At 40.0% G+C, this 68,257-nt stretch overlaps 6 protein-coding genes across 7 annotated transcripts; 4 read left to right on the top strand and 2 right to left on the bottom strand.

The window, feature by feature from the left end:
- Nucleotides 1-6,532: 6,532 nt before the first annotated feature.
- LOC105287412 (multiple coagulation factor deficiency protein 2 homolog) lies at nt 6,533-14,990 on the top strand. Its single transcript, XM_026974623.1, has 5 exons — nt 6,533-6,717; nt 13,945-14,107; nt 14,292-14,378; nt 14,448-14,578; nt 14,677-14,990. The coding sequence occupies exons 2-5, from the start codon at nt 13,953-13,955 to the stop codon at nt 14,808-14,810; spliced, it is 507 nt and encodes a 168-aa protein (XP_026830424.1). The 5' UTR covers nt 6,533-6,717; nt 13,945-13,952; the 3' UTR covers nt 14,811-14,990.
- A 2,409-nt stretch (nt 14,991-17,399) lies between these two features.
- Nucleotides 17,400-24,290, bottom strand: LOC105287401 (titin). Its single transcript, XM_026974670.1, has 10 exons — nt 23,623-24,290; nt 22,967-23,347; nt 22,642-22,778; nt 22,298-22,554; nt 22,035-22,210; nt 19,199-19,303; nt 18,919-19,061; nt 18,631-18,816; nt 17,883-18,217; nt 17,400-17,701 (listed from the first exon to the last, which is right to left on the bottom strand). Exons 1-10 carry the CDS (start codon nt 23,626-23,628, stop codon nt 17,400-17,402), a joined length of 2,028 nt encoding a protein of 675 aa, XP_026830471.1. The 5' UTR covers nt 23,629-24,290.
- Nucleotides 24,291-25,469: 1,179 nt separating this feature from the next.
- LOC105287210 (E3 ubiquitin-protein ligase RFWD3) lies at nt 25,470-28,049 on the top strand. Its single transcript, XM_011352721.3, has 4 exons — nt 25,470-25,721; nt 25,817-25,944; nt 26,105-26,227; nt 26,348-28,049. The coding sequence occupies exons 2-4, from the start codon at nt 25,884-25,886 to the stop codon at nt 27,826-27,828; spliced, it is 1,665 nt and encodes a 554-aa protein (XP_011351023.1). The 5' UTR covers nt 25,470-25,721; nt 25,817-25,883; the 3' UTR covers nt 27,829-28,049.
- Nucleotides 28,050-37,425: 9,376 nt separating this feature from the next.
- Nucleotides 37,426-38,282, top strand: LOC105287214 (endonuclease MutS2). Its single transcript, XM_026974547.1, has 3 exons — nt 37,426-37,709; nt 37,789-37,938; nt 38,010-38,282. The coding sequence occupies exons 1-3, from the start codon at nt 37,518-37,520 to the stop codon at nt 38,196-38,198; spliced, it is 531 nt and encodes a 176-aa protein (XP_026830348.1). The 5' UTR covers nt 37,426-37,517; the 3' UTR covers nt 38,199-38,282.
- On the bottom strand, nt 38,272-51,079 carry LOC105287211. The gene is made up of 6 exons (XM_026974546.1): nt 50,912-51,079; nt 46,600-46,967; nt 44,324-46,407; nt 39,576-40,358; nt 39,077-39,294; nt 38,272-38,898 (listed from the first exon to the last, which is right to left on the bottom strand). The coding sequence occupies exons 1-6, from the start codon at nt 50,962-50,964 to the stop codon at nt 38,766-38,768; spliced, it is 3,639 nt and encodes a 1,212-aa protein (XP_026830347.1). The 5' UTR covers nt 50,965-51,079; the 3' UTR covers nt 38,272-38,765.
- Nucleotides 50,430-58,688, top strand: LOC105287377 (ubiquitin-related modifier 1). Of its 2 annotated transcripts, XM_026974549.1 has the most exons (6): nt 50,430-50,773; nt 50,859-50,923; nt 50,998-51,079; nt 55,045-55,093; nt 57,919-57,990; nt 58,097-58,688. In XM_026974549.1, the coding sequence occupies exons 1-5, from the start codon at nt 50,730-50,732 to the stop codon at nt 57,985-57,987; spliced, it is 309 nt and encodes a 102-aa protein (XP_026830350.1). In that variant the 5' UTR covers nt 50,430-50,729; the 3' UTR covers nt 57,988-57,990; nt 58,097-58,688. The 2 variants fall into 2 exon arrangements, with proteins under 2 accessions (XP_026830350.1, XP_026830349.1); XM_026974548.1 differs by having other exon boundaries at nt 50,433-50,773; nt 57,919-58,688.
- Nucleotides 58,689-68,257: the final 9,569 nt, after the last annotated feature.

Here is a 68,257-nt window from a genome sequence, read left to right as displayed (position 1 = left end):
CCACAGAAAAGATTTCTGGACTTAATGCTATTACTCTTTAATCTATCATAAAATAAGATCGGCTATAGCGACAATCATATTTATTATTGAAAGAAGCATATTTTAATCTTGAATAGAAATTCGAAATCTAGATTCAAATAATCTTGGTGCTATCTCATTCATTTTCTCAGAAGCATTTAGATAAAAATTTCTAGCAAGTTCAAAATATTCTTGATTAAGAATATTGTGAGATCTAAAAGAATCTTATTCTATTCTTGTAAGAGAATTTGTAGAAACTGCACAAAACGGCCAATATTTATGTGTTGCAATCGAAAATCGGGAAAGTGTTTCTGTTATTTACAATGAATAAGTGCAAAAGATATGGAAATGTCTTATCTCGAATCTTATTTCTCAAGTAAGTATATTGTATATACTTACTTACATTTCCATATCTTTTAATATTTCTTGTAGAGTATTGCACTTTTGGCCGTTTTATCCGAATAAAGGACGCAGGAGCGCCGAGTCGACGAGCGACCGTAAGAAAATGATGCGTCGACATCGACAAAGCCTACTATAAAGTGGCGCTAATATCAAATTATTCTGCATACAAGAATATATAAGCATAAATGTGTACATGTTACTCTTGTCTCAAGACAGTAAGACAATCTTATTTAATTCGAGAGAGAAGAATCGAAATTACTGATTTAAATTAAAAATTGTTTTATTTTCATATTTTTTATACTTGTAATACGATTAAATTAGTCGAGAATATTTTTCGTCTTGTTATCAGAAATCCTTTCTGAGGGTGCACGGATTAATCGCGATGTAATCATTGATTATCACTTGGCCTTCCATTTTCATACTTACCATTGGCATCGATCATAACTCCAAGCTTGTTTGATTAAACTGTTTTGTCCTCCTGTTTTGTTTAGACATAGTTTACGCGATTACGTGACCAGTGTCTTTTATAACTGGTACACGACGATTGTCAACCCTCTCGCTACACCCACAGAAAAGATTTCTCGACTTAATGCTATTACTCTTTAATCTATCATAAAATAAGATCGCTATAGCGACAATCATATTTATTATTGAAAAGAAGCATATTTTAATTTTGAATAGAAAATTCGAAAATCTAGATTCAAATAATCTTGGTGCTATCTCATTCATTTTCTCAGAAGCATTTAGATAAAAATTTCTAGCAAGTTCAAAATATTCTTGATTTAAGAATATTGTGAGATCTAAAAGAATCTTATTCTATTCTTGTAAGAGAATTTGTAGAATCTGCACAAAACGGCCAATATTTATGTGTTGCAATCGAAAATCGGGAGTGTTTCTGTTATTTACAATGAATAAGTGGAAATGTCTTATCTCGAATCTTATTTCTCAAGTAAGTATATTGTATATACTTACTTACATTTCCATACCTTTTAATATTTCTTGTAGAGTATTGCACTTATTCATTGTAAATAACAGAAACACTTTCCCGATTTTCGATCGCAACACATAAATATTGGCCGTTTTATTCGAATAAAGGACGCAGAAGCGCCGAGTCGACGAACGACCGTGAGAAAATGATGCGTCGACATCGACAAAGCCTACTATAAAGTGGCGCTAATATCAAATTTTTCTGCATACAAGAATATATAAGCATAAATGTGTACATGTTACTCTTGTCTCAAGACAGTAAGACAATCTTATTTAATTCGAGAGAGAAGAATCGAAATTACTGATTTAAATTAAAAATTGTTTTATTTTCATATTTTTTATACTTGTAATACGATTAAATTAGTCGAGAATATTTTTCGTCTTGTTATCAGAAATCCTTTCTGAGGGTGCACGGATTAATCGCGATGTAATCATTGATTATCACTTGGCCTTCCATTTTCATACTTACCATTGGCATCGATCATAACTCCAAGCTTGTTTGATTAAACTGTTTTGTCCTCCTGTTTTGTTTAGACATAGTTTACGCGATTACGTGACCAGTGTCTTTTATAACTGGTACACGACGATTGTCAACCCTCTCGCTACACCCACAGAAAAGATTTCTCGACTTAATGCTATTACTCTTTAATCTATCATAAAATAAGATCGCTATAGCGACAATCATATTTATTATTGAAAAGAAGCATATTTTAATCTTGAATAGAAAATTCGAAAATCTAGATTCAAATAATCTTGGTGCTATCTCATTCATTTTCTCAGAAGGATTTAGATACAAATTTCTAGCAAGTTCAAAATATTCTTGATTTAAGAATATTGTGAGATCTAAAAGACATCTTATTCTATTCTTCTAAGAGAATTTGTAGAATCTGCACAAAACGGCCAATAATTATGTGTTGCAATCGAAAATCGGGAGTGTTTCTGTTATTTACAATGAATAAGTGCAAAAGATATGGAAATGTCTTATCTCGAATCTTATTTCTCAAGTAAGTATATTGTATATACTTACTTACATTTCCATACCTTTTAATATTTCTTGTAGAGTATTGCACTTATTCATTGTAAATAACAGAAACACTTTCCCGATTTTCGATCGCAACACATAAATATTGGCCGTTTTATCCGAATAAAGGACGCAGAAGCGCCGAGTCGACGAACGACCGTGAGAAAATGATGCGTCGACATCGACAAAGCCTACTATAAAGTGGCGCTAATATCAAATTTTTCTGCATACAAGAATATATAAGCATAAATGTGTACATGTTACTCTTGTCTCAAGACAGTAAGACAATCTTATTTAATTCGAGAGAGAAGAATCGAAATTACTGATTTAAATTAAAAATTGTTTTATTTTCATATTTTTTATACTTGTAATACGATTAAATTAGTCGAGAATATTTTTCGTCTTGTTATCAGAAATCCTTTCTGAGGGTGCAACAGGGTTAATCGTTGACCGCTAATTATATGCATTTAACAGAGCTACATTGACATTTGAGTGGTTCGGGCGAAATGGATATATAATATATATCCGGAGCGAAGCATTAACCACCACTATGGTACCACCATGGAAGCATCGCATCGCGTGCGAGGCGCGATACAAAATGCACCCCGAAAAATTACACGGGGAGGAGAGGGGGCTGGAGCAAGGGAAGGCGTCGAGGGGGTGGCAAACGCGGGGGTACCGAAAGATGCAGTCCGACGTAAGCTTTGACGCTGGGTCGCGTTATGGTCGGCGGGCGCGCTTTGAAGTCCGTGTATTTTAATGCAACGGCTGAACTGTGCATATCGAGAGACTGCTGAATTAATCGCAGGCCACTCCGGCGGGAGGGCGGAAGAGGGGTGGAGGGTCAGGGTGAGTAAGCGAGGGCCGGGGAACGGCGGGGGAGGGGGGGAGGGGATTGAAACCCAGGGGGGTGGACGAGCCGGCCCCGGCTTTTCTGGGGCACGTGCCCATGGGTATCGGTATTTCGGGGTGCGTTAATACCTCACTATCCAGACGGATAGAGAGAGAACAGAGCGAAACACTCCACTCCTGCACATTGTTTGCGGCTTGGAATCAATAAAAGCATAGCTTTAGGCTACGGTGGTCGCCATGGCAACCGGAGACCCATCCGTGCACTATCCCACTCGTCCTCTCTCTCCCTCTGTCGCTCTTTCTCTCTTCCTCTCACCCTCTCTCTCCCCCTCGCTCTCTATCTTTCCCTCATCCTCTGTACCACTCCTCCCCTTCCCCCTTCGCCGGCCCCGCATCGGCCCCGCAACCCCCTCGCAGTTTATCTCCGTCCCTCTTCGATCCTCAAACACGCACCGCCCTTCGTTCTTCTCTCCTGCTCTCTCTCTCTCTCTCTCTCTTTCTTTCTCTTTATCTTTCTCTTGCGATCTTTTCCGCCGCATCCATCCTCTTCTTTTTCCTCTTTCTTCTCTGCCCCACTGACTTCTCAAAAACCCTGTAACGACCAAGTAAAATTTGCCGATCCGATTTGTCGAGCCGCGATCGGATCGGTGTCGCCGACCGAGGTCGAGACCAAACCATTCCGTAATACGTCAGTTTATCAGACGACTCCCATTTAGTGGATAATCCAAATCTTGATACTGATTTACGCGACTTCGTTACGATCACATCGCTATCTTGCAATTTATCATTTAAATAGCTATTCGTTTAATTTACCTACGGTAATTAATCACGGCATAAAAACTTATTCGCGTAAACACGTTTCATACGAAAGCTATCACGAATAAATGATGCAACGTTCAAACGACATCGTTATTCATTCGAGAAGAGGATCAGATATTGAATAAATATGATACCGTGCACGAAACGCGTGCATTAAACGCATTACGTAGTACTTTTGTTATTTTTTGCGTAAATCATGTATTTACGCAGCAGCAAGTAATAACAACGTTAATGAATACCATCATTATTTGCTACCGCACAAATGTGGAGATCACAAAGTATTATTGTAATATCCATATCGAAGGAACATTGAAAAATGTACGTTTGTTGAATATTTGTATTATACATGAGAGAGTTTTGTTATAATAATACATAATAAAAAGCTGATTTTCCACGTGTAATAAAAGAAGCCAAATTGCACGCACAATTTCAGCATAAATGCAATCGTACATATCACCGTCACAGTTTCGTCTACTTCATACAAATGTAGTTTCGCAGTAGATATTTATCATGATTCTCATGAAAAAATTACGAGAGTCGGATCATTTTATTTTTTATTTTCTTTTTTATATAGAAACTAGCATTAACATTTCATAATTTATGAATGTTACGATACACGTGTGAGTTATCGCTTCATTAAATATTAACGGAGAGAAAATGTGCAATACTTTAACTTTTAAAAATTCTTTCCATGTCTTTATCAAAGTATCCTATCCCGCATTAAAAACAAGACGCATAATGCTGATACCTCATCAATGTAAACAATTAATTAAAAAATATACATACTCTTACCCATTTGAATCAATATAAAACTCTCAGTTCATCCCTAAAGAAATTCTTTACTGCTATTTAATCGGAGATCATTAATGCAAGGATTTTCTGTCAAGGAGGAAAGGAAGATTAGCCAAAGAGAATCTCTCGTCTTCGTTGTTAAGGGGGGAGCCTGCTTTAGAACGCTGAAAATAAGGTATATTTTACGAATTGTTTTTGGAGAAACTATACAGCGGATCATTATAAAACTTTGATGCATTTATTAGTACATGTTTAAAGATAAACAAAATTATTTTTTGGTTTGAATATATCGCTCGTAGAGGTCGTCCTGGAGAAATCTTAGTGCAGCCGCGTCGCCGGCATTGCAAATTGGTGAGCATTCTCCTGCCTCCAAATTTCGTCTAAACTGAAAAATTGACATATGTTCTCGTTATTTATGAATTCCCATCGTCGACGAACCAAAGAGAGAAGAAAAAAGTTGAAAAGTGCCAAAATGGTGGAGCTTAGAACACAAAAGTACGATTTTTAGGCAAAGTTTTTGAACTTTTTCATGCAAAAGTAATGTTTTTATGAATATTAAAGGTTCATCGACGATGGGAATTCATAAATAACGAGAAAATATTTCAATTTTTCAGTTTTGATGAATTTTGGAGGCAGGAGAATGCTCACCAATTTACAATGCAGGCTGCACTAAGATGCCTCCAGGACGACCTCTACAGGCGATATATTCAAATCAAAAAATAATTTTTTTATCTTTAAACATGTACTAATAAATGCATCAAAGTTTTATAATGATCCGCTGTATAGTTTCTCCAAAAAAAATTCGTCAAATTATACCTTGTTTTCAACGTTCTAAAGCAGGCTCCCCCCTTAACGCTGCGCTGCGAACGGCGAATGTAATGATGATACTCGTAATGCACGCGAAGAAAAAAGTTGAAAAGAGCCAAAATGGTGGAGCTTAGAACACAAAAGTACGATTTTTAGGCAAAGTTTTTGAACTTTTTCATGCAAAAGTAATGTTTTTATGAATATTAAAGGTTCATCGACGATGGGAATTCATAAATAACGAGAAAATATTTCAATTTTTCAGTTTGGATGAAATTTGGAAGCAGGAGAATGCTCACCAATTTACAATGCCGGCTGCACTAAGATGCCTCCAGGACGACCTCTACAGGCGATATATTCAAATAAAAAATAATTTTTTTATCTTTAAACATGTACTAATAAATGCATCAAAGTTTTATAATGATCCGCTGTATAGTTTCTCCAAAAAAAATTCGTCAAATTATACCTTATTTTCAACGTTCTGAAGCAGGCTCCCCCCTTAATGTCGATGCGATAACGCGAGGTATCCCGGGCACAAAGTCTACGTACTCTACTGTACGACGGGATACTTTCGTCGAGTGCAACCAGAAGAAGAAACCGGAAGTAGGAAAGAAAGAAGAGAGGAATGCCACACGCGGTCTCGAGAAAGTGGGAGAGCCGAATCGGGTAATCCGCGCGCCTATTCCGCGCGGCAAAGAAGCGGGATAATCGCATTAGCCGACTTTTCGCAGGGATTCGGACGAAAACGAAACGAGTGCCCGCTCAAAGTGAGCGGCCGCGCGTTCGGAGCAACTCGTGCAGCACGCAAACTCCGCGGGGGAAAACGTCGATAAGCGTCGCGACGCCGGCGACTCTCGGGTGTCGAGTCCAAGTCGAGGGTGACCGAGAGCCGAGGGATCGAGAGGATCGGAGGGTGGATCGAGGGTGGAACGCGTCGATCGGGTCCGCGTGTGGCAGATCATCGGCCACCGGCTCGGTCCGCCGACCGGGAACGGAGACGTCGTCCAGGAGAAAGAGAGAAGGTAAAAGTGCATATTACCATTCGCGTCTCGCGACTTTGGAACGATGCAAGACGGTACGTGAGAGATCCATCCCTGAGGCCTGACCGGGCGCTCCATCTGTATCAGGGGGTGGCCACCCCGCCGCTCTCGAGCAAGATACCCGCGGATAGTCACGACCGGCGAGCATCCCTGCGGGAAGCTTCGTGTTGCTGGGCCTTGAGATCCACATGGAAACGGTCGTAACAGTTGCACGTACGTGTGACGTTGCGATTGTTATATGTGAAATTGTTGCAATCTACGTTTTCCGTTCAGCAATAGATAACTTATCGTGGATAAATGTACGCTCGGTCGACAGGTGTACCAAGTAACGATTGTCGGTATGTCACACGTGTACCATGACATGAAAATGCGACACATATTGTTTTATCGTATATAAAAATATACAGGGTGTTTCCTAAGTAAGTAGACAAACTTAAGGAGGATATTCCTTGGCTTATTTTAAGAAGAAAAGGTCATATAAGCATATGTCCTAAACTGCTTTGTTTTCCAAAAAAAAGTACATCACTGTTTTCGTTCACTTTTCGTTTATTATAGAACAGTTTGTATTATTGCAAATGAAACAAATGAAAACCAATAGTAACCAAAAAGAAAAATTATAACGAAAAAGAAAATAGTAACTAAAAAGAAAAATAATAACATCACAGTAACTGCTGAAAATGTCCACCTGCAGCCATGATACACGCCTCGACTCTCCTTTCCATTGATTGACGTACACGCTCAAAAATACCTGGAGTGTTACGTATTCTTTCACATCCATCTATTATGCGATTTCTGAGATCTTCTTCATTTTGAATAGGTGTAGCGTAAACTAAAGATTTAAGCTGTCCCCATAGAAAAAAATCTACTGGATTTAAGTCTGGGGATCTTGCAGGCCATAAATGGTTTGGTCTTTGAGTACCTCGACCGATCCATCGATTGGCAAACTTCCTGTTCAAAAATTGACCATCCCCACTCCATCCCCACCGCTGTTGACTCGTACTGCAAAAGCACGCTATCCGAAAAGTGAACGAAAACAGTGATGTACTTTTTTTGGAAAACAAAGCAGTTTAGGACATATGTTTATATGACCTTTTCTTCTTAAAATAAGCCAAGGAATATCCTCCTTAAGTTTGTCTACTTACTTAGGAAACACCCTGTATATAAAATATTGAAGAGATGTATTAGGGGTGTGATTTAGTTTTGGGGGTTTTTTTTGCTCAAAAACGCATGTATTTAAATATAATAATGAATGAATACCTTTATCAAAATATTTTCCTTCGTTTTCTATAACTTTTTCCCATCTTTCTGGCACGAGATGGATTCCACCACGATAAAATCACTCTTCTTTCGAGTTGATCCATTCGTCGACGAATTTTCGCACTTCTTCGAAATTATCAAAGTGTGTATTCTCTAAAGCGTGTTGCATCGACCGGAACAAATAATAATCGCATGGAGAATACGCGGGGCGCGGTAAGACTTGCCATTCCAGCTCTAATAGTGCTTGTTTCACTGACAACGCAACGTGAGGTCGAGCGTTGTCACGAAGAAGAATCACTTTTCGTCGTTTACTCGCAATTGGTGGTCGTTTTTCGTCCAATGCTTGCTTCAACTTGTACAATTGGTGTCGATAACGATCAGCCGTGACAGTCTCGTGCGGATTTAACAGCTCATAGTACACTATCCCACCAAATACAGATCATTACTTTTTAACCGTGAATATTGCGTCTCGGAGTGGATGTTGATGGTTCGCCTGGATCCACCCATGATTTTCCGCGTTTCGGATTATCAAAATAGATCCACTTTTCATCCCCAGTAACAATCCGAGACAAAAGACTCTTCTTTTTTTGCCTGGCGATCAACGAAATGCAAATGTTCAAATGGCACTTTCCGATAATTGATGTCGAACCCATTTCCCTTCCTTCTGAATTTTTCCTATTTCATGTAAATGTTTCGTAACTGTTGTACGATCAACATTTAATGCTCTGGCAAGTTCTGAAGTGGATTTTGTTGGATTTTCGTCCAATAATGCTTGCAAATCTGCATTTTCAAGCTTTCTTGGTTGTCCCGAGCGTTCTTTGTCCTCCACACGTCTTAATTGATGGTGATTCTGCGTCACCATAAGTTTCCACAAGAATTCTATAACCGTCAGCCGCAGTTTTCTTTTGATTAAAAAACAAAAGCAACGCATGTCGAAAATGCTCTTTCGGAAGTTGCATTTTTACGATGATATAAACACGACTGTTATTGCATCTATTGCTATAATGCTACTAAATGTCATGGATAATGTTAACACTGTAAGAAAGAACAGTTATCGGAAACAGCTATTGGAACAAACTGACACTACAGCCATCTGTTGCAAAACCCTCAAAACTATTAGGGGTGTGATTTAGTTTTGAGGGTTTTTTTTGCTCAAAAACGCATGTATTTACATATGATAATGACTGAATACCTTAATCAAAATATTTTCCTTCGTTTTCTATAACTTTTTCCCATCTTTCTGGCAAGAGATGGATTCCACCACGATAAAATGACTCTTCTTTCAGTTGATCCATTCGTCGGCGAATTTTCGCACTTCTTCGAAATTATCAAAGTGTGTATCCTCTAAAGCGTGTTGCATCTACCGGAACAAATAATAATCGCATGGAGAATACGCGGGGCGCGGTAAGACTTGCCATTCCAGCTCTAATAGTGCTTGTTTCACTGACAACGCAACGTGAGGTCGAGCGTTGTCACGAAGAAGAATCACTTTCCGTCGTTTACTCGCAATTGCTGGTCGTTTTTCGTCCAATGCTTGCTTCAACTTGTACAATTGGTGTCGATAACGATCAGCCGTGACAGTCTCGTGCGGATTTAACAGCTCATAGTACACTATCCCACCAAATACAGAGCATTACTTTTCAACCGTGAATATTGCGTCTCGGAGTGGATGTTGATGGTTCGCCTGGATCCGCCCATGATTTTCTGCGTTTCCGATTATCAAAATAGATCCACTTTTCATCCCCAGTAACAATCCGAGACAAAAGACTCTTCTTTTTTTGCCTGGCGATCAACGAAATGCAAATGTTCAAATGGCACTTTCCGATAATTCATGTCGAACCCATTTCCCTTCCTTCTGAATTTTTCCCATTTCATGTAAATGTTTCGTAACTGTTGTACGATCAACATTTAATGCTCTGGCAAGTTCTGAAGTGGATTCTGTTGGATTTTCGTCCAATAATGCTTGCAAATCTGCATTTTCAAGCTTTCTTGGTTGTCCCGAGCGTTCTTTGTCCTCCACACGTCTTAATTGATGGTGATTCTGCGTCACCATAAGTTTCCACAAGAATTCTATAACCGTCAGCCGCAGTTTTCTTTTGATTAAAAAACAAAAGCAACGCATGTCGAAAATGCTAAAGAGCTTTCGGAAGTTGCATTTTTACGATGATATAAACACGACTGTTATTGCATCTATTGCTATAATGCTACTAAATGTCATGGATAATGTTAACACTGTAAGAAAGAACAGTTATCGGAAACAGCTATTGGAACAAACTGACGCTACAGCCATCTGTTGCAAAACCCTCAAAACTAAATCACACTCCTAATATATACAGATGGAATATGAAATGGAATATCTACGATGAAATGTACTAATCATTGTTACACAAGACCTGAAACGAGCTGATTCGAATTAATTAATGCTACGATGACAATTGCCATCCTTTTTTCATTATTATCTCTTCTTCCATTTGTCTTCAATGTTTCTCTGATAATTTGTGATAGTACATAATATTACTCAGTCTCACCCCGGGGTGAACAAAACCAGAAAATGTGAATGCTGTTCTAAAATATAATAAATAACACTTAACAATAATGATCAGCAGTGTCCATAAATAGTCAGGTTCATTTTCTCTTGCGTTTTGATTAATCTCCTCCTAAGACTAAAAGAATTATAAACAAGTAGAACAGAAAGAGACATGCAAAGTACCATACTCGTGTTCGACAACTCGCTAGCACCTGTATGTCGATTTCTGTCGGCGACGTATCAGCGTCAAATTTAAGTTTATTCATACGCGATGTGTAGCGGGTAGATCCTCTGACGGTCCCGACGATGCGAAGGAGACTGCGTCGAGCGAGTGCAGGTCCCCTGTAAGGCGACACAGGTACATATGGGCTCTCCCATTGAATGGACCAAATGATATAAATTATTTATAGATTTCGACACCAGTGAGAGACAGAAAGACAGGCGGGCGCGCGGAGGGTGCCCGTACGTTGGGGTGCGCCCGGGACCCCTGGGGGGTCTGCATCGGAAACCCCTCGGGGAGAGAAGTGCACCCCCTCAGCATATGCATCCTCGCTTCGAGACTGTCCTAAGCCCATATAAAATTGATTCCTAAGTACCTCGTATTCGTGTCGGCCTCGTGTGTCTTTTAACACCTACGTTAGTATTTGCTCTTCGCGAATAGAACGCTCGTCGTGTTGCACGTTAGCGTCAACGCGTCAGATTTCTCCCGGACGGTTATTTTTGTCGAACAACAGAACGAATAGATGAACTTTGCTTTATTAATAAATTCAATGAATTATATGTACGTTTCGTGTTACGTATAAAATACGAACGTAATATTGTTACGTGAGGAATATTTAATTATTTACAGGAAACGTTGAATTATTTATTATATTTTCTCCCTGCGCAAGTCTTTAATGAACATTGAAATAAAAAGTCGCGCAATCGAGAGCTAATTGTCGTAAGAACATGAAAGCTTTATTTTTTTATATCTAGCGCTCAACAAATGTTTAACATGCGTTTAGGTAAACTTTGCTGCCGACTATTATTAATTTCCGCTGGTCATAATATTGTCCCAGAATCGTGCGATTTACGCTCTATCTCGAGAACTCTCGAGTTTTCGAGGGTCTTGTAACAAGTCGGAGCGGGCCCGCGATCGCGCAGCACGCCCCCCGGGGTCCAATCTAAATCAATGGGCTTGTGGGTAATCGCATAATAATTACTGGGACCCCCTCTACCGCCCATCTGTCGCTGACCGACGGGGCGTACGACCCTCGGAAGAAGCAGTAGGTACTCTACCACGGCGACACACCCGATGAACATGTTCCAGCAGGTCCCATTGTCGACGGGCACCGCTTGGAACATGGATGTAAGAATTACTGAGTGGAGTGTAAAGTACTGTTGTAGACGAGGGGAATGACTCCTGAAGAGTGAGGGGAAATCGCTATTGTGGCCATCTTGGTTGTTCATATATTGGGTCATTAAGTATGAAACTTTACAAATAGAACATAAACTTTTGCATTTTTTGGCACATGGACATGATTTATTTTCAATCGAAGTATGCGCCCATGTTATCTACACACTTCTGCCATTTTAGTGGTAGTTGGCCTATGCCTCTACTATAGAAGCCAGGAGTACGGGAATCGATGAAGTCGCGGAAGGCTGTTTCGACTGCCTGTTGAGAATTGAACAATTTTCCCACCAACAAGTTGTCCAAATTCCGGAAGAAGTGATAGTCGGTAGGTGATAGATCTGGTGAATATGGTGGGTGACGGAGAGTTTCCAATTCCAACTCCCGTAGCTTTGCCACGGTCAGTCGTGCAGTGTGCGGTCGAGCATTATCATGCAACGGGATTGGCATTGACCGATTGACCAATTTCGGTTGTTTAATAGCAAGTTGTTGCATCATTTCGTCCAGTTGCTTGCAATATACTTCAGCCGTTATCGACGTACCAGGTTTCATAAAGTTGTAGTAGATAACACCTGACCTGGACCACCAAACAGTCACCATAAGCTTCTTCTGTGTAATGTTGGGTTTCGCGTGATGTCTCGGTGGTTCATCAGCGTTCAACCACTGATGTGAGCGTTTACGATTGTCGTAGAGTATCCACTTTTCATCGCAGGTGACAATTCGATTAAAAAAAGATTCATTTTTGTGACGGGAAAGCAAAGAAAGTGAAGCCTCTAGACGTTGCGCCTGCTGCGCATCGGTCAATTCGTGCGGGACCCATTTGTCCAACTTCTTTATCTTACCAATTGCAGCTAAATGAACCAATATGGTGGGTATGGAAACATTGAATATCGATGCCAATTCACGTGTACTTTGAGATGGATCGGACTCTACTACGGCTCTCAAGTGATCATTATCCACCTTCGTCTTTGGTCTTCCACGTGGCTCATTAGCGAGGCTGAAATCTCCATCTCTGAAGTTTTTGAACCAATTGCCCACCGTTGCTTTAGTAGTTGAGCCTTCACCAAATACAGCGTTGATATTACGAGCTGTCTCCGACCCTGTGGTTCCACGGCGGAACTCATATTCATAAATCACACGAATTTTGGACTTTTCCATAGTTCTATAAAAAAGAATCCACCAATAAAACTAATGAAGATATTTGAACAAACAAATATGACATTTGAAGAGCGAACATACATCTATCACACTAACCTAACCTGATACTGACGTCTGGCGCCAAATTTGAGATAACAAATGTTAAAGATGGCGCTTTTACATTTGTAAAGTTTCATATTTAATGACCCAATATATACAGGGTGGTCCCAGACCTACCGTATCACCGGTTAATGGTAGATTCCTGAGGTGATTCTGAGACGAATGTTCCTCTTGCAAAATGTCGAGGGTGGCGTAGTTTCGGCGCTACGAAGGGTTGTAGTTATCCTATCCTTGTGTAGAATTTTCCCGCGTTCGGTGACGGTGGGTCGAAGGGGTCCCGCGCATCGCGCACACTTCAATTTGAACAGCCGCGAAAAATTAAGATCAAATTACAATTTTGTAGTAGTGAAAAGTAAACCTACAACATGCCGGATTGCGTACAAATATACAAATATACCGTGATATTAACCGTCATCGCCATCTTGGTTGTTCATACCCTCTCTGCCCCTCTGGCTTCACCCCCGCGGACATACACTCCATCCAGTTATTCTTACATCCATGGCTTGGAATGTCGTGGAGTGCTACCCCTCGGTGTGCAGTCACTGTTGTCTTTTTCTCTCTTTCTCGAAACTGCACTCGATCATGTAAACCACTGCGAAACAAATGCAATTCGCAAACCAATGCCTTACTTAAACTACCGATTTGACAATCACACTGATCGGTTCTACTTTATTCAAACTGGTAGAGAACAGGAGCCTCCACAGACGCGTTGTAGACGCGCATGTAACAGAGACAGTAGACAAGACTGCATTAATCCTGGCGATTCGATCTGTTCCAGATAACGGAATGGCAGTGTTACTTGTAATCAGTTTGTGCCTCGGCATGGTAACCGGCCACTTTCGTGGACCACATCATCCTAAAAGCAGCGTGTCCCATCATCATTACAAACCGCAAAATGATATCAAGTTAACGCAGGACACCGAACTCCTTCATGATACCACGTGAGAGAGCAATTGATCGATTCTCTTAACATGTTAACAATTTTTATCGACAAATAATAATCGTTTTATGCCAATAGAGTCCATTGAAAAGTATTTTATAATTACTAATTGCAGTAATATATCAAACAAACGCTTGCACTTTGATATATTCGCGAACATAAACTGCATCAACTCACGATTTTAGGCACTTGAAGGAAGACATGGGTCCCGTAGCCGACGAACTCGACTTTTCAAAGATGACCAAACAGGAAATCGAGTTCCACTACTTTCAGTACGTTTGTAATCCGCCTCGCCTCATACAATTATCAAATGCAGTTGCTAATTTATTTCCGGATTACAGGAGTCACGACATCGATAACAATACAAAGTTGGACGGACTGGAGCTTCTTCACGCTATTCAACACACTTTCCACGAGCACGCGAACGACGAGGAGGACACGATACAGTCGGAGGACTTGCCCTGGATTGTAGGTGCGTCTCCAGCGAAATTGCTATGGTGGAAGATACGAACACACTAACTCCTCCTTTAAGCGCACGATAAAGGAGCGTCTGATCTTCATTTGCTTCAGAGCTCATCGATAAAGTGCTAGAGGAGGACGACTTGAACAAGGACGGATATCTGGAGTACGTCGAGTACGTGTTGGGAAGGCAGCGGGATCACGCGGTGCAGAAGAATCGCGACAAGCTCAGAATCGGAACGTGAGACTTCCTTGCATTCTCCGGTCCGGCATGAACGTACGAATCCGAACGAATTACACAGGCAGAAGACGAAGGAAACGGAGATGCGGAATTGTAAGAAATAATGCTAATCATACGTTCCATCGTCAATATCATGTCTAATTATTATACACTTACTGTACAATTATATAATATTGTATTAGGGGTGTGATTTAGTTTTGAGGGTTTTTTGCTCAAAAACGCATGTATTTAAATATGATAATGAATGAATACCTTAATCAAAATATTTTCCTTCGTTTTCTATAACTTTTTCCCATCTTTCTGGCAAGAGATGGATTCCACCACGATAAAATCACTCTTCTTTCGAGTTGATCCATTCGTCGACGAATTTTCGCACTTCTTCGAAATTATCACAGTGTGTATCCTCTAAAGCGTGTTGCATCCACCGGAACAAATAATAATCGCATGGAGAATACGCGGGGCGCGGTAAGACTTGCCATTCAAGCTCTAATAGTGCTTGTTTCACTGACAACGCAACGTGAGGTCGAGCGTTGTCACGAAGAAGAATCACCTTCCGTCGTTTACTCGCAATTGGTGCTCGTTTTTCGTCCAATGCTTGCTTCAACTTGTACAATTGGTGTCGATAACGATCAGCCGTGACAGTCTCGTGCGGATTTAACAGCTCATAGTACACTATCCCACCAAATACAGAGCATTACTTTTCAACCGTGAATATTGCGTCTCGGAGTGGATGTTGATGGTTCGCCTGGATCCACCCATGATTTTCCGCGTTTGGGATTATCAAAATAGATCCACTTTTCATCCCCAGTAACAATCCGAGACAAAAGACTCTTCTTTTTGTGCCTGGCGATCAACGAAATGCAAATGTTCAAATGGCACTTTCCGATAATTCATGTCGAACCCATTTCCCTTCCTTCTGAATTTTTCCCATTTCATGTAAATGTTTCGTAACTGTTGTACGATCAACATTTAATGCTCTGGCAAGTTCTGAAGTCGATTCTGTTGGATTTTCGTCCAATAATGCTTGCAAGTCTACATTTTCAAGCTTTCTTGGTTGTCCCGAGCGTTCTTTGTCCTTCACACGTCTTAATTGATGGTGATTCTGCGTCACCATATGTTTCCACAAGAATTCTATAACCGTCAGCCGCAGTTTTCTTTTGATTAAAAAACAAAAGCAACGCATGTCGAAAATGCTCTTTCGGAAGTTGCATTTTTACGATGATATAAACACGTCTGTTATTGCATCTGTTGCTATAATGCTACTAAATGTCGTGGATAATGTCAACACTGTAAGAAAGAACAGTTATCGGAACCAGCTATTGGAACAAACTGACACTACAGCCATCTGTTGCAAAACCCTCAAAACTATTAGGGGTGTGATTTAGTTTTGAGGGTTTTTTTTGCTCAAAAACGCATGTATTTAAATATGATAATGAATGAATACCTTAATCAAAATATTTTCCTTCGTTTTCTATAACTTTTTCCCATCTTTCTGGCAAGGGATGGATTCCACGACGATCAAATTACTCTTCTTTCGAGTTGATCCATTCGTCGACGAATTTTCGCACTTCTTCGAAATTATCAAAGTGTGTATCCTCTAAAGCGTGTTGCATCCACCGGAACAAATAATAATCGCATGGAGCAATGTCCGGAGAAGACTTGCCATTCAAGCTCTAATAGTGTTTGTTTCACTGATAACGCAACGTGAGGTCGAGCGTTGTCACGAAGAAGAATCACTTTCCGTCGTTTACTCGCAATTGGTGCTCGTTTTTCGTCCAATGCTTGCTTCAACTTGTACAATTGGTGTCGATAACGATCAGCCGTGACAGTCTCGTGCGGATTTAACAGCTCATAGTACACTATCCCACCAAATACAGAGCATTACTTTTGAACCGTGAATATTGCGTCTCGGAGTGGATGTTGATGGTTCGCCTGGATCCACCCATGATTTTCCGCGTTTCGGATTATCAAAATAGATCCACTTTTCATCCCCAGTAACAATCCGAGACAAAAGACTCTTCTTTTTTTGCCTGGCGATCAACGAAATGCAAGTGTTCAAATGGCACTTTCCGATAATTCATGTCGCACCCATTTCCCTTCTTTCTGAATTTTTCTCATTTCATGTAAATGTTTCGTAACTGTTGTACGATCAACATTTAATGCTCTGGCAAGTTCTGAAGTGGATCGTGTTGGATTGTCGTCCAATAATGCTTGCAAGTCTGCATTTTTAAGCTTTCTTGGTTGTCCCGAGCGTTCTTTGTCCTTCACATCAGTATCACCACTTTTAAAGCGTCTAAACCAGTATTCACACGTCTTAATTTATGGTGATTCTGCGTCACCATAAGTTTCCACAAGAATTCTATAACCGTCAGCCGCAGTTTTCTTTTGATTAGAAAACAAAAGCAACGCATGTCGAAAATGCTCTTTCGGAAGTTGCATTTTTACGATGATATAAACGCGACTGTGATTGCATCTATTGCTATAATGCTACTAAATGTCATGGATAATGTCAACACTGTAAGAAAGAACAATTATCGGAAACAGCTATTGGAACAAACTGACACTACAGCCATCTGTTGCAAAACCCTCAAAACTAAATCACACTCCTAATAATTCTCCACAATTCAGCGGACATTCTATCGCACATACACAACTTTTTCAATTTTTTTACAGCTTCAAAGAAATTTGTACTGTTGTTAAAACCCACCAACTGCTTAGTGCTAGTGCCATAAGTCGCGAGTTTATCATCCAACTCTGCTGGACAGACGACCCGAGGAAGCGCCTTAACAACGGCTGGGCCGCGACAGCACATCTCCGTGTTCTGCAAACTGCTCTTCTCTACGAAGAAACGAAGATCGTCGGTCTGCGATCCACCTCCCGTGAGCCTCGGTGAATCTGCAGTGTCGAGCAGTCATTCATTAAATGAGATAATTCATTAACAAGATTCATTATTTGCCTTTGACAAATGAAGTAAGTGATTAACAAGTATAATGGAATCATCATTTCTATTATCATTTTTTGACGACCAAATTGTATCTAATAAAGTTTTTTAAATAATTTATACACGTTTTCGTACCGCATGCGGTTCCTGTAGTTGGCGACAGACTATCAGTGAACTGCGATTGAAGGCAATGTCGGCATTGACAATAAGCGTCGCCCTGAAGCTGTGTACTGACATACGAGCAAGGGGGCAACGATGGCGACGTCGGCGGCGAAGACAGAGTAGCACCTGGACAAGCGTAACAGCAAGTAGTGCGTCTAGTCACCAGCTGATTCAAAGTGGCCAACTGACGACTCAACTCCGTGTTCTCTTTGACAATTATACGCATCTCGGCTTGGAGACCGCATACCTTCCTTTGCAAGCTCTCGAGGGCGGTGTCCTTTTCTAGCAGGGCCTCCTCTAATTTGTACCTATTCGCGGGACAACGCAGCTTTCCATTTAGCTTTGAATTTTCTCTCTTTTACTTCAAGACTTAACGAGATTGACGGAACATTTGCCCAAAATATTCTTAAACTATCTTTCAAGTTCATTCAGTGATAAATTGCGATTTTAACGTGCACGTTTAACTCATTTCCATAAAATCGGCATACCGCGAGACCGGGTTACGTGTGAATGTCGTACGGTTGACGTGCTTCGTGAAATTGTCGCCGAGAGAACTATTCAACTTTCTTTATTCGTTCTTCTACTATTTACTACCGTTATAAAAATAGCTGTCGAAATTAAATTTTGTATGTGTACATATATATCGAGTACTCCAAAAGAATTGATCGAAATCTCTCAATGCGTTTGGAACTTGTGACATACAAGAAATATGTGAACATACTTTCCACCTTCCAGTTGTGCGTTTTCTTCGATCAACTTTTCCTGCATCGTTAGGGACTCTGTTAGCTTGCCAGTTAAACTTTCAAAGCACCTGTCTCTCCCTTTCCGCTCGCTATCCGCTACCACGATCTGTGGAAGTAGGCTTTCCCTACTTTCCGCAGAGCCGCAAACAATTATTCTTGGCAGCCTAATTTCCCGAAGACAGAAATACATAATCAAAAATATATATCTTGCTATCGACTAACCGAAGAACGAGAAAAGAGCCGTACGAGTGAAGAAGCGCACTTACTTATCTTCGGGATACTCTATTCGCGGCAACTCGAAACGATCTTTCTCTGAGATTGCTATAGGCGGTTCCTCCTCAAATTCTTTTTCTTTCTTAATTTCTATCTCGCCGGTTAAATCTTCGATCTGTCCTATTTCTTTCCGCGTCTACGATAGATTTAGCGTGTCTTTATTATTTTATATCTGACTGACACCACCATTGAATTGTATATCACAAATCGATCAAGGAGATTATATGTAATCTAGCGGAAATTATGTTCGATGTATCTATCTTTCCATTGTACTTTTTGAACTTTCTGCGTCAGCTGCTCGAGTTGGGCCACTTTCGACATGAGAGCATCCTGCTTCTCTCGAATGATCAGTGTGTCCTCTTCCGTTAATTCGGGCTTCTATTAAAGAATATTACAAATTATTGAAATAATAAAATAATCATATTAAAATAGCCACGATGTATTAGGGGTGTGATTTAGTTTTGAGGGTTTTTTTGCTCAAAAGCGCATGTATTTAAATATGATAATGAATGAATGCCTTAATCAAAATATTTTCCTTTGTTTTCTATAACTTTTTCCCATCTTTCTGGCACGAGATGGATTCCGCGACGATCAAATGACTCTTCTTTTCAGTTGATCCATTCGTCGACGAATTTTCGCACTTCTTCGAAATTATGAAAGTGTGTATCCTCTAAAGCGTGTTGCATCGACCAGAACAAATAATAATCGCATGGAGCGATGTCCGGAGAATACGCGGGGTGCGGTAAGACTTCCCATTCAAGCTCTAATAGTGTTTGTTTCACTGATAACGCAACGTGAGGTCGAGCGTTGTCACGAAGAAGAATCACTTTCCGTCGGTTACTCGCAATTGGTGGTCGTTTTTGGTCCAATGCTTGCTTCAACTTGTACAATTGGTGTCGATAACGATCAGCCGTGACAGTCTCGTGCGGATTTAACAGCTCATAGTACACTGTCCCACCAAATACAGAGCATTACTTTTGAACCGTGAATATTGCGTCTCGGAGTGGATGTTGATGGTTCGCCTGGATCCACCCATGATTTTCCGCGTTTCGGATTATCAAAATAGATCCACTTTTCATCCCCAGTAACAATCCGAGACAAAAGACTCTTCTTTTTTGCCTGGCGATCAACGAAATGCAAATGTTCAAATGGCACTTTCCGATAATTGATGTCGAACCCATTTCCCTTCTTTCTGAATTTTTCCATTTCATGTAAATGTTTGGTAACTGTTGTACGATCAACATTTAATGCTCTGGCAAGAGATGGATTCCACCACGATAAAATGACTCTTCTTTCGAGTTGATCCATTCGTCGACGAATTTTCGCACTTCTTCGAAATTATCAAAGTGTGTATCCTCTAAAGCGTGTTGCATCGACCGGAACAAATAATGATCGCATGGAGCAATGTCCGGAGAATACGCGGGGTGCGGTAAGACTTCCCATTCAAGCTCTAATAGTGTTTGTTTCACTGATAACGCAACGTGAGGTCGAGTGTTGTCACGAAGAAGAATCACTTTCCGTCGTTTACTCGCAATTGGTGGTCGTTTTTCGTCCAATGCTTGCTTCAACTTGTACAATTGGTGTCAATAACGATCAGCCGTGACAGTCTCGTGCGGATTTAACAGCTCATAGTACACTGTCCCACCAAATACAGAGCATTACTTTTGAACCGTGAATATTGCGTCTCGGAGTGGATGTTGATGGTTCGCCTGGATACACCCATGATTTTCCGCGTTTGGGATTATCAAAATAGATCCACTTTTCATCCCCAGTAACAATCCTAGACAAAAGACTCTTCTTTTTTGCCTGGCGATCAACGAAATGCAAATGTTCAAATGGCACTTTCCGATAATTCATGTCGAACCCATTTCCCTTCTTTCTTACTTTTTCCATTTCATGTAAATGTTTGGTAACTGTTGTACGATCAACATTTAATGCTCTGGCAAGAGATGGATTCCACCACGATAAAATGACTCTTCTTTCGAGTTGATCCATTCGTCGACGAATTTTCGCACTTCTTCGAAATTATCAAAGTGTGTATCCTCTAAAGCGTGTTGCATCGACCGGAACAAATAATGATCGCATGGAGCAATGTCCGGAGAATACGCGGGGTGCGGTAAGACTTCGCATTCAAGCTCTAATAGTGTTTGTTTCACTGATAACGCAACGTGAGGTCGAGTGTTGTCACGAAGAAGAATCACTTTCCGTCGTTTACTCGCAATTGGTGGTCGTTTTTCGTCCAATGCTTGCTTCAACTTGTACAATTGGTGTCAATAACGATCAGCCGTGACAGTCTCATGCGGATTTAACAGCTCATAGTACACTGTCCCACCAAATACAGAGCATTACTTTTGAACCGTGAATATTGCGTCTCGGAGTGGATGTTGATGGTTCGCCTGGATCCACCCATGATTTTCCGCGTTTCGGATTATCAAAATAGATCCACTTTTCATCCCCAGTAACAATCCGAGACAAAAGACTCTTCTTTTTTGCCTGGCGATCAACGAAATGCAAATGTTCAAATGGCACTTTCCGATAATTGATGTCGAACCCATTTCCCTTCTTTCTGAATTTTTCCCATTTCGTGTAAATGTTTGGTAACTATTGTACGATCAACATTTAATGCTCTGGCAAGTTCTGAAGTGGATCGTGTTGGATTTTCGTGCAATAATGCTTGCAAATCTGCATTTTCAAGCTTTCTTGGTTGTCCCGAGCGTTCTTTGTCCTTCACATCAGTATCACCACTTTTAAAGCGTCTAAACCAGTATTCACACGTCGTAATTGATGGTGATTCTGCGTCACCATAAGTTTCCACAAGAATTCTATAACCGTCAGCCGCAGTTTTCTTTTGATTAAAAAACAAAAGCAACGCATGTCGAAAATGCTAAAGAGCTTTCGGAAGTTGCATTTTTACGATGATATAAACGCGACTGTTATTGCATCTATTGCTATAATGCTACTAAATGTCATGGATAATGTCAAGACTGTAAGAAAGAACAGTTATCGGAAACAGCTATTGGAACAAACTGACACTACAGCCATCTGTTGCAAAACCCTCAAAACTAAATCACACTCCTAATAATAAATACGAAAAGCCCCTGATATTTACCTCTGACATTTCCTGGACTTCACGCTTCAGCTGTTGGATCTCGTTCGCCAATACAACGCATGTCTCATTCATTATTCTCAATTGTTCGATTATTGCAGCAGGTAAGGAGGGCACACTGATCTCACTGATGAGTGAATCTGGGTGTCTTACAGAGTAGTCTATAGAGTCTAGCTCATCTGGAACATGGAATATCGTACCTGTAGTAATTTTCTATTTTAATATTTTAGGTGTAGTCACATTATGTACAATGTGTTGCGACCTACCTTTGCCAACATCAGATAGATAAGCATAAAACGGAGTTTCTTCATACTCGTCTCTTTTATATGCATCCTTTTTGACGGTAACACCTTCGTCTTTATCCGCATTCAGGGAATCGATTTTGTCTTCTGCAAGATCCCTCGCAACAGGTGTCTCGTCTACTGGTTCCTCCTTTACTGGTTCCTCCTTTACTGGTTCCTCCTTTACTGGTTCCTCTTGTTGTTCTTCCGTTGGCGCTTCGCCCTCATTTTCGGCCATGTTTCTGTATATATTATTGTGCACGAATACAACGTTTTACGATGAATATAGATAGATATAAGAATTAGGAGCTACGGAAATGGATTATTACATTATTATTAAATGATTTTCCTGATTTTGAATTGATTCGTTTCGTTGTAGTCCCCACGTAGAATTTGATACGTTTGTCTCAAACGTTTTGCTTGGTTTTGCGTCCTCTTCAATTTCTATTCCGTTGTATCCTTCATACTGAAAAATTTAATGATTTTGTTAAACGAAGTTACTGTACGAGGAAAGTTTAATTTTTGTTCTTTTATCTTTTAATAACGAACACATCAGTCATCGAATTACTGATTCATTTCAAAATGCAAAAATATGAGTCAAGCAATTGGTCGAACAATTAGGAATTAAATTAATAATGCGACAAAATAGCGTACGATTTTAAGAATACGCGACTCGAGATTTGTCTTTGGCCAGAAGGATTGTAGAAATAGTGTCTCTACAAGTGGTTCCGATTTCGTGGTAATGTTGGATCCTCTGACGGTTTTCTCCTTATAATAATCAAACGCTAATGGATACGCATCGCGTAAATCGAGGAGCTTCTTTAAGTCGAAGAGAGATTCTAGCGAACCAAACGCGTCTTTCTTTAAGCGTGATGTATTGCCACGATCGTCCTGCTGAAGCTTTGGATGGATACGTTTCGCACTTCGTCCCTTCGAATCGTGGATGCTCCTCGCCTTAATCAGGAAACGTTCTTGCGCATGTTTTTGGTAATGTTTTTGCGAAGGAGAATGGTTTCTTGCACACGGCCGTCGCTTCTGTGATAACAGCAATTTTCAAAAATATTTTTTTATATTTTTATTTAATAATTATTCCAAACTGTGCATGTCTTATATTCTTTGTACTGATAATCTATTGGAAAAAATTATAAACGTGTAAAATGAGAAAAACAATACAAATTAAATAGATTAAAATATAAATATATTAAAGATAAATTAAAATTATTATCATTATTATTACACGTGTGCATAGACACACATGTTTTATGAAGACCACGCACACAAATATATTTTTTTACAAACGTTAATTTTACCTTCATACTTTTACCTTCGATTGCACCGTCCTTTGCTCACGGCTGGATAAAATATAAGGATATGTATATTTATGCAGTACTGAATAACCTGCAAGAGCCTTCGGATTTTCCGTGAGAAAATTACGGGTTATCAAATTGCGTCCGGCAATTTGAATATATTCGGAAAGTATTGTTTTGTGAGTTTATTGGAAGAGCTGCAAAAGAAAATATATTAATTGTGACAAGAAATTAAAATAGCACATATAAAATTACTATCGTATATTCCACTCACTTCAAAATATTTCAAAATTCTTTTCACTAAATTGCATAACGCGCGCGTCAATTATTATTTTATTCCAGGATATTGTGCATAGTGTGTACTTGAATCTTATCGGCTGTTTTTTATAAAAATATCAATGAGGTAATACATAAATATAATTTCTTTAATGAAAAATAAGTGAAATCAATTTTATGAAAAGTAATGTGGAAAAAGGAATGTACAAATTTTCGACTTATTATTAATAGATATATAAATTAATTCAGAGCCTTTAGTTTTACCTTTATTGAACTAAAATTTCAATTTAAATTCTTTAAATTTCAATAATTAAGAAACGTTCTTCTATAATTTGCTGCTTTATTTTATGAATATACAGGGTGTTTCCTCTAACTGTATCACTTAGAATATCTCTGCTTCCTTTGATGATATGAAAAAAGTCAAAGGACGAAAATTGTTCGATTCAAAGAGACTGGTACTCTGGTAAGAAAATTATTTTTTTTAATGTGACCTTTCACAAGATATCAAGGTCATGAACATTTTTTTAAATGAGATGGTATATTTTCCTTAACGAAATGATGTAGCTTGTAAAAAAACAAATTCAACCATACAGAATATGTTGACCTTCAAATGACTTTGAACCACAAAAATCACGTTTAGGAAAAGAAACTCTATTGTATAACTACAAAGATATACCTTTTTTACAGAAGTTCGAAATGATCACCGTTTACTTCCACACACTTTCGAATTCGATGAATAAACGATTGTTTTACGTTTTTGAGAGATTCCGGAGTAATTGAGGTGCACGCACGCTGAATTCTTTCTCGCATATCTTCAGGTGTTGTCAGAATATCGCGATAAACTTCATTTTTTAGGTGTCCCCAAAGAAAAAAATCAAGAGGCGTTAGATCTGGTGATCGAGCCGGCCAAGAAATTCTCCACCACGTCCAATCCAGCGATCAGGAAATGATTCGTTGAGTATGTTCCGTACAAATGAAGTTTACCGCGATATTCCGACAACACCTGAAGATATGCGAGAAAGAATTCAGCGTGCGTGCACCGCAATTACTCCGGGATCTCTCAAAAACGTAAAACAATCGTTTATTCATCGAATTCGAAAGTGTGTGGAAGTAAACGGTGATCATTTCGAACATCCGTAAAAAAGGTATATCTTTGTAGTTATACAATAGAATTTCTTTTCCTAAACGTGATTTTTGTGGTTCAAAGTCATTTGAAGGTCAACATATTCTGTATGGTTGAATTTGCTTTTTTACAAGCTACATCATTTCGTTAAGGAAAATATACCATCTCATTTAAAAAAATGTTCATGACCTTGATATCTCGTGAAAGGTCACATTAAAAAAAATAATTTTCTTACCAGAGTACTAGTCTCTTTGAATCGAACAATTTTCGTCCTTTGACGTTTTTCATATCATCAAAGGAAGCAGAGATATTCTAAGTGCTACAGTTAGAGGAAACACCCTGTATATTACGTACTTTCTGACAAAATTCCTTACAAGGAACCTTACAAAAACCGAATATATCCGAAGAGTGACGAAATGAACCGAAGTGCCTATTCCTTTATGATTAATTTCCACTACCCCTATAACCCATATTTACGAAAATTTCACGAAAGAGATGATTACAAATTAGCTAAAAAAACTCGGCAACGAGTCTTTACTATATTTCTTTAAAAAGTAACGAAGTAATACAACTCAACAGAACTTCATTTTGAAGTAGTAGATCTCAACAGCGAAGCGAACAAGATTTTTTGGAGCACTTGACGGCGGATTGGAAGAATATTTATTTACGCATTATAGCTGTGTGGTTACAAATGATATGATTGGTGAATAATGTTTAAACGTGTTGCGACCAAAGTACAAAATGCTCCATTCGAAAATAAAAAAGACAATGTTTATATGCGAGGATTTTAATTCTTAGGCAGATCGGTGGAGTGTGGACCTGTGTTGCATAGTTCGACATAGAAATTTAAAAACCAACAAAAGATATGTCTAATCTAATCAGTAACGATCTATTTATGCCATCCATTTTAGATGCTATAAGATACAGTAAGTGCAAATTATTACAATTTTTAGATTAATAAATACATAAATTACACAATTATACGATAAATAATCACATAACCTAACCTAACATGTCCCCTGTTTATTTTGTTTCTGTCGGAGCAAACGACGTTTAAAATGTGATAACATTATTTTATTATCGTAGACCACGTGGAAGTGGAGACAGAAGAGCAACAAGCTGTTCAAATTGATCAAGAACATTCGTATAACGACGATAATGCAGAAAGTAATGACAAAGCTGATGGTGTACCCAAGGGCTCGCAGCAAGGTATTGTTCTGCTATAATAACCATCACATGGAAACCATGCCTCTTTGATGATCAAAAATAATTATACATACATATACATATAAGTATTTGCATTTTAACTAAATGAAGTTAAATACATAGAAGACGCGGTGAGCAGAAATCTGGATGAGTCAGACACGGACTCGGATCAAGCATGCCCAATCTGCATGGAACAGTGGACCAGCGCAGGCGAGCACCGCCTGTGCTGCCTGCGCTGTGGACATTTGTTCGGACACAGCTGCATCCTGCGATGGCTGCAGCATTCCTGCAACAGCACCAATCGCCGTTGTCCACAATGCAACAAGAAGGCCGCGGTGAAACACATCAGAATGTTGTACGCTAAGAAACTGACGACCATCGATACCTCCGAGTACGAGCAGCTGAAGAGGGACTTGAGCAACGCGTCGGCCGAGAAGCAGCGTCTGCACGAGGAGCTATCGCAGTACAACATCCGGCAGAGCGTGTACGAGCAGCAGCTGGCTTGCATGAAGAAACGCATCGCGGACCTGGAGAGCCACCAACGGTCGGAGATCATGGACCACGCGAGTCAGAGTGCCTCGAATCTCTCCGCGAAGAAGTTTCACCTGGAACGGTCCGTAGAAATCTGCAAGGAGGAGGGGTGCCGCGTACTGGACTACAACCCGTGGCACAGGCTTCTCGTTACCTCTCAAAAGTCGTCGAACCACCTGTTCAAGGGATACGGTATAAGGAAGTTCGATTGCGAGTACTTTAACTTGCGGCAGTTCATTTTCCTGCACGCCGACGCTATAAGGGACGTGACGTTCCACTCGACGCAGCAGGAGCTCCTTCTCAGCGTCGGCTTCGACAAGTGCGCGAAGCTGCTGGATGTTCACAACAACACAACGGTGCACACGTACGAGATGCAACACTCGCTCTGGAGCTGTTGCTGGTCGGGTGACAACCCGTACGTCTTTCTAACCGGTACGCAAAACGGTATTATTAACCAGTTCGATATTAGGCAGACTTCCAGTGCCGTTAGCACGTTGGACGGCCACGGCGATAGGTCGCCAGTCGTGTCGATGGCGACGGTGCCGCCAAACCCCGGCAGTGGCGTCAGTAGGGGTGGATTCATAGCGTGTCGCTTGAATTCCTGTTACGCGTACGAAGTCAAGGATTCCGCGTACGTCCCCAAGCAGGTGTTTCTCGAAGGCCCGTTTGTTTGCGTACGCTACGACGAGAGGAATCGCCACTATCTCATATCCTCCCGTCCCAGTGTCAGGCAATCACACGCGAGACACGTAGTGTGTACCATCGAGAAGAGCAGGTCGAACGAAGACGTAATCATGTGTAACGCCGTGCACACGCTTCAAGCGGGTAACTCTCAGCAACTTCTGTCACGGCCGTGTCACTTGTACGCGGACAACGACACGCTAGTCGCGGCACACGTAGAATCAAACAGCACTGTATCATTGTGGAGCGTAGGGAGCGGCAGGCAGCTGCACAGTCTTCCGGTAACGGATCCCGTCTTGGATCTATGTTCCTTCGACGTTAACAATTATTTAGTTCTGGCGACCCTTTCTAAAAAGAGACTTAGACTGTATAATTATGGACAATTAGCTTAAGTAATGAAGTACAAAAATACAGAAAAATACCACACGGTCTGCTACACTGTTTGCTACTTGTGATATTCGCCAGGAGTCCTGATAATATATTATTGATTATTGTATCTTCTTTTTGTGTTGCAGTGATATGTTATATATAGACATGAAAAAACTTTTGTTAAAAACGGAAATATGTGTAAAGATCATTTCAAATAATAATCTATTATTATTTTTCTACAACACATTTTCGTTTCTTTGAAATATTTGAAATCCTGACCAAGTAACGGTACTTTATGAATCAGATATAATTTTTTAACGTATAATGAGGTAATGTTTAATATTGATTTGAAAATGATACATAAAAGACTCTGGCATAATTTATTATTATGATTACAGTTTAAAAACTGTATTAAGAAATATTGATTTTTTGTTTTTCTTTTTATATGCAATTTTTATATCTACTAATTATATCGAATATATTGGGTTGGCCAAAAAGTAATTGCGTTTTTTTCCAATAGACGGACATACATGTCTTGAAATGCAACTAACTTCATTCTAAACCGCAAATTCATTATGTAGGTTAACAACTCACAGTTCAAGCTTGTTTTACAAAAAGAAAGTACACGATTTCGTTAACAATTGTTTGTTTGCCGTCGATTTCAAAATGGAGAATCAAAAAGAACATTTTCGTCATATTTTGTTTTATTACTTCCGAAAAGGGAAAAACGCTGTGCAAGCTCCTAAAAAGTTATCTGATGTATATGGCGAAGATGCTTTAAAACTGCGGCAGTGTCAAAATTGGTTTACTAAATTTCGATCTGGAGATTTTTATGTGAAAGATGCACCACGCTCAGGAAGGCCAATCGAAATTGACGATGACAAACTAAAGGCACTGATCGATTCCAATCGGCGTTTAACGACACGAGAGATTGCTGAGAATCTTAACATATCGAAATCGAGTGTTGAAAACCATTCAAAACGACTTGGATACATTAGTAAGCTCGATATTTGGGTACATGAGCTCAAAGAAATTCACCTCACTAAGCGTATTGACATCTGCGATTCTCTTTTGAAACCTGAGGAAAATGATCCATTTTTGAAACGTATAACAGGCGACGAAACATGGATCGTCTACAACAACGTCAAACGAAAAAGATCGTGGAGCAAGCGTGATGAACCGGCTGAAAGCATTTGAAAAGCGGATATTCACCAAAGAAAGATTACGCTGTCAGTCTGGTGGGACTTTAAAGGTATTGTGTATTTTGAGCTGCTTGCAAGGAATCAAACCATTAATTCAGACGTATACTGTCGTCAACTGGATAAATTAAATGACGCCATCAAACAGAAACGTCGAGAATTGGTGAATCGCAAAGGTGTTGCGTTTCACCATGATAACGCTAGACCACGTACAAGTTTGGTCACTCGTGAAAAATTGTTGCAGCTTGGATGGGATGTGTTAGCACATCCACCATATTCGCCAGACCTGGCACCATCAGATTACCATTCGTTTCGTTCTTTGCAAAACGCCTTGAATGGTAAAACCTTTACTGCTGATGAGGATATGAAATCGTTCTCGGAATTGTTTTTTGCTGAAAAAGATAAGAACTTTTTTGAGCGCGGAATCATGAAGTTGTCTGAAAAATGGCAAAAGATAATCAAACAAAATGGACAATATATTGTTTAATAAAGTTTTTGTTTCCCATGAAAAATTCGCCTTTTATTTATATAAAAAAAACGCAATTACTTTTTGGCCAACCCAATATATGGCGAAGATGCTTTAAAACTGCGGCAGTGTCAAAATTGGTTTACTAAATTTCGATCTGGAGATTTTAATGTGAAAGATGCACCACGCTCAGGAAGGCCAATCGAAATTGACGATGACAAAATAAAGGCACCGATCGATTCCAATCGGCGTTTAACCACACGAGAGATTGCTGAGAATCTTAACGTATCGAAATCGAGTGTTGAAAACCATTCAAAACGATTTGGATACATTAGTAAGCTCGATATTTGGGTACCACATGAGCTCAAAGAAATTCATCTCACTAAGCGTATTGACATCTGCGATTCTCTTTTGAAACCTGAGGAAAATGATCCATTTTTGAAACGTATAACAGGCGACGAAACATGGATCGTCTACAACAACGTCAAACGAAAAAGATCGTGGAGCAAGCGTGATGAACCGGCTGAAAGCATTTGAAAAGCTGATATTCACCAAAGAAAGATTACGCTGTCAGTCTGGTGGGACTTTAAAGGTATTGTGTATTTTGAGCTGCTTGCAAGGAATCAAACCATTAATTCAGACGTATACTGTCGTCAACTGGATAAATTAAATGACGCCATCAAACAGAAACGTCGAGAATTGGTGAATCGCAAAGGTGTTGCGTTTCACCATGATAACGCTAGACCACGTACAAGTTTGGTCACTCGTGAAAAATTGTTGCAGCTTGGATGGGACGTGTTACCACATCCACCATATTCGCCAGACCTGGCACCATCAGATTACCATTCGTTTCGTTCTTTGCAAAACGCCTTGAATGGTAAAACCTTTACTGCTGATGAGGATATGAAATCGTTGTTAGAATTGTTTTTTGCTGAAAAAGATAAGAACTTTTTTGAGCGCGGAATCATGAAGTTGTCTGAAAAATGGCAAAAGATAATCAAACAAAATGGACAATATATTGTTTAATAAAGTTTTTGTTTCCCATGAAAAATTCGCCTTTTATTTATATAAAAAAAACGCAATTACTTTTTGGCCAACCCAATATATGGCGAAGATGCTTTAAAACTGCGGCAGTGTCAAAATTGGTTTACTAAATTTCGATCTGCAGATTTTAATGTGAAAGATGCACCACGCTCAGGAAGGCCAATCGAAATTGACGATGACAAAATAAAGGCACTGATCGATTCCAATCGGCGTTTAACGACCCGAGAGATTGCTGAGAATCTTAACATATCGAAATCGAGTGTTGAAAACCATTCAAAACGACTTGGATACATTAGTAAGCTCGATATTTGGGTACCACATGAGCTCAAAGAAATTCATCTCACTAAGCGTATTGACATCTGCGATTCTCTTTTGAAACCTGAGGAAAATGATCCATTTTTGAAACGTATAACAGGGGACGAAAAATGGATCGTCTACAACAACGTCAAACGAAAAAGATCGTGGAGCAAGCGTCATGAACCGGCTGAAAGCACTTGAAAAGCAGATATTCACCAAAGAAAGATTATGCTGTCAGTCTGGTGGGACTTTAAAGGTATTGTGTATTTTGAGCTGCTTGCAAGGAATCAAACCATTAATTCAGACGTATACTGTCGTCAACTGGATAAATTAAACGATGCCATCAAACGGAAACGCCGAGAATTGGTGAATCGCAAAGGTGTTGCGTTTCACCATGATAACGCTAGACCACGTACAAGTTTGGTCACTCGTGAAAAATTGTTGCAGCTTGGATGGGACGTGTTACCACATCCACCATATTCGCCAGACCTGGCACCATCAGATTACCATTCGTTTCGTTCTTTGCAAAACGCCTTGAATGGTAAAACCTTTACTGCTGATGAGGATATGAAATCGTTCTCGGAATTGTTTTTTGCTGAAAAAGATAAGAACTTTTTTGAGCGCGGAATCATGAAGTTGCCTGAAAAATGGCAAAAGATAATCAAGCAAAATGGACAATATATTGTTTAATAAAGTTTTTGTTTCCCATGAAAAATTCGCCTTTTATTTATATAAAAAAAACGCAATTACTTTTTGGCCAACCCAATATATGGCGAAGATGCTTTAAAACTGCGGCAGTGTCAAAATTGGTTTACTAAATTTCGATCTGGAGATTTTAATGTGAAAGATGCACCACGCTCAGGAAGGCCAATCGAAATTGACGATGACAAAATAAAGGCACCGATCGATTCCAATCGGCGTTTAACGACACGAGAGATTGCTAAGAATCTTAACGTATCGAAATCGAGTGTTGAAAACCATTTAAAACGACTTGGATACATTAGTAAGCTCGATATTTGGGTACCACATGAGCTCAAAGAAATTCATCTCACTAAGCGTATTGACATCTGCGATTCTCTTTTGAAACCTGAGGAAAATGATCCATTTTTGAAACGTATAACAGGCGACGAAACATGGATCGTCTACAACAACGTCAAACGAAAAAGATCGTGGAGCAAGCGTGATGAACCGGCTGAAAGCATTTGAAAAGCTGATATTCACCAAAGAAAGATTACGCTGTCAGTCTGGTGGGACTTTAAAGGTATTGTGTATTTTGAGCTGCTTGCAAGGAATCAAACCATTAATTCAGACGTATACTGTCGTCAACTGGATAAATTAAATGACGCCATCAAACAGAAACGTCGAGAATTGGTGAATCGCAAAGGTGTTGCGTTTCACCATGATAACGCTAGACCACGTACAAGTTTGGTCACTCGTGAAAAATTGTTGCAGCTTGGATGGGACGTGTTACCACATCCACCATATTCGCCAGACCTGGCACCATCAGATTACCATTCGTTTCGTTCTTTGCAAAACGCCTTGAATGGTAAAACCTTTACTGCTGATGAGGATATGAAATCGTTGTTAGAATTGTTTTTTGCTGAAAAAGATAAGAACTTTTTTGAGCGCGGAATCATGAAGTTGTCTGAAAAATGGCAAAAGATAATCAAACAAAATGGACAATATATTGTTTAATAAAGTTTTTGTTTCCCATGAAAAATTCGCCTTTTATTTATATAAAAAAAACGCAATTACTTTTTGGCCAACCCAATATATGGCGAAGATGCTTTAAAACTGCGGCAGTGTCAAAATTGGTTTACTAAATTTCGATCTGCAGATTTTAATGTGAAAGATGCACCACGCTCAGGAAGGCCAATCGAAATTGACGATGACAAAATAAAGGCACTGATCGATTCCAATCGGCGTTTAACGACCGAGAGATTGCTGAGAATCTTAACATATCGAAATCGAGTGTTGAAAACCATTCAAAACGACTTGGATACATTAGTAAGCTCGATATTTGGGTACCACATGAGCTCAAAGAAATTCATCTCACTAAGCGTATTGACATCTGCGATTCTCTTTTGAAACCTGAGGAAAATGATCCATTTTTGAAACGTATAACAGGGGACGAAAAATGGATCGTCTACAACAACGTCAAACGAAAAAGATCGTGGAGCAAGCGTCATGAACCGGCTGAAAGCACTTGAAAAGCAGATATTCACCAAAGAAAGATTATGCTGTCAGTCTGGTGGGACTTTAAAGGTATTGTGTATTTTGAGCTGCTTGCAAGGAATCAAACCATTAATTCAGACGTATACTGTCGTCAACTGGATAAATTAAACGATGCCATCAAACGGAAACGCCGAGAATTGGTGAATCGCAAAGGTGTTGCGTTTCACCATGATAACGCTAGACCACGTACAAGTTTGGTCACTCGTGAAAAAATGTTGCAGCTTGGATGGGACGTGTTACCACATCCACCATATTCGCCAGACCTGGCACCATCAGATTACCATTCGTTTCGTTCTTTGCAAAACGCCTTGAATGGTAAAACCTTTACTGCTGATGAGGATATGAAATCGTTGTTGGAATTGTTTTTTGCTGAAAAAGATAAGAACTTTTTTGAGCGCGGAATCATGAAGTTGCCTGAAAAATGGCAAAAGATAATCAAACAAAATGGACAATATATTGTTTAATAAAGTTTTTGTTTCCCATGAAAAATTCGCCTTTTATTTATATAAAAAAAACGCAATTACTTTTTGGTCAACCAATAAGATCGCTATAGCGACAATCATATTTATTATTGAAAAGAAGCATATTTTAATCTTGAATAGAAAATTCGAAAATCTAGATTCAAATAATCTCGGTGCTATCTCATTAATTTTCTCAGAAGGATTTAGATACAAATTTGTAGCAGGTTCAAAATATTCTTGATTTAAGAATATTGTGAGATCTAAAAGACATCTTATTCTATTCTTCTAAGAGAATTTGTAGAATCTGCACAAAACGGCCAATATTTATGTGTTGCAATCGAAAATCGGGAAGTGTTTCTGTTATTTACAATGAATAAGTGCAAAAGATATGGAAATGTCTTATCTCGAATCTTATTTCTCAAGTAAGTATATTGTTTATACTTACTTACATTTCCATATCTTTTAATATTTCTTGTAGAGTATTGCACTTATTCATTGTAAATAACAAAAACACTTTCCCGATTTTCGATTGCAACACATAAATATTAGCCGTTTTATCCGAATAAAGGACGGCGCCGAGTCGACGAGCGACTGTGAGAAAATGATGCGTCGACATCGACAAAGCCTACTATAAAGTGGCGCTAATATCAAATTATTCTACATACAAGAATATATAAGCATAAATTTGTATATGTTACTCTTGTCTCAAGACAGTAAGACAATCTTATTTAATTCGAGAGAGAAGAATAGAAATTACTGATTTAAATTAAAAATTGTTTTATTTTCATATATTTTATACTTGTAATACGATTGAATTAGTCAAGAATACTTTTCGTCTTGTTATCAGAAATCCTTTCTGAGGGTGCACGGATTAATCGCGATGTAATCATTGATTATCACTTGGCCTTCCATTTTCATACTTACCATTGACATCGATCATAACTCCAAGCTTGTTTGATTAAACTGTTTTGTCCTCCTGTTTTGTTTAGACATAGTTTACGCGATTACGTGACCAGTGTCTTTTATAACTGGTACACGACGATTGTCAACCCTCTCGCTACACCCACAAAAAAGATTTCTGGACTTAATGCTATTACTATTTAATCTATCATAAAATAAGATCGCTATAGCGACAATCAGATTTATTATTGAAAAGAAGCATATTTTAATCTTGAATAGAAAATTCGAAAATCTAGATTTAAATAATCTTGGTGCTATCTCATTAATTTTCTCAGAAGGATTTAGATACAAATTTGTAGCAGGTTCAAAATATTCTTGATTTAAGAATATTGTGAGATCTAAAAGACATCTTATTCTATTCTTCTAAGAGAATTTGTAGAATCTGCACAAAACGGCCAATATTTATGTGTTGCAATCGAAAATCGGGAAAGTGTTTCTGTTATTTACAATAAATAAGTGCAATACTCTACAAGAAATATTAAAAGATATGGAAATGTCTTATCTCGAATCTTATTTCTCAAGTAAGTATATTGTATATACTTACTTACATTTCCATATCTTTTAATATTTCTTGTAGAGTATTGCACTTATTCATTGTAAATAACAAAAACACTTTCCCGATTTTCGATTGCAACACATAAATATTAGCCGTTTTATCCGAATAAAGGACGGCGCCGAGTCGACGAGCGACTGTGAGAAAATGATGCGTCGACATCGACAAAGCCTACTATAAAGTGGCGCTAATATCAAATTATTCTACATACAAGAATATATAAGCATAAATTTGTATATGTTACTCTTGTCTCAAGACAGTAAGACAATCTTATTTAATTCGAGAGAGAAGAATAGAAATTACTGATTTAAATTAAAAATTGTTTTATTTTCATATATTTTATACTTGTAATACGATTGAATTAGTCAAGAATACTTTTCGTCTTGTTATCAGAAATCCTTTCTGAGGGTGCACGGATTAATCGCGATGTAATCATTGATTATCACTTGGCCTTCCATTTTCATACTTACCATTGGCATCGATCATAACTCCAAGCTTGTTTGATTAAACTGTTTTGTCCTCCTGTTTTGTTTAGACATAGTTTACGCGATTACGTGACCAGTGTCTTTTATAACTGGTACACGACGATTGTCAACCCTCTCGCTACACCCACAGAAAAGATTTCTCGACTTAATGCTATTACTCTTTAATCTATCATAAAATAAGATCGCTATAGCGACAATCATATTTATTATTGAAAAGAAGCATATTTTAATCTTGAATAGAAAATTCGAAAATCTAGATTCAAATAATCTCGGTGCTATCTCATTAATTTTCTCAGAAGGATTTAGATACAAATTTGTAGCAGGTTCAAAATATTCTTGATTTAAGAATATTGTGAGATCTAAAAGACATCTTATTCTATTCTTCTAAGAGAATTTGTAGAATCTGCACAAAACGGCCAATATTTATGTGTTGCAATCGAAAACCGGGAAAGTGTTTCTGTTATTTACAATGAATAAGTGGAAATGTCTTATCTCGAATCTTATTTCTCAAGTAAGTATATTGTATATACTTACTTACATTTCCATATCTTTTAATATTTCTTGTAGAGTATTGCACTTATTCATTGTAAATAACAAAAACACTTTCCCGATTTTCGATTGCAACACATAAATATTAGCCGTTTTATCCGAATAAAGGACGGCGCCGAGTCGACGAGCGACTGTGAGAAAATGATGCGTCGACATCGACAAAGCCTACTATAAAGTGGCGCTAATATCAAATTATTCTACATACAAGAATATATAAGCATAAATTTGTATATGTTACTCTTGTCTCAAGACAGTAAGACAATCTTATTTAATTCGAGAGAGAAGAATAGAAATTACTGATTTAAATTAAAAATTGTTTTATTTTCATATATTTTATACTTGTAATACGATTGAATTAGTCAAGAATATTTTTCGTCTTGTTATCAGAAATCCTTTCTGAGGGTGCACGGATTAATCGCGATGTAATCATTGATTATCACTTGGCCTTCCATTTTCATACTTACCATTGGCATCGATCATAACTCCAAGCTTGTTTGATTAAACTGTTTTGTCCTCCTGTTTTGTTTAGACATAGTTTACGCGATTACGTGACCAGTGTCTTTTATAACTGGTACACGACGATTGTCAACCCTCTCGCTACACCCACAGAAAAGATTTCTCGACTTAATGCTATTACTCTTTAATCTATCATAAAATAAGATCGCTATAGCGACAATCATATTTATTATTGAAAAGAAGCATATTTTAATCTTGAATAGAAAATTCGAAAATCTAGATTCAAATAATCTCGGTGCTATCTCATTAATTTTCTCAGAAGGATTTAGATACAAATTTGTAGCAGGTTCAAAATATTCTTGATTTAAGAATATTGTGAGATCTAAAAGACATCTTATTCTATTCTTCTAAGAGAATTTGTAGAATCTGCACAAAACGGCCAATATTTATGTGTTGCAATCGAAAATCGGGAAGTGTTTCTGTTATTTACAATGAATAAGTGCAAAAGATATGGAAATGTCTTATCTCGAATCTTATTTCTCAAGTAAGTATATTGTATATACTTACTTACATTTCCATATCTTTTAATATTTCTTGTAGAGTATTGCACTTATTCATTGTAAATAACAAAAACACTTTCCCGATTTTCGATTGCAACACATAAATATTAGCCGTTTTATCCGAATAAAGGACGGCGCCGAGTCGACGAGCGACTGTGAGAAAATGATGCGTCGACATCGACAAAGCCTACTATAAAGTGGCGCTAATATCAAATTATTCTACATACAAGAAATTATAAGCATAAATGTGTACATGTTACTCTTGTCTCAAGACAGTAAGACAATCTTATTTAATTCGAGAAAGAAGAATAGAAATTACTGATTTAAATTAAAAATTGTTTTATTTTCATATATTTTATACTTGTAATACGATTGAATTAGTCAAGAATATTTTTCGTCTTGTTATCAGAAATCCTTTCTGAGGGTGTGAATAAGCACGAAAAAATAATGGAATTTCTTGCTTTGCAGGACGGAAGAGGCAAGTTCGAGGAAGTGGACAGGAAGTGCAGCGAGCTGCGACACGAAAATGAGAGGATGAAGAACACGCTGGCGCGATACGAGGAGCACGCGACGCAACAGCAGAAGCGCATCTATGAGAAGATGCACGAGAATACGCAGTTGTCGTCGATGTTGGAGCAGGTACAGCTCACTCACTCTCGGGACTGCTTCGCGACAAAATTTCTCGCGTGTGTCTCTAAAGGCCCCGTTGCCTTTTAAGATACGGGAGGATTCCGCTCGTCAAGTAGCGCGGACGAAGGAGCGATGCGAGACCATGCGGAGATCGATGCAAGGCCAGATCGCTGAAATGGAGAGGCAATTGGCGCAGTGCAAGGCGACAGCGCGAGCTGCTCAGCGTGACAGAGACGAGGTAATAACCATGAATGCAACGTGGAAATTTCAATAAGCACAGACGCATTTACGGTACGTTAACGTATGCAGATCAGGCAGAAGATGCAGGGTCAGATAAACAATTTGGACGAGGCGTTCAAACACGCGCAAGGCCGCATAAAATCCTTACAAGGCCACGTGAACTACCTGAAAACCTCGTACAGCAATATTTTCCTTGGCCAAGGGGAAACACCGGCGGGCGCTCTGCCAGCGAACGATTCTTGCGATTGCAACTATTAAAATGTGTACTACCTTTCAGTGATAACAGTGCAACAGCGCATTTTTGTTCAACACAACGAGAAATAAAAGTGTATTACTTGATCAGCACTTTGCATTTACACTGCAAATGGTACAACCGACAAAACTGATCGATAAAAGTAATCGTTACATCCACTTACAACAAACCATAAATGGTACGTAAAATATAAAATTTACGTATAACTACATGGCGATACTTAATTTACTACTACGGTTATTTAATTTGTGGACAATCTGAAAAATCATAAAAGATACCATAAATGTACGTAGCGCGAGAATTTGCAACAAAAACTTTAATAAGAATTAGTTGTCGGATATGCATATCTGTCGTCATATCGGAACATACTTTTTCTCTTCGTTACGCCTATATATTTTATTTAACAAATCGACTATATACGTGTGTGTATATATAGTCTGTTATTTATTATAAAGTAGGAGAACATAAGAATATAATAGTAGCGAAGAAGTCTAAACAAAAAACTAAGACGATAGAAATATAATATATATGTACACGTGATGAAGGAATAGTTGACATTTACATGGATTCCGTTAGTTCATGTCCACCGAGTGAAGCATATTGAGCATATTGAGGATAGCGTCTGAACGTGACCGCACTCTCTCCATTTCCACTCGAAACTCCTCTAGCTGAGATTCAATGCGCTGCGCGTAAGCATGGCAGCATCTGAGAACAAGTATCAAAAATCGTGAATGTTTTATACCGAGTGAGAAATATAATCCACGGCATCAACGTACGAAAAGTCTCATCAAACCACTTTCATTTACTGTATTTCTTTTTTAGTTACAAAATATTGAAACATATTCGCGCGACTTTGGATTATACTGCACGATCGCGGGCGTACCTGCCAACGGACTGTCCTGGATTCGAACATGTTGGTTCCGGAGATGCGCATGGCGTAATTTTGATTTGTGGGCCACAGGTCGTTAAACAGGAGTTCTTCTTGTGTACACAGCCTTTGCTATTACTAGATGCGTTAGGACTATAGCAATCTCCGCATCCCCGCAGGAAGTCCATTAAGATTCCTCGCACTCTCCTGCCACTTAATCTTCGTCGCCTCGCCTGTGGAAAAATACAAGAAAGAAAATCGTTGTAGTCGTGAGAGTTTGTGAAATAGTCAGCACTGGCGGATCCCGGGGGGTGGTTTTCGGGTGAACCCCCCCCCCTTCCAAATAAAGAAATCAGGTTTGCTGAATTGGTTTGGAGAAATTTATCAAAAATAAAATACTAGAAAAATATTGAACTAAATAAGTTTGTCAACCCCCCTCCCCCCATTATCGACATCAGGATCCGCTAGTGGTCAATAGTAAAGTAATAATTTGTCGAGACGGAATTATTCGTACCTCTGGTGTCTCGCTATAGTGTTTTTGCGTTATTAACGGCTCCTCCTCGTGTACGTTTGAAGAATGGTGACTGCACGATTCGGCGACTTCCCGATCTGTACTTGCTAGTGGCTCGCACGTGTAATCCTCTCTCTTACACCTGTGACTGTCCTGACAACCTTCTCCTGGATCATGCGGCGAGTGACACGTCGTGTGACATCTGCACGCGGGCTCACTGTCCTCCGCGGCAGGATTCGCGACGCTCTCGTGCAAATGCCTGTTGCACTCGAAATGTCTCGAAAAACTACGATGCTTCTTCGTGCTCGATCTCTCTTTGCTATTACAGTTACAATTATCTTCGAACTTTTGTTTTTCCTTGTGCAGGAAGCAATTACACTTCTGCTCCACGTCCACGTTACGAGTGCAGCAGGAATGTAATTTTTCCTGTACCCGTCTGTGCTTCAACCATTCTTTAGAATGTCTCGTGGAATCACAGGCTTCGCAGGAGGAAACGCACGCTCTTGAACCGTACAACAAATCTTCCATGGGTGTTCTGTCCGTCGAACAAGACGGTCTCGCGATATTGCTGGACGAAGACGTACGTGGACACGAAAGGTTGGATGCAACCGAGGACAGCTCGAATCTCGATGGGGTTTTCAGCTTTTTGCCCGTCGAACACACTAAATTACTGCCATTAAATCTAGTGTGCGGTGTGCTCTTCTGCCAGCTATGGTGTTTTTTATCAGTTTTCGTTTTCGACGTGTCCATCTCGTTCTCGGTCTCAGCTGTCGACTCTTGGCTGATCTGAGAAGGAATATAGTTTAATTAATTTTACAAGAGCATCTCTCGGTTTTACGATTATTATTAATTTAAATATTGGGTTGTTCGGAAAGTAATTTCGTTTTTCACAAAGAGATGTCGTTAGTCGCGTTCCTCGATACTTAACCTTACTCTAAGCGGCAAATTCGTTTTATATTTTGACAACTGACATTTCAGACGTCATTTAGTATCTTATTGTGTTGCGATCTGTCAAGTAATTTTTGTTTGGCATCACATCAAACATGGAAAATCAAAGTGAGCATTTTCGTAATATTTTGCTTTTTTACTACCGAAAGGGTAAAAATGCAGTGCAAGCGAGAACAAAATTGTGTGCCGTGTACGGAGAAGATGTATTGAGTGAACGTCAGTGTCAGAATTGGTTTTCGAAATTTCGTACTGGAAATTTCGATTTGAAAGATGCACCACGTTCAGGTCGGCCAATTAAAGCTGATGACGAGAAAATAAAGCTCTGGTGGATGCAAACCGTCGCATAACAACACGCGAAATTGCTGAAAAGTTAAATTTATCGAATTCGACCGTTTACGATCATTTGAAACGCCTTGGATTCGTTTCAAAGCTCGATATTCGGGTTCCACACAATTTAAAGGAAATTGACTCGATTCGACGCATTACCATCTGCGATTCATCGTTGAAACGTGAAGAAAATGAACCATTTTTGAAGCGAATCATAACTGGAGATGAAAAATGGATTGTTTACAACAATGTTAAGCGAAAACGATCATGGTCCAGGCAAGATGAACCTGCTCAATCGACATCCAAGGCAGATATTCATCAAAAGAAGACCATGCTTTCTGTATGGTGGGATTGGAAGGGAATCGTATTTTTCGAGCTACTACCAAGCAACCAGACGATTGATTCGAAAGTGTATTGTCGTCAGCTGGATGAATTGGATGCTGCCATCAAGCAGAAGCGACCAGAATTGGCGAATAGGAAAGGTGTCGCATTCCATCACGACAATGCCAGACCACACACAAGTTTGGTCACTCGCCAGAAGCTTTTACAGCTTGGATGGGATGTGCTACCACACCCACCATACTCTCCTGATCTGGCACCATCCGATTACCATTTGCTCCGGTCTCTACAAAATTCTTTGAACAATGTAAACTTCGATTCAAATGAAGGCGTCAAAAATCACTTGCTTCAATTTTTTGTCAATAAGGAGAAGGACTTCTATGAGCGTGGAATCTTAAAGTTGCCAAAAGGATGGCGAAAGGTAGTGGAACAAAATGGCCAATACATCACTGAATAAAATGTATTCTAAATATGAAAAAACCGCCTTTCATTTCTCCTTGAAAAAACGAAATAACTTTCCGAACAACCCAATATATATATATTGGGTTGGTCGGAAAGTAATTTCGTTTTTCACAAAGAGATGTCGTTAGTCGCGTTCCTCGATACTTAACCTTACTCTAAGCGGCAAATTCGTTTTATATTTTGACAACTGACATTTCAGACGTCATTTAGTATCTTATTGTGTTGCGATCTGTCAAGTAATTTTTGTTTGGCATCACATCAAACATGGAAAATCAAAGTGAGCATTTTCGTAATATTTTGCTTTTTTACTACCGAAAGGGTAAAAATGCAGTGCAAGCGAGAACAAAATTGTGTGCCGTGTACGGAGAAGATGTATTGAGTGAACGTCAGTGTCAGAATTGGTTTTCGAAATTTCGTACTGGAAATTTCGATTTGAAAGATGCACCACGTTCAGGTCGGCCAATTAAAGCTGATGACGAGAAAATAAAGCTCTGGTGGATGCAAACCGTCGCATAACAACACGCGAAATTGCTGAAAAGTTAAATTTATCGAATTCGACCGTTTACGATCATTTGAAACGCCTTGGATTCGTTTCAAAGCTCGATATTCGGGTTCCACACAATTTAAAGGAAATTGACTCGATTCGACGCATTACCATCTGCGATTCATCGTTGAAACGTGAAGAAAATGAACCATTTTTGAAGCGAATCATAACTGGAGATGAAAAATGGATTGTTTACAACAATGTTAAGCGAAAACGATCATGGTCCAGGCAAGATGAACCTGCTCAATCGACATCCAAGGCAGATATTCATCAAAAGAAGACCATGCTTTCTGTATGGTGGGATTGGAAGGGAATCGTATTTTTCGAGCTACTACCAAGCAACCAGACGATTGATTCGAAAGTGTATTGTCGTCAGCTGGATGAATTGGATGCTGCCATCAAGCAGAAGCGACCAGAATTGGCGAATAGGAAAGGTGTCGCATTCCATCACGACAATGCCAGACCACACACAAGTTTGGTCACTCGCCAGAAGCTTTTACAGCTTGGATGGGATGTGCTACCACACTCACCATACTCTCCTGATCTGGCACCATCCGATTACCATTTGCTCCGGTCTCTACAAAATTCTTTGAACAATGTAAACTTCGATTCAAATGAAGGCGTCAAAAATCACTTGCTTCAATTTTTTGTCAATAAGGAGAAGGACTTCTATGAGAGTGGAATCTTAAAGTTGCCAGAAGGATGGCGAAAGGTAGTGGAACAAAATGGCCAATACATCACTGAATAAAATGTATTCTAAATATGAAAAAACCGCCTTTCATTTCTCCTTGAAAAAACGAAATAACTTTCCGAACAACCCAATATATATATATTGGGTTGGTCGGAAAGTAATTTCGTTTTTCACAAAGAGATGTCGTTAGTCGCGTTCCTCGATACTTAACCTTACTCTAAGCGGCAAATTCGTTTTATATTTTGACAACTGACATTTCAGACGTCATTTAGTATCTTATTGTGTTGCGATCTGTCAAGTAATTTTTGTTTGGCATCACATCAAACATGGAAAATCAAAGTGAGCATTTTCGTAATATTTTGCTTTTTTACTACCGAAAGGGTAAAAATGCAGTGCAAGCGAGAACAAAATTGTGTGCCGTGTACGGAGAAGATGTATTGAGTGAACGTCAGTGTCAGAATTGGTTTTCGAAATTTCGTACTGGAAATTTCGATTTGAAAGATGCACCACGTTCAGGTCGGCCAATTAAAGCTGATGACGAGAAAATAAAGCTCTGGTGGATGCAAACCGTCGCATAACAACACGCGAAATTGCTGAAAAGTTAAATTTATCGAATTCGACCGTTTACGATCATTTGAAACGCCTTGGATTCGTTTCAAAGCTCGATATTCGGGTTCCACACAATTTAAAGGAAATTGACTCGATTCGACGCATTACCATCTGCGATTCATCGTTGAAACGTGAAGAAAATGAACCATTTTTGAAGCGAATCATAACTGGAGATGAAAAATGGATTGTTTACAACAATGTTAAGCGAAAACGATCATGGTCCAGGCAAGATGAACCTGCTCAATCGACATCCAAGGCAGATATTCATCAAAAGAAGACCATGCTTTCTGTATGGTGGGATTGGAAGGGAATCGTATTTTTCGAGCTACTACCAAGCAACCAGACGATTGATTCGAAAGTGTATTGTCGTCAGCTGGATGAATTGGATGCTGCCATCAAGCAGAAGCGACCAGAATTGGCGAATAGGAAAGGTGTCGCATTCCATCACGACAATGCCAGACCACACACAAGTTTGGTCACTCGCCAGAAGCTTTTACAGCTTGGATGGGATGTGCTACCACACCCACCATACTCTCCTGATCTGGCACCATCCGATTACCATTTGCTCCGGTCTCTACAAAATTCTTTGAACAATGTAAACTTCGATTCAAATGAAGGCGTCAAAAATCACTTGCTTCAATTTTTTGTCAATAAGGAGAAGGACTTCTATGAGCGTGGAATCTTAAAGTTGCCAGAAGGATGGCGAAAGGTAGTGGAACAAAATGGCCAATACATCACTGAATAAAATGTATTCTAAATATGAAAAAACCGCCTTTCATTTTTCCTTGAAAAAACGAAATAACTTTCCGAACAACCCAATAGATCACTTACCTCTTTACCCCAAATGTTGATAGTCCCATTTATTTCCGACATTCTCACTTCGACGTTGCCAAGTAAGTACGGACCACACTCACGAATGCGTCCCTTTCCACTAACAGTTTTATCCTTCTCAGTCTCTTCCGCCAGTATCAGGAAACTACGGTTCTTACTGTTCTCGTCCTCGTGGTAGACAAAGCACTTCATGTTATCCTCCGCGTCATCGGCGTTCTCCGTTTTATTTTCCGCCGTTTCCGAGTGGCCCGCCTTGACGCCATCTTCCTGTGACTCGACCTTTCCACTTACAGAATCATTTACGGAATCAAACTTGAACTTGGATTCCACGTTGGACGACTCGTTCAGCCTCGATTGCAGTGACCCGGCAGTAACTTGAGAAGCCTTGAGCGACTGTAGAAAACTGGATGGGCCAAGGATGTCCGCGATCTTCCTCTTCTTCGAGCTGGAGGGCTGACTCTGGTAGTAGCTGCCGTCGTCGATTTCCGTCGACGCGTTCTCCTCGTTTAATCGCTTCTTCGAACTTTGCACGAGCGGACTCTCCGGCTTCGCTTTCCCTTGCGTGATGCTCGCGAGGGTTTGCAAGATTCGGGAGGAGGTGAGAAACGCGCGGGACAGCGGACGCGCCGTCTTCCCTGGCGTACCATCGGTCAGCAGCATACTGTCGTCGGAGTGCAGCGTTTTCACTGCTTCAGGTGGCTTCATCGAGATCGATAGATTGCAGGCGCTGTCGCTCCATTCTCCTATGGAGCTCAACGTCGACGCGACACTGTTACCTAATATCTTGTTGGACTGCTTCGCGTCCGTGTCGGGCTTGGCCTCCTGATCGTTGCGTTCGTCAGGCGCGGGCTCGACGACGTCCGTCTGAATCGCCGCGACTTTCTGCTCCCGCGGCTCGTACTTGGCCAGAGATTTCCTCAGCTCGTCCAGCTCCTCCTTCATCCTGAAGTTCTCCGTGAGTTGTTTCTGATACGCATCGAGCAAATCGTTGTACTGTACGGTCTTCTTACTCAGTTGCTCCCTCAGTGCGGCGACTTCGAACGCGTCGCAGCTCGTCTTGTTAAACTCCTCGGTCGCCCTATCGGACACCGCGTGCTCGTTGCTTTTCGTTTCGTCGTCCATCGTGCCGATGCTCTTGATATTTTCGATCCTTAGGGTGCAAGTGTCGTTATTATCCGCGTCGGACACGTCCATCGGCTCCGCAGCGTACATCTCGGCTTGAGCGCGCCCTTGTCCAATAGCGCGGTCGGTTTTCATACTGTCGGCAACGTTCGCCGTGTCCTTGTTCTGCGCAGGTGCGAAGGGCACGCTTATCCGTATCTCGTGCTGGGTAGCTTCCTCGTGTATCGATTCCAAAACATTCTTACTGTCTTGACCGTTCAGCATTATCGGCGCGACGTTGTAAGTTGCTCTGTCCTTGTCGCACGCCTCCGCGATTTCCAACTCCTTGATGGTCCTCTCCGCATAATCCTTTATCGTCTTGTTCGCCATTGCAGGTTTCGCCCCCTTGGTCTCGCTGTTCTTGTGATCGGAATTACTCCTACCCACGTTATCCATGTTATCGTGGAGTCCATTTTCCTGGTGTTTCATGTTCCTCTCCATCGAGCGTCGATTTTGCTCTTTGATACTTTTGATGTAAAGCTTGACTTTGCTCTGCACGTGATGATACTTTGGCGGTGGCTTCTTATTTAAAACGGAGTACATCACAGCATTTTGTGGAATGTTCATGTAATTCCGCCTTAAGATGTGCGAGCGCCTGCGTTTGGAATATTGCACTGCGGCATTGTAATTAACAACGGTGTACTCATTTAGATCTTGAAGCGAAAGGCTCTTGCTTTTGTCGTGGTTCTTCAATCTTCTGTTCAAGATGTAGTCGTCCGACCTTATGTCCACGTAGTCCACCTTATTGTCATCATTATCAATATCGTCATCATCAACGTCGTGCATCTGTCTAGGAGCCTCCTCCTCCTCCTCCTCCTCCTCATCCTCGTCGTCCTCGTCGTCGTCGTCCTCGTCCATCAGATGCTTCATGTTGTTTGGATGCTCCGGGTCGAACTCGTTGTCAAGCTCCAAGTTTTCCATATCTGTGCAACATAAGATAACACAGCGTCATGACAATACTACCAACCTAGAAGAGAAATTATGCAGCTACTCACTAGGCTGTGTTCGGAAACATCACCCGAGTTCAGCGAATGAACAAGGATAGAGAGAAAAGTTGATCGACACACATGCAAGAGCAGTTCTGTCGTTCTGCCACGTTTCCTCCATTAACTTACCATCGCTGTCCCCGTATTCATCCTCGTCGTCCTCGTACGGATGTTGATCAGTATCTTCACCGGATGACAGGACGTACACACTGCTTGCTCCCTGATCATCGCTGGGACTCCGGCTACGGTCTTCGTCTACTTCCTGGGACAGGTCCTCCGGCCGCTTGGCACTGGTGACGTCTGAATCATCGGGCCTCGACGTGCTGGACATGCTAATGTACGTCGGCATCTCCTCATCGTCCAGCAACGCCGCGTCTGTCTGGTTCATCAGTTTCGCCTCGCTCTTGCACGAGTCGTTCGGTGGGTCCTCCATCGTCTTTGTCTCCACGTCGTTCTCGGCGTGCGTGGTCCCCGACATCCCGGGTGGCTGCGAGAACCTGCGAAGAGACCGCCGGTTTATCAGCAACGATCGCGTGGAACGTGGCGACGTCTACTCCCGAGCGTGCCTGCACTCTCGCCGGCTCGGCGAACGTACGCGGCGCGTGACCAAAACCACTTTTTCACCAGCCGCCATTACGGAGCGCTCGCGGTGATATTTCTTGTCATATTATCGCGCGAAAGTTCGCTCTACGTGCGTTCGCAACCGCGAGTTGATCCGCCGGTGGTACGTTCGTTTCGTATTCCGCGCTGGCAGAGCGGGCTCTTCCGACGTCCTCGAGGCACTCGATCCTTGCAAGATTAATGACCTGCCGCACGTCGTCCGCAGGTACACAGAAAGCGCGGGCGGTTACTTCAGTGATGAATTCCTCTGATTAATCGGGATCCTACGGCAGTTCGAGACCGCTAATGTCTCGCTTTCTCTCTCTCTCTCACTGCATCACGCGACGCATTGCTTCCACGGAGTTAATCTTCACTCATTATACAAACGCACGTACGCGCCGAACACCGAGGTTATTACCACTTGCGCGCATGCGCGCCGAAGCTCCTTCACGCACGAGAGCGGGTTTTAATTTTGTTTTACCGCAACGATCGATGCCGCCTTAAGGGGAAGCTGGAGTTGCTAGTGAACTATTTTTTCACTATAGCGATGGTAATTGCAGTTTCGAAAATTCTCTTTATTGCTTGTGCAGAATAAAAAATCCTTTTCCACAAATGAAGTATAGATAGAAAGAAAGCCCGCTCTACAGGACTTTATATTCAAAATGGAAAAAAGTTAAAAACTTGCATTTGTCTTTTCTAACTTTTTTCCATTTTGAATATAAAGTCCTGTAGAGCCGACTTTCTTTCTATCTATACTTCATTTGGGGAAAAGGATTTTTTATTCTGCACAAGCAATAAAGAGAATTTTCGAAACTGCAATTACCATCGCTATAGTGAAAAAAAAGTTAAAAACTTGCATTTGTCTTTTCTAACTTTTTTCCATTTTGAATATAAAGTCCTGTAGAGCGGACTTTCTTTCTATCTATACTTCATTTGGGGAAAAGGATTTTTTATTCTGCACAAGCAATAAAGAGAATTTTCGAAACTGCAATTGCCATCGCTATAGTGAAAAAAAAGTTAAAAACTTGCATTTGTCTTTTCTAACTTTTTTCCATTTTGAATATAAAGTCCTGTAGAGCGGGCTTTCTTTCTATCTATACTTCATTTGGGGAAAAGGATTTTTTATTCTGCACAAGCAATGAAGAGAATTTTCGAAACTGCAATTACCATCGCTATAGTGAAAAAATAGTTAAAAACTTGCATTTGTGTTTTGTAACTTTTTCCATTTTGAATATAAAATCCTGTAGAGCGGGCTTTCTTTCTATCTATATTTCATTTTTGGAAAAGGATTTTTTATTCTGCACAAGCAATAAAGAGAATTTTCGAAACTGCAATTACCATCGCTATAGTGAAAAAAAGTTAAAAACTTGCATTTGTCTTTTCTAACTTTTTCCATTTTGAATATAAAGTCCTGTAGAACGGACTTTCTTTCTATCTATATTTCAATTTTGGAAAAGGATTTTTTATTCTGCACAAGCAATAAAGAGAATTTTCGAAACTGCAATTACCATCGCTATAGTGAAAAAAAGTTAAAAACTTGCATTTGTCTTTTCTAACTTTTTCCATTTTGAATATAAGTCCTGTAGAACGGACTTTCTTTCTATCTATATTTCATTTTGGAAAAGGATTTTTTATTCTGCACAAGCAATAAGAGAATTTTCAAACTGCAATTACCATCGCTATAGTGAAAAAAAGTTAAAAACTTGCATTTGTCTTTCTAACTTTTTCCATTTTGAATATAAAGTCCTGTAGACGGACTTTCTTTCTATCTATATTCATTTTGGAAAAGGATTTTTTATTCTGCACAAGCAATAAGGAGAATTTTCGAAACTGCAATTACCATCGCTATAGTGAAAAAAAGTTAAAAACTTGCGTTTGTCTTTTCTAACTTTTTTCCATTTTGAATATAAAGTCCTGTAGAACGGACTTTCTTTCTATCTATATTTCATTTTTGGAAAAGGATTTTTTATTCTGCACAAGCAATAAAGAGAATTTTCGAAACTGCAATTACCATCGCTATAGTGAAAAAATAGTTAAAAACTTGCATTTGTCTTTTCTAACTTTTTCCATTTTGAATATAAAGTCCTGTAGAACGGACTTTCTTTCTATCTATATTTCATTTTTGGAAAAGGATTTTTTATTCTGCACAAGCAATAAAGAGAATTTTCGAAACTGCAATTACCATCGCTATAGTGAAAAAATAGTTAAAAACTTGCATTTGTCTTTTCTAACTTTTTTCCATTTTGAATATAAAGTCCTGTAAAACGGACTTTCTTTCTATCTATACTTCATTTGGGGAAAAGGATTTTTTATTCTGCACAAGCAATAAAGAGAATTTTCAAAACTGCAATTACCATCGCTATAGTGAAAAAAAAGTTAAAAACTTGCATTTGTCTTTTCTAACTTTTTTCCATTTTGAATATAAAGTCCTGTAGAGCTGGCTTTCTTTCTATCTATACTTCATTTGGGGAAAAGGATTTTTTATTCTGCACAAGCAATAAGGAGAATTTTCGAAACTGCAATTACCATCGCTATAGTGAAAAAAAGTTAAAAACTTGCATTTGTCTTTTCTAACTTTTTCCATTTTGAATATAAGGTCCTGTAAAACGGACTTTCTTTCTATCTATACTTCATTTGGGGAAAAGGATTTTTTATTCTGCACAAGCAATAAAGAGAATTTTCAAAACTGCAATTACCATCGCTATAGTGAAAAAAAAGTTAAAAACTTGCATTTGTCTTTTCTAACTTTTTTCCATTTTGAATATAAAGTCCTGTAGAGCGGACTTTCTTTCTATCTATACTTCATTTGTGGAAAAGGATTTTTTATTCTGCACAAGCAATAAGGAGAATTTTCGAAACTGCAATTACCATCGCTATAGTGAAAAAAAGTTAAAAACTTGCGTTTGTCTTTTCTAACTTTTTTCCATTTTGAATATAAAGTCTGTAGACGACTTTCTTTCTATCTATATTCATTTTGGAAAAGGATTTTTTATTCTGCACAAGCAATAAGGAGAATTTCGAAACTGCAATTACCATCGCTATAGTAAAAAAAGTTAAAAACTTGCGTTTGTCTTTTCTAACTTTTTTCCATTTTGAATATAAAGTCCTGTAGAACGGACTTTCTTTCTATCTATATTTCATTTTTGGAAAAGGATTTTTTATTCTGCACAAGCAATAAAGAGAATTTTCAAAACTGCAATTACCATCGCTATAGTGAAAAAATAGTTAAAAACTTGCATTTGTCTTTTCTAACTTTTTCCATTTTGAATATAAAGTCCTGTAGAACGGACTTTCTTTCTATCTATATTTCAATTTTGGAAAAGGATTTTTTATTCTGCACAAGCAATAAAGAGAATTTTCGAAACTGCAATTACCATCGCTATAGTGAAAAAATAGTTCACTAGCAACTCCAGCTTCCCCTTAATAACGCACACCACGGAGAATCCCGTCGCGCGACACGCGGATCCCGTTCCTCCGCGCTGACGCAAAATGCCGGGTGCGTCGTTGCGGCGCGTGCCACCGCGTCGAGAGCGCCAATCACTGCCGCAACCGCGAACGCACGCTGCAACGTGCGCGGAAGTCCGACTGTAACCACGCGGCGCGGGGAGAACGCGCGAGGGCGATCGAGACTTTCCTCTGGACTCACGTGGCGAGCAAGAATGACCGCGAGCGTCACCGGCCTTCCGCTGACCATCGAGTTCGGGTAAGACGGCGAGGGGAACGAGTGCCGCGCGACGCAGCGGACGACACGACACGGGGTAAATAATCACGCTGTCGTATGTTCGCAGGGGTGGGGCGGAATTGTTGTTCGACAAGAAGAAGAGGCACGATGTGAACTTACCCGGGGAAGACTGTGAGTATACGCGGCGAACACGTGGTTCGATCTTGGTTCATGTTTCGAACGGTCTCACTAGCGTTCTGCCGCAGGGACCTTGAGGCGACTGCTGCTCTGGATACGGGATAACCTCTTGATGGAGCGACCGGAACTCTTCATGCAAGACGACACGGTGTGAGTGTATCCTCCGTCGTACGTATCTTCCCGCGTTGAACGCTCACGTCGCGACGACCACGCTGTGCGCGATCACGATGCCGACTCGCGTCGCGAGCATGCGTTATCACGCGCGTAAACGCTGCACGTACGCCCGGATTCGAGTCTGAATCATAGTCATGTAAATTAAGATGGCGGACCGCGTGCCGCGGCGTTCTCGTTCGCGCGCGGCCACACGGATGGCGGCAGCAGTACCGTTCCGCTAAAGTCACTAGATATATCTAGTGACTTTACGTTCCGCGGCCGCGACGAAAGCGGAGAGAGCTGTTCGTTCGTCTCGCCTCGTTTCTTTCTGTTCGGTCAAATATTTCCGCGCGGATTTTGCCCGTCTTGCACGAGAAATGGCGATGCTGGCTTCAGTCGAGCATCGACGACCACGTTTGGTAATTAAATTAAAGTTTTGATTGTATTCTTGTAGATGTACAATGTGATTTGCGTCTGCTGTACTTTTTTTTATTGTTGTTGATGGGAAAAGATATCGCGAATGTGTCACGATTATATATCATAAATGCAATTTTGCGAACAGGTGTATTGTACTTTGATTGCTTTAAGGGGTTACATACCTCCAGAATTTTCAAACAATCGATTTTTTTTATTACTGATTTTCATTCTTTATACTTTTGAAAATATAATAAAAAAAGAATTAGTGAAAAATTCCAATCCGTAACGAAGATATAACAATAAATATGACCGCGCGTCAGGAGGCGGGCCGCGGCGCGGGCTACCGCAAAGAAGCTCGAACAGCCCACAGATTACAGAAAACTGTACAAAATATAAAAATTATCGAGAAGGAAGGCACGCAATATGAAATTGGAATGGGAGAGTAAGCTCACTACAAAAATTAATATTTACACGATTTTTACTTCTCAAACTTTAAACGCGTTTTTCTCGAAACCAGTTTTTTGACACGGTCGGCACGATAACTCGAAGAGTTTTCAATATTTAAAAAAATTTTTTGTTCTCAAATCTTCGTAATCGTTTTGTCTATAGTCTATCGAGCCATTTTTTTGCAATTGTGTTTAATACAATTTTTATAAACAATTAAAGACCGAAATTTTTCATGAAAACATGAAGTTCAACTTTGACATGGCATAAATTGTTTATTTTTTTGAAATTAAAAAATCTGGCTCGATAGACTATAACTACAACATTACTTTACAAGAAATTTCTTGCATTTGTCAGATCCATCAATGTTACAAGAAGATATCATGCCGACTCTGAGGGGACATTTTTTTATAAGCGGTCCAATTAATGCCACAAAACTTCATTTTATTAATATTCAAAAATTTATTACTAATTATTTTTTTACACTTAAAGGACCAGTAAATCATATGCAATTCATATTTTACTTTATTATTTCAGATATACCCCCTAAAAAAATTCCCCAAACATATCAATTTTTCACCGCTATGGAGGTATGTAACCCCTTAATAATGAATTCGATTGTACTTGCGATAGCACATTGTATGTGTGTCGTTTGTTGACGGTCATAGATGTCAGTAGTATGCATTAATCGCGTAATTAAAATAATTTTATAAAGTACTCGCGACTCTCGACGGCCATTTTTGCGGACGCGCTAAGTACGTCGTTTACGCGAGAGTTTCCGGAAACGAGAAAAACGCAGTTTTCGGACAATCGTCGACAAACGGAATGGGTAATGATAAGAATAGAAATTATTCTAATGCTTATTATCGAAACTGAACGAGATACTCGGCAGGAATTGTTCAATATGTTTTTAGAAATAATATCACGGCTGGCCGCGATTAGCTAATATCGTTAGGTTATCATGTTGTCTTTTCGAAGTATTTTCTCGATTTATATCAATTTGTATACAGTGCTGGCAAAAAGTTCCGGAACGGTTAAAAATCTTGGAAAATAATGATTTAGTGGAAAAAGGTTTCAAACAAAAAGCATAGGGCTTAAAAAAATCTATTAGATGATGATATCTATTTGACCTTGGTATGACCTTGGAAAGCCCGGTCATGGTCAACATAAAAATCTTAAATGGAAACCCCTATTTTTTATTACATATTCTTGTAGCTTAGCTCGAGAGCTTTTCGAAACGCTATAATAAATTTTTTTTCTCTTACGTACTTTTTGCCTTATAAGGCTTGAAGGTTACACAGTACCGCCGCACAGTGGTCAAGATTACCAAAAACCTGGTCGAAATTCTGTACATACTCAAATTATTCTAAATCATATATATAACTGCAATTTAGTGATTTTCCCATAATTCTGATGCAATGTAATTAATATAATATTAATTATATATACAGGGTGTCCCATTTTAAAAGTTGCACTGAAATATGTCTTCAGGGAAGCATTTGAGAAAAAACTTCGGCGCAGTTTGGCGCAGAGAAACTTTTTCTTATTTCTTTTGATATATAATTAAATTTTAAATTCTGTTTGATTTATCGCGCCGACTCACGACGGGGACTTTGAATCGCAATATTTCATTAGTGTTACATCGCAACAGCACTATCTTATTTTATTTCTATTAACTGTAATGAAAATTGAATAAATAACAGCGTTATCAGAAGCACAAAGGATACAATAAAACAAGGATGAAAAGATTTAATAACCCGGTACGTGATAACTTCGTGAATGAAATCACAATTGTGACACCGATTATGGCGAAAATCATATTAGAGACTTACGATAATGAACTTTATACATTTATAGCTCTCATAAATGAAATTTGTTTGGATTATAACGTTAGAGAAATTTAGTACGGACTTAGAACTAACAAACAATAATGTAATGACGATAAAAAAACTTTTTTTAAATGGATTTTGGCCACGTTTTCAGTCGTTTTGACCACTGTGCGCCGGTAGAATTACCCAAGGTGTACCGCGTGGAGGTTGCACGGTCGGATTTACATCTCTTTTGTGCGCGCGCGTGCGTGTACGAGTGTGCGTGTGTGCGCGTGCGTGTATGAGTGCGTATAGGAGTATGTGTGTGCGTGCGCGCGTGCGTGTTGAGTGTGTGTATGTGTGTTCTTCATAAAACTAACTTCACAAAAATAGTTTACACTCGTATGTACGAACAACGACATTACACACACACGCACACGCGCGCGCGCACACACACACAAAAGAGGTATAAATCCGACTGTGCAACCTCCATGCGGTACACCTTGAGTAATTCTAATGCCGGCGGTACTGTGTAACCTTCAAGCCTTATAAGTCAAAAATACGTAAGAGAAAAAAATTTATTATAGCGTTTCGAAAAGCTCTCGAGCTAAGCTACAAGAATATGTAATAAAAAATAGGGGTTTCCATTTAAGATTTTTATGTTGACCATGACCGGGCTTTCCAAGGTCATACCAAGGTCAAATAGATATTATCATTTAATAGATTTTTTAAGCCCTATGCTTTTCGTTTGAAACATTTTTTCACTAAATCATTATTTGCCAAGATTTTTAACCGTTCCGGAACTTTTTGCCAGCACTGTATATAACAGTTTTGATATATAAATCCAAGGAAACAGAAAAAGATACGTTAGCATATAAAATATCGCGAATTAAGAAAAAAATCGAAATGCGTCCGAGTACGCGTATGTGCGAAACAATCGAACGTCGTGAAGTTGGCTGCAAAAGTTGCGGTCGTGTTCACTGGTAATTTCGTGTAAACGAATCAGCGCAATGGTGCATGAGTCTAGTAATCTATTGACCGACCAATCGGGACGCGTCAATTCGAAATTTTAATTTCACCGGTATTCGCCATTACGTGATTTCTCATTCGTTTCGCGAAAGATCGCGGTCGGGATCTCGCCTCGCTCTTCGTTTCTTGCGTTTGTTCCGTTAACTTTTCGTAATTCGGGAAGACGGCGCGCTAATACTGCTGTCCGTAAGTTTTTAATACGCAGCACGTTGCCCACAGCGGCGAATTGCAACTCGATTTGAGAAGTTTGTTTCGTTTGTTTAGGCGGCCGGGTATACTGGTGCTGGTAAACGACGCCGACTGGGAGTTGCTCGTAAGTGTCGCATTCGTATCCATTTCATTCGCTTCATGTATTGGGTCGTCCGGAAAGTTCGTGCCGATTTTTAATAGATGGCGTTGGAACATGTGTGAATATATCAATGTTATTGAAAACATACGATTTATATACATATGCTTAAAGGTGACATTTCAACGCATCTTTAGGAAAACAGTTGTTTGAGATAAATTGATTCGTGTCAGTTTTGTACTCTTTTGAAGATGGAAGAAAACAAAGAACATTTTAGACACTTGATGCTTTTCTATTACCGGAAAGGCAAAAATGCCTCACAAGCAACAAATTCGATATGTTCTGTTTACGGAGAAGGCGCTTTAGCTGAAAGAACCGTACGTAAGTGGTTCGCTAAGTTTAGAGCTGGTGATTTTAACCTTAAAGACCAAGAACGCTCGGGCAGACCCTCTACTACTGATGATGACCAAATCAAGACACTGATCGAGAATAACCCGCGCTACACGACACGTGAATTAGCAGAGATACTGAAAATATCGAAAACCACTGTCCACGATCATGTAGTGAAGCTTGGTTACGTAAGTCGCTATGATGTATGGGTTCCGCATAATTTGGCCGAAAAAATTTAATGGATCGAATTTCCATCTGCGACTCGCTGTACAAGCGCAACGAAAACGTACCATTTTTGAAGCAATTAGTGACGGGTGACGAAAAATGGATCATTTACAACAATGTAGAACGAAAAAGATCCTGGGGTAAGCGAAATGAACCAGCATTAACCACTCCGAAAGCCGGCCTTCATCCAAAAAAAGTCATGCTCTGTGTCTGGTGGGATTGGAAAGGAATCCTATATTATGAGCTCCTACCACACAACCAAACGATAAATGCAGATAAGTACTGCTCGCAACTGGACGAATTAAAGACAGCGATTCAGGAAAAACGTCCAGAATTAGCTAATAGGAAGGGCGTCGTGTTCCATCAGGACAATGCCAGACCTCATGTTTCTTTGACTACCCGACAAAAATTGTTGGAGTTTGGCTGGGATGTGCCACCTCACCCACCGTATTCACCAGACATTGCACCTTCAGACTTTCACTTATTTAGGTCTGTGCAAAATTCTCTTAGCGGCAAGAACTTCAACTCTTTGATCGACATAAAAAACCACCTTGAGGAGTTTTTCGCCGAGAAACCTAAGAAGTTCTGGGAGAATGGAATCTTCCAGTTGCGTGAAAGATGGACAAAGGTTGTGAAACAAAACGGTGCATACATAAGTCAATAAATATTTATCGACATAAAAAAATGTTGCCTTTGAATTTTCCTTCAAAATCGGCACGAACTTTCCGGACGACCCAATATTTTGTTAAAAATGGCGCTCGTGCAGTTCGGAATTTCGAAATAAAAAAGGAATAGAAGACAACAAGCTGAATTGTCGCCAATGAACGCTGTAAGCGTTGGCGACTAGGCGTATTACTCTCAACGGTGCGAAGAAATACGTAAGTGGAGGAGGCGGACACTCCTGCGGTCGGTATTTTTTCTCTCGCGCTACTCGCCCCATCCTCCACTGCCCGTGGGGGCGGATGACGCGCGGCTGTTCCTGGCATGTGACAAACGGGATACCCCGTGACCGGTTTTTACAGACGGCATAATCGGGCTGTCGACCACCGTCGTCGCCGCCGCTTACGAATATGGGGTGCGGGATAACGGAGCGGCTCCGGAACGCTGAAAGGGCGCAAATGACCTCGGTTTGCCACACCCACGGAGAGAGAATTATCTTTTTAAATTTGTAAATGTACACGCCGCGCGGTTATTATGACGAGAGAGAAAGAGAGAAGGAGAGAGCGAGAGAGAGAGGCGATCTTCACAGGGATAGCTCGAGCGAGAAGATGCCGCAGCGTCGGGGTGCGTCGGAAAACCGGGGAGATGATGGCTCCGGCCATTATTATGATAATACCGTCGCTTCTCCGCGCGCGCTTCGGCTTTTGCGTTTCCGCGTCTTTTCGCTCGGTTCTTTTATCCTCCCGTACATGTGCGCACGTATATGTGTGTATGTGCGCGCGCGCGCGCGGGGTATATATACGTTATATGTCATTCGCCTTTCGCCGCTTCTTTTGCAACCCGCACCTTTTTCTCCCTGCAACGTAGTCGCGAGCGTTCTGGCCGAACTTCGTCGAGCGCTGAACTTTTTCGGTGCTCGCATGTCGATGTAATGGATACGCTTGCCATCGATAGCGGGCGGATGTTGAAAGGCACGAGCGCGAGTGGTTAGCAAGGATGAAATCCCCGTGAAGTCAAAGCCTGTCTTTACTCGATGGCAGAAAACGTATGTAGGACGACCCAGATTCGTTGGATTTCCTTTCAGCCTTCATGGATTCTTTCATCAGTTCAGATTGGATTTTTCCTTAAAGGTCGAGGGATCATTAGTCCTCGCGATTAATCCTTGCATTCCTGTCATAAGTGATTGCAACCCGAAGATTTTTATAAAGTGAGCTTTCAGACGTAAATAAATCGCAAGATCTTTACAACTTGATTTTCACAGATTTAAAATAAAATTTAGTAAAACATTAATTTGAAAATTAATTCGATTAATCGTAAGGACACTTTTATTAAGATTATTTATTTATTAAATTTAGAATTGAACGATGAAATGTTTTGCGAGGAGGTAACATGCAATCATTTTTTTTTATCTGAAGGAAAGCCGATTTCGAATTTCTGAAAAAATTCATGGATTGACATAGACGTTAGATGAAATATCTTTTTAAGAAGTTATCCATTTCCCTCGTCCCGTATTTCCGCGTTTTCAGTCATGTTTTACGCCGTTCGATTGGTCAGAGATATAAGGAATATAATTTCAGGGTGAAGGCGATTATAAACTGTGCCCGCGGGACAGAGTGCTCTTCATCTCGACTCTGCACGGAGGATAGAAGGTACAAATTTCCAATATTGAAAATCGACGGGGATAAAGTGCGATCCACTCAAACGTCGTGGACTCTTTTCGGAGTGTATATATAAAGAATTTTATGTATGCTTCAGAGATCGTTTCATATCGACTGCGGCATGAGGGAATAAAGTGTTCTCTCCAAGGATATACTGTCTGTAATCAGTTTTAAATCATGATTGATTATAGAAAGAAAAATTTCCTTTTTTGCGTCTATTAAAATAAATATCAGTAATTTTTCAACATTATTAGATTTAACCGATTTTGAAGTTTGGTTTACACACGCCGTTCTCTGTTACGTAAATTGCTATATAAATTTGATTTGTAAATTATCGTGGTCTATGAATTACAGGTGAGCAGGTTTGCCGTAAAATCGAAATTTTTAGATTGCATCAATTAATGGTCGTGAACACAGTCCGATTTTGTTTTTCGTCACGCGTGGATTGCATACGTCCCTTGTTGGTTTTCACTAAAAAACATGTATGTATATGGCGCGTAATATATAAAGTGGAGCTATTGGAACATCACTTTTATCAGAATTGCGCGCGACCCAATGTGTGATCGATTTAATTAAAAGCGCAGCGGTCTGTTTTCGATAAACTGAGAAACTTGTAGACGAATAAAACATGATTTGTATGATGTTATTTGCAGAAATTATTGTACTCATAAAATTATATTTTGTGTCAACATTGTCGTTCATTTACAAGCGTTTCAAGTCCAAAAGATGCGGAACGCTATTGCCGCATTATCCTTTGCAACCGTACGCATCCTCCTTCCAGTTTCCCAACTGTGAGTGCGATTTGACAGCAATGCGTGCCTCTTACATATATTACAGGCTCGAGTAACTTTACGTACGTTGCGTCACAATTGCGTAACAGCTCGCGGTAACGCGCGCTTCTCTCTCGTTGAAGCGAAAGAGCCGGATGATGGAAAATCGATGGGAAAATTTTATCACAAGAAATTGCCAAATTGCGTTTTACGCCGATAAATACGTTCGATAGGAATGCCTGGCAGGTATAAAAAGCATTCTAAACTTTTTAACTTTACAATTTAACGCACACAGTGTGTTATATGTATAGTTCTCGTTTCTCATCACACGACATATCATTTCTCTGAGTTTTAACGTAAACGTATGTTTGCGCGTGATCACGTAAGCGAAAAATTTCCAATAATGAACGCAAGAATTGCATGTATTCCACGTTTTTTCGAGCACGTGAATGGCTAATTAAAGCAGGCGCGGTCGCATTTATGCAAGTCGTGGGGACCAAGGCTGTGCCTCGTTAGTCTATCCAGTTCGTAGTTCGGAGCGCGCGTCTATGAAATAGATTTTGCGATATCGGAACCAATCAGTCGCGAATGCCGGATCGATGGGCCGCCTCTACACCGTATAATAATCTAGCGTTACACAATGGCACCAATTAATCACGCGCATGAGCTGCGCGGAAAATCGGGGAAAAGATCCTAACGAGAGAGCGCCAATCGGGAACGACCAGGAGCAACGGCATCCATCTCTCTCTTTTCCTCCCTCTCTTTCTCTCTCTTCCGTGCACTTTCCGATTCTCTCGTCGCACGTGTACGCGAGCATGCGAAACGCATCCGCCTATCAACGAGAGCCCGAGTGTGTCGCAATCGCTAATGGCCCGGCGGGGTTGGATGGTCCAGTGATTAATTGTGTCACCCGTGATTACATTACGGATGCTGCGGATCCACTATATTATATACGGTCATACGTGCGTGCAACGCGGACGGATTGCACGCATTACGTGCTACGCGCCGCGTTCACGCGCGTGTTTGCCGTACGCTCGGAGGGGTAACGCGCTCGTACGTGCCCGTAGCAAGTCGGTCGCGACGGGGATGGATACGTGCCCCAATGATACCGGCCACGGTCGCGGTCCGAGTCCGCTAATCTGTGATTGCCGATTACGCGCGAAGAAACGGTCCCCCGCTAATGCCGCCACCCTTTACTCGCCGCGGCTCGCTGTCGCGCAGCATCACAAACCCTTCCCCTGTTTATCCACGACGCGCGTCTCGTTGATATTCCGAGCCGTCTGGGAGCATTCGCACGCACGTACTTCACGGTCCATAATCTATACATATGTCGTGGAGCTCTCTATCCTTCCAGAGGGTGGTTTTGTGAGTAGCGTATGAACGGGGTGGATTCCTTATTTAAATGTGAAACTTCCAAGGAAAAATTCTTTTGAGCGCTGTACAAGTTATTGAAAATTAGGAGCTTTCCGTGAATTAAGCTCTCGAGAATTTTCAGCACAAAGTAGAGATCAAAATAATTGTTATAGTAAAATCTACATATACAGTAAAATGTACTTTATGTTAAGTATGTAAAAATGTTTTTTCTTTCATTTTTGATCTTCAATTTTGTGAAATAGGAAAACAAAGTAAAATTAAGTCTTGATATTTACATTATATTGGGTTGGCCAAAAAGTAATTGCGTTTTTTTCCAATAGATGGACATACGTGTCTTGAAATGTAACTAACTTCATTCTAAACCGCAAATTCATTATGTAGGTTAACAACTCACAGTTCAAGCTTGTTTTAGAAAAAGAAAGTACACGATTTCGTTAACAATTGTTTGTTTGCCGTCGATTTCAAAATGGAAAATCAAAAAGAACATTTTCCTCATATTTTGTTTTATTACTTCCGAAAAGGGAAAAACGCTGTGCAAGCTCATAAAAAGTTATGTGATGTACATGGCGAAGATGCTTTAAATCTGCGGCAGTGTCAAAATTGGTTTACTAAATTTCGATCTCGAGATTTTAATGTGAAAGATGCACCACGCTCAGGAAGGCCAATCGAAAATGATGACAAAATAAAGGCACTGATCGATTCTAATCGGCGTTTAAGGACACGAGAGATTGCTGAGAATCTTAACATATCGAAATCGAGTGTTGAAAACCATTTAAAACGACTTGGATGCAAATTAAATGATGCCATCAAACGGAAACGTCGAGAATTGGTGAATCGCAAAGGTGTTGTGTTTCACCATGATAACGCTAGACCACGTACAAGTTTGGTCACTCGTGAAAAATTGTTGCAGCTTGGATGGGATGTGTTACCATGATGTTACCACATCCACCATATTCGCCAGACCTGGCACCATCAGATTACCATTCGTTTCGTTCTTTGCAAAACGCCTTGAATGGTAAAACCTTTACTGCTGATGAGGATATGAAATCGTTGTTGGAATTGTTTTTTGCTGAAAAAGATAAGAACTTTTTTGAGCGCGGAATCATGAAGTTGCCTGAAAAATGGCAAAAGATAATCAAACAAAATGGACAATATATTGTTTAATAAAGTTTTTGTTTCCCATGAAAAATTAGCCTTTTATTTATATAAAAAAAACGCAATTACTTTTTGGCTAACCCAATATATGGCGAAGATGCTTTAAAACTGCGGCAGTGTCAAAATTGGTTTACTAAATTTCGATCTCGAGATTTTAATGTGAAAGATGCACCACGCTCAGGAAGGCCAATCGAAAATGATGATGACAAAATAAAGGCACTGATCGATTCTAATCGGCGTTTAAGGACACGAGAGATTGCTGAGAATCTTAACATATCGAAATCGAGTGTTGAAAACCATTTAAAACGACTTGGATACATTAGTAAGCTCGATATTTGGGTACCACATGAGCTCAAAGAAATTCATCTCACTGAGCGTATTGACATCTGCGATTCTCTTTTGAAACGTGAGGAAAATGATCGATTTTTGAAACGTATGATAACGGGCGACGAAAAATGGATCGTCTACAACAACGTCAAACGAAAACGATCGTGGAGCAAGCGTGATGAACCTGCTGAAAGCACTTGAAAAGCATATATTCACCAAAGAAAGATTACGCTGTCAGTCTGGTGGGACTTTAAAGGTATTGTGTATTTTGCAAGGAATCGAACCATTAATTCAGACGTATACTGTCGTCAACTGGATAAATTAAATGATGCCATCAAACGGAAACGTCGAGAATTGGTGAATCGCAAAGGTGTTGTGTTTCATCATGATGACGCTAGACCACGTACAAGTTTGGTCACTCGTGAAAAATTGTTGCAGCTTGGATGGGATGTGTTACCATGATGTTACCACATCCACCATATTCGCCAGACCTGGCACCATCAGATTACCATTCGTTTCGTTCTTTGCAAAACGCCTTGAATGGTAAAACCTTTACTGCTGATGAGGATATGAAATCGTTGTTGGAATTGTTTTTTGCTGAAAAAGATAAGAACTGTTTTGAGCGCGGAATCATGAAGTTGCCTGAAAAATGGCAAAAGATAATCAAACAAAATGGACAATATATTGTTAATAAAGTTTTTGTTTCCCATGAAAATTCGCCTTTTATTTATATAAAAAAAACGCAATTACTTTTTGGCAACCCAATATATGGCGAAGATGCTTTAAAACTGCGGCAGTGTCAAAATTGGTTTACTAAATTTCGATCTGGAGATTTTAATGTGAAAGATGCACCACGCTCAGGAAGGCCAATAGAAATTGATGATGACAAACTAAAGGCACTGATCGATTCCAATCGGCGTTTAACGACACGAGAGATTGCTGAGAATCTTAACATATCGAAATCGAGTGTTGAAAACCATTTAAAACGACTTGGATACATTAGTAAGCTCGATATTTGGGTACCACATGAGCTCAAAGAAATTCATCTCACTGAGCGTATTGACGTCTGCGATTCTCTTTTGAAACGTGAGGAAAATGATCCATTTTTGAAACGTATGATAACAGGCGACGAAAAATGGATCGTCTACAACAACGTCAAACGAAAAAGATCGTGGAGCAAGCGTGATGAACCTGCTGAAAGCACTTGAAAAGCAGATATTCACCAAAGAAAGATTATGCTGTCAGTCTGGTGGGACTGTGTATTTTGAGCTGCTTGCAAGGAATCAAACCATTAATTCAGACGTATACTGTCGTCAACTGGATAAATTAAACGATGCCATCAAACAGAAACGTCGAGAATTGGTGAATCGCAAAGGTGTTGTGTTTCACCATGATAACGCTAGACCACGTACAAGTTTGGTCACTCGTGAAAAATTGTTGCAGCTTGGATGGGATGTGTTACCACATCCACCATATTCGCCAGACCTGGCACCATCAGATTACCATTGTTTCGTTCTTTGCAAAACGCCTTGAATGGTAAAACCTTTACTGCTGATGAGGATATCAAATCGTTCTGGAATTGTTTTTTGCTGAAAAAGATAAGAATTTTTTGAGCGCGGAATCTGAAGTTGCCTGAAAATGGCAAAAGATAATCAAACAAAATGGACAATATATTGTTTATAAAGTTTTTGTTTCCCATGAAAAATTCGCCTTTTATTTATATAAAAAAAACGCAATTACTTTTTGGCCAACCCAATATATGGCGAAGATGCTTTAAAACTGCGGCAGTGTCAAAATTGGTTTACTAAATTTCGATCTCGAGATTTTAATGTGAAAGATGCACCACGCTCAGGAAGGCCAATCGAAATTGATGATGACAAATAAAGGCACTGATCGATTCCAATCGGCGTTTAACGACACGAGAGATTGCTGAGAATCTTAACATATCGAAATCGAGTGTTGAAAACCATTCAAAACGACTTGGATACATTAGTAAGCTCGATATTTGGGTACCACATGAGCTCAAAGAAATTCATCTCACTGAGCGTATTGACGTCTGCGATTCTCTTTTGAAACGTGAGGAAAATGATCCATTTTTGAAACGTATGATAACAGGCGACGAAAAATGGATCGTCTACAACAACGTCAAACGAAAAAGATCGTGGAGCAAGCGTGATGAACCTGCTGAAAGCACTTGAAAAGCAGATATTCACCAAAGAAAGATTATGCTGTCAGTCTGGTGGGACTGGTGTATTTTGAGCTGCTTGCAAGGAATCAAACCATTAATTCAGACGTATACTGTCGTCAACTGGATAAATTAAACGATGCCATCAAACGGAAACGTCGAGAATTGGTGAATCGCAAAGGTGTTGTGTTTCACCATGATAACGCTAGACCACGTACAAGTTTGGTTACTCGTGAAAAATTGTTGCAGCTTGGATGGGATGTGTTACCACATCCACCATATTCGCCAGACCTGGCACCATCAGATTACCATTTGTTTCGTTCTTTGCAAAACGCCTTGAATGGTAAAACCTTTACTGCTGATGAGGATATCAAATCGTTCTGGAATTGTTTTTTGCTGAAAAAGATAAGAATTGTTTTGAGCGCGGAATCTTGAAGTTGCCTGAGAAATGGCAAAAGATAATCAAACAAAATGGACAATATATTGTTTAATAAAGTTTTTGTTTCCCATGAAAAATTCGCCTTTTATTTATATAAAAAAAACGCAATTACTTTTTGGCCAACCCAATATATGGCGAAGATGCTTTAAAACTGCGGCAGTGTCAAAATTGGTTTACTAAATTTCGATCTCGAGATTTTAATGTGAAAGATGCACCACGCTCAGGAAGGCCAATCGAAATTGATGATGACAAACTAAAGGCACTGATCGATTCCAATCGGCGTTTAACGACACGAGAGATTGCTGAGAATCTTAACATATCGAAATCGAGTGTTGAAAACCATTCAAAACGACTTGGATACATTAGTAAGCTCGATATTTGGGTACCACATGAGCTCAAAGAAATTCATCTCACTGAGCGTATTGACGTCTGCGATTCTCTTTTGAAACGTGAGGAAAATGATCCATTTTTGAAACGTATGATAACAGGCGACGAAAAATGGATCGTCTACAACAACGTCAAACGAAAAAGATCGTGGAGCAAGCGTGATGAACCTGCTGAAAGCACTTGAAAAGCAGATATTCACCAAAGAAAGATTATGCTGTCAGTCTGGTGGGACTGTGTATTTTGAGCTGCTTGCAAGGAATCAAACCATTAATTCAGACGTATACTGTCGTCAACTGGATAAATTAAACGATGCCATCAAACGGAAACGTCGAGAATTGGTGAATCGCAAAGGTGTTGTGTTTCACCATGATAACGCTAGACCACGTACAAGTTTGGTTACTCGTGAAAAATTGTTGCAGCTTGGATGGGATGTGTTACCACATCCACCATATTCGCCAGACCTGGCACCATCAGATTACCATTTGTTTCGTTCTTTGCAAAACGCCTTGAATGGTAAAACCTTTACTGCTGATGAGGATATCAAATCGTTCCTGGAATTGTTTTTTGCTGAAAAAGATAAGAATTGTTTTGAGCGCGGAATCTTGAAGTTGCCTGAGAAATGGCAAAAGATAATCAAACAAAATGGACAATATATTGTTTAATAAAGTTTTTGTTTCCCATGAAAAATTCGCCTTTTATTTATATAAAAAAAACGCAATTACTTTTTGGCCAACCCAATATATGGCGAAGATGCTTTAAAACTGCGGCAGTGTCAAAATTGGTTTACTAAATTTCGATCTCGAGATTTTAATGTGAAAGATGCACCACGCTCAGGAAGGCCAATCGAAATTGATGATGACAAACTAAAGGCACTGATCGATTCCAATCGGCGTTTAACGACACGAGAGATTGCTGAGAATCTTAACATATCGAAATCGAGTGTTGAAAACCATTCAAAACGACTTGGATACATTAGTAAGCTCGATATTTGGGTACCACATGAGCTCAAAGAAATTCATCTCACTGAGCGTATTGACGTCTGCGATTCTCTTTTGAAACGTGAGGAAAATGATCCATTTTTGAAACGTATGATAACAGGCGACGAAAAATGGATCGTCTACAACAACGTCAAACGAAAAAGATCGTGGAGCAAGCGTGATGAACCTGCTGAAAGCACTTGAAAAGCAGATATTCACCAAAGAAAGATTATGCTGTCAGTCTGGTGGGACTGTGTATTTTGAGCTGCTTGCAAGGAATCAAACCATTAATTCAGACGTATACTGTCGTCAACTGGATAAATTAAACGATGCCATCAAACGGAAACGTCGAGAATTGGTGAATCGCAAAGGTGTTGTGTTTCACCATGATAACGCTAGACCACGTACAAGTTTGGTTACTCGTGAAAAATTGTTGCAGCTTGGATGGGATGTGTTACCACATCCACCATATTCGCCAGACCTGGCACCATCAGATTGCCATTCGTTTCGTTCTTTGCAAAACGCCTTGAATGGTAAAACCTTTACTGCTGATGAGGATATCAAATGGTTCTTGGAATTGTTTTTTGCTGAAAAAGATAAGAACTATTTTGAGCGCAGAATCATGAAGTTGCCTGAAAAATGGCAAAAGATAATCAAACAAAATGGACAATATATTGTTGAATAAAGTTTTTGTTTCCCATGCAAAATTCGCCTTTTATTTATATAAAAAAAAACGCAATTACTTTTTGGCCAACCCAATATATGGCGAAGATGCTTTAAAACTGCGGCAGTGTCAAAATTGGTTTACTAAATTTCGATCTGGAGATTTTAATGTGAAAGATGCACCACGCTCAGGAAGGCCAATTGAAATTGATGATGACAAAATAAAGGCACTGATCGATTCCAATCGGCGTTTAACGACACGAGAGATTGCTGAGAATCTTAACGTATCGAAATCGAGTGTTGAAAACCATTCAAAACGACTTCGATACATTAGTAAGCTCGATATTTGGGTACCACATGAGCTCAAAGAAATTCATCTCACTGAGCGTATTGACATCTGCGATTCTCTTTTGAAACCTGAGGAAAATGATCCATTTTTGCAACGTATGATAACGGGCGACGAAAAATCGATCGTCTACAACAACGTCAAACGAAAAAGATCGTGGAGCAAGCGTGATGAACCTGCTGAAAGCACTTGAAAAGCAAATATTCACCAAAGAAAGATTATGCTGTCAGTCTGGTGGGACTTTAAAGGTATTGTGTATTTTGAGCTGCTTGCAAGGAATCAAACCATTAATTCAGAGGTATACTGTTGTCAACTGGATAAAGTAAACGATGCCATCAAACGGAAACGTCGAGAATTGGTGAATCGCAAAGGTGTTGCGTTTCACCATGATAACGCTAGACCACGTACAAGTGTGGTCACTCGTGAAAAATTGTTGCAGCTTGGATGGGATGTGTTACCATGATGTTACCACATCCACCATATTCGCCAGACCTGGCACCATCAGATTGCCATTCGTTTCGTTCTTTGCAAAACGCCTTGAATGGTAAAACCTTTACTGCTGATGAGGATATCAAATCGTTCCTGGAATTGTTTTTTGCTAAAAAAGATAAGAACTTTTTTGAGCGCGGAATCATGAAGTTGCCTAAGAAATGGCAAAAGATAATCAAACAAAATGGACAATATATTGTTTAATAAAGTTTTTGTTTCCCATGAAAAATTCGCCTTTTATTTATATAAAAAAAACGCAATTACTTTTTGGCCAACCTAATATAACGGCGATAAAACGAGCAAGAATAACAGAAATACCAAGAGTGTTGCGATTCGCGTGAATTTTCGCAACAATCGTCTCTTTCGGGAACTCTTGCAGCGTTCGTTACGCTCTCCTCGCCCTGACTCATACATACATATATGTGCACATACACGTATAATTCTACGCGATGCAGGAAAGACCGCGCAACACCCCGGTGCACCTGTGTGCTCTGAAAGGTAGAGGGTGGAAGAAAAGATAGGATAATAGAGGCCCGGCGAGAGGCGAGGGTAGGAGTGAGGTGGAAGAGAAGGAATTTTCTTCCTCTAATATCTTCCGATCTCCCGTCGAATGCACAGCCCGAGCAAATTGGAAGGAGCGCGCCTCCCCCCGCGGGCACACGGCCCGGGGGTACATGTTAAGGGCGACCGTAACAGCGGGGGTGGGTTGCACAATGCGCGAGATTTCGTCCGGTCCATCGGGAGTCCCGTCGCGTTCCCGTGGACGGCTATTAGGACGCGGGGGGTTTTTCGCGAAGGGATTTCGCTCCGCAGGACGGCGGGACGGTGGAGAGGGCTCCGCGTCGTCGGGAAACGAGGACGAGGATGGCAGATAATTTGTCCAGCGTCCTCCGCCCGTGTCCCTCGCCGCCCTCACTCTTCCATCCCTTCGTTTCCCGACGTTTCGTCGATGCCCAAGAGAGAGGCAGTGGACAAGTCCGCGCCGCTGACCCGAATCTCAACTAGGTGTCTATGTCTATTTTAGTTATCCCAGCAATGCGCGTCGATTTGTACGTTAAATACGTGGGTACTAATGGTCGGGCATCTGAGACAATGTCCGTACATTTCGACGAGTCTATCTCATGTAACGATACGATTGTTCCTCGA

This window comes from Ooceraea biroi, chromosome 13, assembly GCF_003672135.1.
Source record: "Ooceraea biroi isolate clonal line C1 chromosome 13, Obir_v5.4, whole genome shotgun sequence".
NCBI classification, from domain to species: domain Eukaryota; kingdom Metazoa; phylum Arthropoda; class Insecta; order Hymenoptera; family Formicidae; genus Ooceraea; species Ooceraea biroi.
The sequence above is the reverse complement of the archived record's forward strand: the minus strand, read 5'-3'. Positions and strand labels throughout refer to the sequence as shown.

Coding starts and splice junctions, on each gene's coding strand:
- LOC105287211 (XM_026974546.1), bottom strand. CDS start 50,964: ATGAACCAAGATCGAACCACGTGTTCGCCGCGTATACTCACAGTCTTC. Junction 40,359..44,323: donor TCAACATTTGGGGTAAAGAG/GTAAGTGATCTA, acceptor ATTCCTTCTCAG/ATCAGCCAAGAGTCGACAGC. Junction 38,899..39,076: donor CCAGGACAGTCCGTTGGCAG/GTACGCCCGCGA, acceptor ACTTGTTCTCAG/ATGCTGCCATGCTTACGCGC.
- LOC105287401 (XM_026974670.1), bottom strand. Junction 18,218..18,630: donor GCACAACTGGAAGGTGGAAA/GTATGTTCACAT, acceptor TCCCGCGAATAG/GTACAAATTAGAGGAGGCCC. Junction 17,702..17,882: donor AACTACAGGAACCGCATGCG/GTACGAAAACGT, acceptor TCGACACTGCAG/ATTCACCGAGGCTCACGGGA.
- LOC105287412 (XM_026974623.1), top strand. CDS start 13,953: ATGGCAGTGTTACTTGTAATCAGTTTGTGCCTCGGCATGGTAACCGGC. Junction 14,379..14,447: donor ATCGAGTTCCACTACTTTCA/GTACGTTTGTAA, acceptor TCCGGATTACAG/GAGTCACGACATCGATAACA. Junction 14,579..14,676: donor GGACTTGCCCTGGATTGTAG/GTGCGTCTCCAG, acceptor CATTTGCTTCAG/AGCTCATCGATAAAGTGCTA.
- LOC105287377 (XM_026974549.1), top strand. CDS start 50,730: ATGACCGCGAGCGTCACCGGCCTTCCGCTGACCATCGAGTTCGG. Junction 50,774..50,858: donor CCGCTGACCATCGAGTTCGG/GTAAGACGGCGA, acceptor GTATGTTCGCAG/GGGTGGGGCGGAATTGTTGT. Junction 51,080..55,044: donor TTCATGCAAGACGACACGGT/GTGAGTGTATCC, acceptor TCGTTTGTTTAG/GCGGCCGGGTATACTGGTGC.
- LOC105287210 (XM_011352721.3), top strand. CDS start 25,884: ATGTCTAATCTAATCAGTAACGATCTATTTATGCCATCCATTTTAGAT. Junction 25,945..26,104: donor TTTAGATGCTATAAGATACA/GTAAGTGCAAAT, acceptor TTATTATCGTAG/ACCACGTGGAAGTGGAGACA. Junction 26,228..26,347: donor ACCCAAGGGCTCGCAGCAAG/GTATTGTTCTGC, acceptor TTAAATACATAG/AAGACGCGGTGAGCAGAAAT.
- LOC105287214 (XM_026974547.1), top strand. CDS start 37,518: ATGGAATTTCTTGCTTTGCAGGACGGAAGAGGCAAGTTCGAGGAAGTG. Junction 37,710..37,788: donor TGTCGTCGATGTTGGAGCAG/GTACAGCTCACT, acceptor TTGCCTTTTAAG/ATACGGGAGGATTCCGCTCG. Junction 37,939..38,009: donor CTCAGCGTGACAGAGACGAG/GTAATAACCATG, acceptor TAACGTATGCAG/ATCAGGCAGAAGATGCAGGG.